Source organism: Aegilops tauschii, chromosome 5, assembly GCF_002575655.3.
Source record: "Aegilops tauschii subsp. strangulata cultivar AL8/78 chromosome 5, Aet v6.0, whole genome shotgun sequence".
Classification (NCBI taxonomy): Eukaryota; Viridiplantae; Streptophyta; class Magnoliopsida; order Poales; family Poaceae; genus Aegilops; species Aegilops tauschii.
In genome coordinates, this window is record NC_053039.3 from 463728376 (window position 1) to 463800464 (window position 72089).

General features: G+C 46.0%; 2 protein-coding genes across 2 annotated transcripts; one reads left to right on the top strand and one right to left on the bottom strand.

Moving 5' to 3' along the window:
* Positions 1–3021: 3021 nt before the first annotated feature.
* Positions 3022–31745, bottom strand: LOC120964932 (uncharacterized). The gene is made up of 7 exons (XM_073499327.1): positions 31710–31745; positions 29073–29141; positions 28868–28995; positions 28682–28774; positions 3811–3901; positions 3302–3436; positions 3022–3090 (listed from the first exon to the last, which is right to left on the bottom strand). Exons 1-7 carry the CDS (start codon positions 31743–31745, stop codon positions 3022–3024), a joined length of 621 nt encoding a protein of 206 aa, XP_073355428.1.
* Positions 31746–44919: 13174 nt separating this feature from the next.
* On the top strand, positions 44920–47986 carry LOC123494086 (uncharacterized). Its single transcript, XM_045228719.2, has 2 exons — positions 44920–45363; positions 47499–47986. Exons 1-2 carry the CDS (start codon positions 45007–45009, stop codon positions 47835–47837), a joined length of 696 nt encoding a protein of 231 aa, XP_045084654.2. The 5' UTR covers positions 44920–45006; the 3' UTR covers positions 47838–47986.
* Positions 47987–72089: the final 24103 nt, after the last annotated feature.

Consider the following 72089-nt stretch of genomic DNA (forward strand, 5'->3'; position numbering starts at 1 on the left):
ACATCATGTATTAACCACAAATCATGAAATCAATACCAGAAAGCCAAATAATGTCATCACCTCTGTACTAACAACCAACATTTTAGCATAAGGAGTATCACAGGAGTGTTTACTTGCACATCAGGAGTATCACACAATTACAACTAAAGAGTCATTTTCTTCACTGTTGTCCCTGAGCCCTTCACAAGGAGAGTTCCAAGCCTTGCAACTTCTTCCTCCAGCTTTGCACATGACCCTCAGTTACGAACCTCGTCCCTTAGCTATGATTATTTCAAGATGAAATCAACATCCTATTTCTCTCACATGGAACATGTTCAGAATTTAGTCAGTTTCACTAATCTTTCAGCTACAAAGGCAGAAAGAAATATGGCATAATCAATAACTGAAAAAACTGAACAATAATGCTTGTAGCATTAAAAAACCGAGAAAGTGAATTGAGGATAACAGAACAATTATTTGTAACAAAGGCAAGCTTGGCTGATGCAAAATGATCACTCTGAAACTATATATTTAGAACCAAATTAAAAAGGAACAAAGTAATCTAATACTCCCTTCATTCCAAAATAACTGTCTCAACATCATGTATCTTTAGGACCAATTTTTAGACCATGGTACCACATAAATCAAGAATTAGACATATCAGATTGCAACGTATTCATGGTTTGTTACCAATCATGTCACACCAAGGATTTGCACATATTTTTTTCGAAAAAGGGCGCTTTATTACTTAAAAGGTTTAAGTATTACACCCGGCCTCTGCATAACTAAGATGCACATAGCCAACAAAGTCCTCAGGACCAGCAAAAATAAAATAAGAAGGTGAAATACAAAGAAAACTGTATATTTGCATAGCGCCTAAACCGTTGGTGGCCCAATCCTAAGATCATGCTGCCACCCATGTTGGATAAAAGTATCCCTCCCCGTAGCCTCCAATCGTGTACACACCTCCGTAAACAGGTCTCGATTCTCCACTCGTTGTAGAGAGGACCATAAACAAAGCGTCCCAGTACATCTGTAGATAACCTGCATAAACGTAGTACTTTTATCGTTAAAAATATTATCATTCTACATAGCCAAAGCGATCAAATCACGGCAAGCGCTCCCATCTAAGTAGAATTCTGAACCTGTGATCAATCCCATGTAATCAGTTGCCAAATATATTAGCAACACTACAAGGAGGCTATGAAGCACCGATACATCAAAAACTGGTGTATCCCCATACCGGACGGCGCTGATACGCCGATACGCAGGATACGGCGTCGATACGAGTATCTCAGAGGTATCGTGATTTCCGATTTAAAAAGAAAAGAAAATAAATTCGATACGCCGGCGGCACGCCGTCGACACGCCCGAGATACGGGGACGACGAAAGCACAGCCCGAGCCCAGTAGAAGCCCACTCCTAACCCTAGACAGGTACCTACCGGTCCTCATCTCCTCCATCGAAAGACCAGCGACTCGATCTAGTCCGGCGACGTGGTCCTGTGCAGGCGCCGTCACCGCCGCCTCGAGTCGCTGTCGCTGCTGCCTGGAGTCCATCGCCGCCGCCACTGCCTGGAGCCGTCGCTGCCGCCGTCGCCGCCGCCACCCGTTCTGAATCTCCATCGGCAGCAAGCAAGGTAACTTTATGCTGCCGCCTGCCGCTCCCGCTGCGTGCTAGTTAACATGTGCTGCCTTCCGTGCTCCTCTAATTATTGCTGAGTGCCTGAGTTGCTGCCGAGCTGCTGTTGTTGCTGCCATTAATCGCGACTCGCGAGTCACAACTGAAGATATTTTTGCCGCTGACCTGTTGTTGTTGCTGGCTTGTGGCTACTGCTAGGGAGGTAAATTCGACATGGCATCAGCAGGGAGTGGCATGGCAGCCAGCCAATCTTCCGTTTTTTTTTTTTTTTTTTTTTTTTTTTTTTTGCGGGGGCAGCCAATCTTCAGTTGGCAGTGTGCAAGCAACAATATGTATGCCGATGTCGTAGGTGAAAAGGCTGGGCATGCTTGTTGAGTGTTATTTGATTATGTCTATCCAAATTGACAATTTATAATACTATCATATGATGTATTTTGCATACACCACGAAGATTGAGGACATTATGATCATTCACGACTTGAAAAGAAGCATGGAGGCAACCAATGGAGCAGTATTTTTTGATCTCATCTCATGCATTCAATTATTTTTTGTCTTTTTTACATGCCATTTTATTAATTATTTATATATACTTGCCGTATCGCCGTATTGCTGTTTCTAGAAATTGCCGTATCCCGTATCCCCGTACCCGTATCGCCGTATCCATTTCGCCGTATCGGTGCTTCATAGCAAGGAGGGTACAAGAGAGAAGCTATTTGAATGACTGAGCATATAGAACGAGCCAATTTATATTGAAAGAACAAATGTTTTATTTTTCTCATCATGCGGAAAAAATACACAACACTTCCATGCCAATTCCTCTTAATAAGGTTATTTTTAGTAAGAATGACTCCGCGACGAAGATACCATGCAAAGATTTTATTCTTAAAAGGTATCTTCATCTTCCAGATCTTCTTATTATTATCAACTGGCACGTCAGACTGGATCAAAGCTCTATACATAGACTCCACTGAGAATTGCCCATTCCCATGTAGGTTCCACCGAAATAAATCGGACCCCTGTGACAACTGTAGCCACATATAATCTGAAATAACTGCAGCTAGCTTGAAGTCTGAAATCTACCGGATGACACACAAAAGCAATACCACCAAACCTTATTCTTATTGGACGAGCACAAGATTTATGAGAAGATAACCCACAAAAAAAATCCTATTTGGTTTCTGGATGCATGTACTTTCTGGATTGTGCACATCAAAACATAGAAGAACATTCCTAGGAGAGCCATTGTAGCACACCGAAGTAAACCAAAAATCAAAAAAGAGAAGTGAGTTTGTATCATGTAATTTAGCAATGTATCAGCCCATATCACCATTTATTTTTCAGACCAAAGAAAATGACAGAAGTTTTCCTATTCTTTCCTATACCTTTCTACCAGAATGCTCTCTATTTACGAGCGCCACATAGACTATTTCCACTTGGCGGTCGGTTGGACACAGCAATCCTCGCCGCGAGCTGCAGAAGAACCACACACGCACATACGTTAGGCCAGGAGACACGAACACGGGCGCCATGAAGGGGGAACGGAATGGACCGAAAGAGGGAACGTACGGAGGCATAGTCAGGTTGGGAGGCGGTGAGCGCGACGGCAGTCTCGGCGGCGAGCTCGTCGAGCTGGCTGGTGGTGACGCCCATGTATACCCTGACGCGGACCTTCTATGCAGACCTTCTGCGCGACGAGCACGGGGTCACAGTGCTCCTGGTTGAGCCCATAGCTGAGTTTCTTGAGCCGCATCGTGATCTTGTCGAAGTGCACCGTCTCTGTCTGCCCGTCCCGCTTCACGACGCACATCACCGAAAACTAACGAAAACATACTCATGTAAATCATCCAAATAGGCAATGGTTTTGCCTATTTGTACATCGGAATCAATAATTGAATTATCAACAGATTAGTATATGCAACATGCTTAAATATCATGCCAGGAGAAGAATTAAATGCCACATTTATGAATAGCTGAACATTATGAATGCCATGCTGCATTTTGTAATGGTAATGATCCAAGAGAGTTAAATAGATGGTCATTATTAGGAATGCTCCATAGGATCTAAAGACACGTGTGCATGTTTCCTAAGTGTGCTTCTAAAATTGGATACCCGTTTAGCTCTATTAGCTTGACTTGTAGAGATGGGGACACCGCAAAGTTGAACCTGTCCTAATAGTCACAGACAACAACCTTGTAGAAGATCATGCCCACCCTTGGTCCTTGGAGGGACGTGTGTCGTGGTGGTAACCACATTAGTGAACTTGAAAGGATATACATGTTCCTACATTACAAAAATGAAACAATAAGCATCTTCACAATAGGACTACATAACTTATACATGGTTTAATCATCAAATCAATCTATAGTGGCATGCCTGAAGAAACAAAAAAATCGGTGCAAACAACAGGCCGGCAACATAGGAAGACTCCCTATAGTAGCCAACCCTCACAATACCTCAAAAGGAAATAGACCGCGACTTTCAAAGCCAAGTTGCAACTGGACAACAAGCGAATAAGCATCTCAACAAATCAAACAAGCAACACCAGCCCTACAACCAGTTAGTCCGAGCCTGAAACCAACGCTTACCTCGAGATTTTTGCATAGAACAAAGGATCACAATCCAAGCACCAAAATGCAGATATGAGCTAACCAATAAATAAGCACCTCAATTATGCTTCACAGTATGAAGCACGTCACCTAGACCATGGATGACTATTTGTATACCTTAAACTGCAGATCATGCAATGCAAAATATAAGCACTAAAAAGGAAGTAGTCGAAACAACCGAAACATTGTTCTCTCCTGATCTTGGTTGCACCTCGGATAGATCAGACCATGCAAGTAGGATAAACAATCAATAAGGTCTTTTATGATCTGACTACAGTCTTTTTTGACGCCACACATATGATATGTTTCATCCCAAAGAGGAATGATTTGGCTTTCAGTTTGTAAAAATATAGAATAGTTAATAAATCGAGGCCCTAGCAATCCATAATTTTCTCTAGAAGTCCTTTCACCAGTTCAGGGTAATAACTCTATAGAGTAAAGCACATCAAAGGACACACAGTTAAGATGCAAAAAGAAAACCCCGGTTCAGTTCTACTCAAAGACAAAGATGATGATACAGATTCTAAGCTAGCTGGCACATCTACACAAAGAACCAGCATGACAAATACAAGGACACCGGAGATAAATCTTCGGCTAAGATTGAAGAAAGAAAATAGGATAACCTCACCTTTGATCTGCATAGCACATCCAGAAATAAGAAATTGCTTCCTTAATCATGTCAGTGCTCAGGACAAAACAATCTTCTAGTTCGTTGGTGAGCAACCCTTTTGAAGCTCCTACAAAGAGAAAATTTAGAATTTTAACCCAGAGCACATACTCGCAATGATTAAGCAAACTGGAACACTCTCAAATGCTTAGCAGGCTCTACTTTCAAGAACCATATACAAAATCAATGAATAGAAGGCTGCGTGAACTAAACAGACTTCGGTTAAAGCTATCACACTACAATTAGAAAAGCATATCCGTAGCTGTCAAAAATATATAATAGATTTCCTTGGAGAAGGATAATCTAATCAACCCTAAACAATAGCCAATAAAGGGATTAACCTGAGACTGCAGCAACCACCTAACCTGCCATATATACCCTGAAGGGATTAACCATGTTTCAGATTCAAGTACAGAGGCCTTCAGAATCTGAAACAGAGCTGGTACAACTCAAAGTACAGGAGAGGGAGGGGGGAGAGGTAGGGGGTCGGGCCTGAGAAAAGTTACCGGAGAAGGAGGGGGGCTCCATGGTGCCTCTGCAAGGTGTGGAGAAGGAGCTCCATCTCCATGACGGCGTCTCGTCCCATGGATGTGAGCGTCCCCCCTATCGTCATCGCCGTCCGTGCCTTGGCAACCTGCAAAAAAGGGAAGACAAGATGGCGTGCGGTGAGGAGGAGAGGGTGGCCGAAGGAGGGGAGAGAACAACCTATGCCGGATCCGGTCACCTTTGGCCTCGATCGCTTTTGCCGGTTGTGGCGGATCCCGAGGCGACGAGGAGGGGGAGGCGAGTGGGACGGGAGGCGGCGGCGAGGGTTTCTCCACGGCAGTGGCTGTGATTTATACCCCTGCACATGAAAAGACTAGAATGCCCTCGGCGGGGTGCAGAATTAACAGGCGGTGGCACACCACTGTTCATAGCGATTTAGGGGGCGACGTTGAGGGCTTTCTTTCTCCTAGTAGTTCTTTAGGGTTTATATGTTCAATTGCTAAAGTATTTTACTCTGGTATAGAAAGGATTTGGGCCTCATGCCCCAGGCATGGGCCTAGATCCGCCACTGCTCCAGGTGGTCGCTGCCATGGTGCAGTGCACCACTTGTACCAGAATCTCCGGTGACCAGGACTTGAACGCGAAACTATGGATCCGCGCCTAGACCAAACAATTAAAATCTGAGAATGCTAGATGGTACTTCATTTTAGGACAAAATATCAGCATTGCTAGACATAGACGCTAGATACTAGTATAGCATAATAAAAGTACAACATTCTCCATCTCAGAGAATGAATAGGAAAATACAAACAATGTTGAATTATACACAATCCATGCATTCTATGTATCTTTAGAAACATGCAAGTGGAATTCATATTATGTCTTTTTTCTGACAAAATGCACGGCCAGTCTAGTCTTTATTTCAATTTAAGGAATTACAAAGGCAAGCTTGCTAGCAGAAGGGATCATAAACGATAAAATCAATGCGGCACCACTATTGATCTAGTGATACAAGCCCCGTGAAGACAGTCCATTTTGTGTACATGTGAACATGACACACAGAAACAACAAACATCCATTCAGGATAGCTCTGCTCAAGGATAGAGTTTATTGTTTGTATCGTTACTTTCCAATGTTTCAGTAAAGGTTAAATACCTTCAGGTGATCCGCATCAGCAGACTCAGAAGTACAATTGTCATGGAAACCATTGGATGCAACTGAAGGAAACATGCCCTAGAGGCAATAATAAAGTTGTTATTTATATTTCCTTATATCATGATAAATGTTTATTATTCATGCTAGAATTGTATTAACCGGAAACTTAGTACATGTGTGAATACATAGACAAACAGAGTGTCCCTAGTATGCCTCTACTTGACTAGCTCATTAATCAAAGATGGTTAAGTTTCCTAGCCATAGACACGTGTTGTCATTTGATGAACGGGATCACATCATTAGAGAATGATGTGATGGACAAGACCCATCCGTTAGCTTAGCATAATGATCGTTTAGTTTTATTGCTATTGCTTTCTTCATGACTTATACATGTTCCTCTGACTATGAAATTAGGCAACTCCCGAATACCGGAGGAACACTTAGCGTGCTATCAAATATGACAACGTAACTGGGTGATTATAAAGATGCTCTACAGGTGTCTCCGATGGTGTTTGTTGAGTTGGCATAGATCGAGAATTGGATTTGTCACTCCGTGTATCGGAGAGGTATCTCTGGGCCCTTTCGGTAATGATCATCACTATAAGCCTTGCAAGCAATGTGACTAATGAGTTAGTTGTGGGATGATGCATCACGGAATGAGTAAAGAGACTTGCCGGTAACGAGATTGAACTAGGTATGATGATACCGACGATCGAATCTCGAGCAAGTAACATACCGATGACAAAGGGAACAACGTATGTTGTTATGCGGTTTGATCGATAAAGATCTTCGTAGAATATGTAGGAGCCAATATGAGCATCAAGGTTCCGCTATTGGTTATTGACCGGAGATGTATCTCGGTCATGTCTACATAGTTCTCGAACCCGTAGGGTCCGCGCGTTTAACGTTCGATGACGATTTGTATTATGAGTTATGTGATTTGATGACCGAAGTTTGTTCGGAGTGCCGGATGAGATCATGGACATGACGAGGAGTCTCGAAATGGTCGAGAGGTAAAGATCGATATATTGGAAGGCTATATTTGGGCATCGGAAAGGTTCCGAGTGATTCGGATATTTTTCGGAGTACTGGAGAGTTACGGGAATTCCCCGGGGGAAGTAGTGGGCCTTAATGGGCCATACGGGAAAGGAGAGAAGGGCCTCAAGGGGTGGCTGCGCGCCCCCCATGGCAAGTCCGAATTAGACTAGGGAGGGGGCGGCGCCCCCCACTTTTTCCTTCTCCCTCTCCTACTCCTTCCCTCTCTCCCCTCTTGGAAAAGGAAGGGGACTCCAACTAGGATTGGGAATCCTATTTGGACTCCCCCTATAGGCGCGCCCCTCCTAGGCCGGCCTCTTCCTCCTCCCTCCTTTATATACGTGGCCAAGGGGGCACGCAAAGCACAACAAACAATCTCTTAGCCGTATGCGGTGCCCCCTCCATAGGTACACACCTCAGTCATATCGTTGTAGTGCTTAGGTGAAGCCCTGCGCCGGTAGCTTCATCATCACCATCACCACGCCGTCGTGCTCACGGAACTCCCCCGGCCTCAACTGGATCAAGAGTACGAGAGACGTCATCAAGCTGAACGTGTGCTGAACACGGAGGTGCCGTATGTTCAGTGCTAAGATCGGTCGGATCGTGAAGACGTACGACTACATCAATCGCGTTGATATAACGCTTCCGCTTTCGGTCTACGAGGGTACATGGACACACTCTCCCCGCTCGTTGCTATGCATCACCTAGATAGATCTTTCATGATCGTAGGAATTTTTTTGAATTTACTGCGTTCCCCAACAGTGGTATGCGAGCCAGGTTTATGCGTAGATGTTATATGCACGAGTAGAACACAAAGAGTTGTGGGCGATAATAGTCATACTGCTTACCAGCAACTTCTTACTTTGATTTGGCGGTATTGTTGGATGAAGCGGCCCGGACCGATATTACATGACCGCGTTCATGAGACTGGTTCTACCGACGTGCTTCGCACACAGGTGGCTAGCGGGTGTCAGTTTCTCCAACTTTAGTTGAATTGAGTTTGACTACGCCCGGTCCTTGTTGAAGGTTAAAATAGCACACTTGACGAAAAATCGTTATGGTTTGATGCGTAGGTAAGAATGGTTCTTGCTAAGCCCGTAGCAGCCACGTAAAACTTGCAACAATAAAGTAGAGGCCGTCTAACTTGTTTTTGCAGGGCAAATTATGATGTGATATGGTCAAGACGTGATGAGATATAAACTGTTGTATGAGATGATCATGTTTTGTTAAAGTTATCGGCAACTGGGAGTAGCCTTATTGTTGTTTCTTTATTGCATAAGATGCAAGCGCCATATAATTGCTTTACTTTATCCCTATAGGATAACAATAGTTGCAAAAGCAATAGTTGGCGAGACGACCATGTGACGACATGTTGATAAAGATCAAGATGCTGGAGATCATGGTGTCGTGCCAGTGACGATGGAGATCATAATGGTACTTTGGAGATGGAGATCAAAGGCACAAGATAATGATGGACATATCATGTCACATATTTTGATTGCATTTGGCGTTTATCTTTTATGCATCTTATTTTGCTCAGTACGACGGTAGCTTTATAAGATGATTCCCTACAAAAATTTCAAGGTATAAGTGTTCTCCCTGAGTATGCACCGTTGTGACAGTTCTTCGTGCTGAGACACCACATGATGATCGGGTGTGATAAGCTCTACGTTCACATACAATGGGTGCAAGCCAGTTTTGCACATGCAGAATACTCGGGTTAAACTTGACGAGCCTAGCATATGCAGATATGGCCTCAGAATACTGAGACCGAAAGGTCGAGCGTGAATCATATAGTAGATATGAGCCACATAGAGATGTTCACCATTGAAAATTACTCCATCTCATGTGATGATTGGACATGGTTTAGTTGATATGGATCACGTGATCATTTAGATGACTAGAGGGATGTCTATCTAAGTGGGAGTTCTTAAGTAATATGATTAATTGAACTTAATTTATCATGAACTTAGTCCTGATTGTATTTGCATAACTATGTTGTAGATCAATAGCTCGCGATGTAGCTCCCCGTTTATTTTTGATATATTCCTAGAGAAAAATAAGTTGAAAGATGATACTAGCAATGATATGGACTTGGTCCGTGATCTGAGGATTATCCTCATTGCTGCATAGAAGAATTATGAAGTTGATGCACCGCTAGGTGACAGACCTATTGCAGGAGCAGATGCAGACGTATTGAACGTTTGACAAAGCTCGGTATGATGACTACTTGATAGTTTAGTGCACCATGCTTTATGGCTTAGAACTGGAACTTCAAAAACGTTTTGAACACCACAGAGCATATGAGATGTTCCAAGAGATGAAATTGATATTTCAGTCTCATGCCCATGTCGAGAGGTATGAGACCTCTGACAAGTACTTTGCCTACAAGATGGATGATAATAGCTCAACGAGTGAGCATGTGCTCAGAATGTCTGAGTACAATAATCACTTGAATCAAGTGGGAGTTAATCTTCCCGATAAGATAGTGATTGACAGAGTTCTCTAGTCACTATCACCAAGTTACTAGAACTTCGTGATGAACTATAATATGCAAGGGACAACGGAAACGATTCTCAAGCTCTACGCGATGCTGAAATCGGCGGCGGTAGAAATCAAGAAAAAACATCAAGTGTTGATGGTTAACAAGACCACTAGTTTCAAGATAAAGGGCAAGGTAAAGAAAGGGAAACTTCAAAAGGAATGACAAGAAAGTTGCCACTCCCATGAAGAAGCCCAAAGCTAGACCCAAGCCTGAAACTAAGTGCTTCTACTGCAAAGGAAATGGTCACTGGTATTGGAACTGCCCTAGATACTTGGTGGATAAGAAGGATGGAAAAGTGAACAAAGGTATATTGGATATACATATTATTGATGTGTACTTTACTAGTGTTTATAGCAACCCCTCGGTATTTGATACTGGTTCAATTGCTAAGAGTAGTAACTCGAAACGGGAGTTACAAAATAAACAGAGACTAGTTAAGGGCAAGGTGATGATATGTGTTGGAAGTGATTCCAAGGTTGATAAGATCACCATTGCACACTCCCTTTACCTTCGGGATTAGTGTTGAACCTAAAATAAATGTTATTTGGTGTTTGCGTTGAGCATGAATATGATTGGATCATGTTTATTGCAATACGGTTATTCATTTAAGTCAAAGAATAATTGTTGTTCTGTTTACATGAATAAAACCTTCTATGGTCATACACTTAATATAAATGGTTTATTGAATCTCGATCATAGTGATACACATAATATTCATGCCAAAAGATGCAAAGTTGATAATGATAGTGCAAAATACTTGTGGCACTACCGTTTAGGTCATATTGGTGTAAAGCGCATGAAGAAAATCCATGCTGATGGGCTTTTGGAATCACTTGATTATGAATCACTTGATGCTTGCGAACCATGCGTCATGGGCAAGATGACTAAGACTCCGTTCTCCGGAACAATGGAGCAACCAACTAGCTTGTTGGAAATAATACATACTGATGTATACGGTCCAATGAGTGTTGAGGCTCGCGGTGGGTATCGTTATTTTCTGACCTTCACAGATGATTTGAGCAGATATGGGTATATATACTTGATGAAACATAAGTCTGAAACATTTGAAAAGTTCAAAGAATTTCAGAGTGAAGTGGAAAATCATCGTAACAAGAAAATAAAGTTTTTACGAACTGATCGCGGAGACGAATATTTAACAATGTGGAATAGTTTCGCAACTCACGCCACCTGGAACACCACATCATAATGGTGTGTCCGAACGTCATAACCGTACTTTATTAGATATGGTGCGATCTATGAGGTTTCTTACCGATTTACCACTATCATTTTGGGGTTATGCATTAGAGACAACTGCATTCACGTTAAATAGGGCACCATCTAAATCCGTTGAGATGACACCGTATGAACTATGGTTTGGCAATAAACCTAAGCTGTCGTTTCTTGAAGTTTGGGGTTGCGATGCTTATGTGAAAAAGTTTTAACCTGATAAGCTCGAACCCAAATCGGAGAAGTGCGTCTTCATAGGATACCCAAAATAAAATGTTGGGTACACCTTCTATCACAGATCCGAAGGCAATACATTCGTTGCTAAGAATGGATCCTTTCTAGAGAAGGAGTTTCTCTCGAAAGAAGTGAGTGGGAGGAAACTAGAACTTGATGAGGTAATTGTACATGCTCCCGAATTGGAAAGAAGTTCATCACAGAAATCAGTTCTTGTGATGCCTACACCAATTAGTGAGGAAGTTAATAATGATGATCATGAAACTTCAGATCAAGTTACTACCGGACCTCGTAGGTCAGCCAGAGTAAGGTCCGCACCAGAGTGGTACGGTAATCCTGTTCTGGAGGTCATGTTACTTGACCATGACGAACCTACGAACTATGCGGAAGCGATGATGAGCCCAGATTCCGTGAAATGGCTTGAGGCCATGAAATCTAAGATGGGATCCATGTATGAGAACAAAGTGTGGACTTTGATTGACTTGCTCAATGATTGGTGATCCATTGAGAATAAATGGATCTTCAAGAGGAAGACGGACGCTAATGGTAGTGTTACTATCTACAAAGCTCGACTTGTCGCGAAAGGTTTTCGACAAGTTCAAGGTGTTGACTACGATGAGATTTTTTCACTCATAGCAATGCTTAAGTCTGTCCGAATCATGTTAGCAATGGCAAATGGATAACAAAACTGCACTCCTTAATGGATTTATTAAAGAAGAGTTGTATATGATGCAACCAGAAGGTTTTGTCAATCCTAAAGGTGCTAATAAAATGTGCAAGCTCCAGCAATCCATCTATGGACTGGTGCATGCATCTCGGAGTTGGAATATACGCTTTGATGAGTTGATCAAAACATATAGTTTTATACAGACTTGTGGTGAAGCCTGTATTTAGAAGAAAGTGTGTGGGAGCACTACAGCCTTTCTGATAAGTATATGTGAATGACATATTGTTGATCGTAAATGATGTAGAATTTTCTGGAAAGCATAAAGGAGTGTTTTGAAAGGAGTTTTTCAAAGAAAGACCTCGGTGAAGCTGCTTACATATTGAGCATCAAGATCTATAGAGATAGATCAATACGCTTGATAAGTTTTTTCAATGAGTGTGTACCTTGACAAGTTTTTGAAGTAGTTCAAAACGGAACAGACAAAGAAGGAGTTCTTGCCTGTGTTGCAAGGTGTGAAGTTGAGTAAGACTCAAAGCCCGACCACGACAGAAGATAGAGAGAGAATGAAAGTCATTCCCTATGCCTCAGCCATAGGTTCTATAAAGTATGTCATGCTGTGTACCAGACCTATTGTATACCCTTCCCTGAGTTTGGCAAGGGAGTACAATAGTGATCTAGGAGTAGATAACTGGACATTGGTCAAAATTATCCTTAGAAGACTAAGGAAATATTTCTCGGTTATGGAGGTGATAAAGAGTTCGTCGTAAAGAGTTACGTCGATGCAAGCTTTGACACCGATCTGGATGACACTGAGTCTCGATCTGGATACATATTGAAAGTGGGAGCATTTAGCTAGAGTAGGTCCGTGCAGAGCATTGTAGACATAGAAATTTGAAAAATACATACGGACCTGAATGTGGCAGACCCATTGACTAAACCTCTCTCACAAGCGAAACATGATCACACCTTAGTACACTTTGGGTGTTAATCACATGGTGATGTGAACTAGATTATTGACTCTAGTAAACCCTTTGGGTATTGGTCACATGGTGATGTGAACTATTGGTGTTAAATCACATGGCGACGTGAACTAGATTATTAACTCTAGTGCAAGTGGGAGACTGAAGGAAATATGCCCTAGAGGCAATAATAAAGTTGTTATTTATATTTCCTTATATAATGATAAATGTTTATTATTCATGCTAGAATTGTATTAACCGGAAACTTAGTACATGTGTGAATACATAGACAAACAGAGTGTCCCTAGTATGCCTCTACTTGACTAGCTCGTTAATCAAAGATGGTTAAGTTTCCTAGCCATAGACATGTGTTGTCATTTGATGAACAGGATCACATCATTAGAGAATGATGTGATGGACAAGACCCATCCGTTAGCTTAGCATAATGATCGTTTAGTTTTATTGCTATTGCTTTCTTCATCACTTATACATGTTCCTCTAACTATGAGATTATGCAACTCCCGAAAACTGGAGGAACACCTAGTGTGCTATCAAACATCACAACGTAACTGGGTGATTATAAAGATGCTCTACAGGTTTCTCCGATGGTGTTTGTTGAGTTGGCATAGATCGAGATTAGGATTTGTCACTCCGTGTAACGGAGAGGTATCTCTGGGCCCTCTCGGTAATGATTATCACTATAATCCTTGCAAGCAATGTGACTAATGAGTTAGTTGTTGGATGTTGCATTACGAAACGAGTAAAGAGTCTTGCCGGTAAAGATATTGAACTAGGTATGATGATATCGACGACCGAATCTCGGGCAAGTAACATACCGATGACAAAGGGAACAACATATGTTGTTATGCGGTTTGACTGATAAAGATCTTCGTAGAATATGTAGGAGCCAAAATGAGCATACATGTTCCGCTATTGGTTATTGATCGGAGATTTGTCTCGGTCATGTCTACATAGTTCTCAAACCCGTAGGGTCCGCACGCTTAACGTTCGATGGCGATTTGTATTATGAGTTATGTGATTTGATGACCGAAGTTTGTTCCGAATCCCGGATGAGATCACGGACATGACGAGGAGTCTTGAAATGGTCGAGAGGTAAAGATTGATATATTGGAAGGCTATATTCGGATATCGGAAAGGTTCCGAGTGATTCGGATATTTTTCGGAGTACCGGAGAGTTACGGGAATTCGGCGGGGGAAGTAGTGGGCCTTAATGGGCCATACGGGAAAGGAGAGAAGGGCCTCAAGGGGTGGCTGCGCGTCACCCATGGCATGTCCGAATTGGACTAGGGAGGGGGCGACGCCCCCCACTCTTTCCTTCTCCCTCCCCTAATGCTTCCCTCTCTCCCCTCTTGAAAAAGGAAGGGGACTCCAACTAGGATTGGGAATCCTAGTTGGACTCCCCCTATAGGCGCACCCCTCCTAGGCCGGCCTCCTCCTCCTCCCTCCGTTATATACGTGGCCAAGGGGGCACCCCAAAGCACAACAGACAATATCTTAGCCGTGTGCGGTGCCCCTCCACAGTTACACACCTCAGTCATATCGTCATAGTGCTTAGGTGAAGCCCTGCGCCGGTAGCTTCATCATCACCGTCACCATGCCGTCGTGCTGACAGAACTGTCCCTCGGCCTCAACTGGATCAAGAGTACGAGGCACGTCATCAAGCTGAACGTGTGCTGAACACGGAGGTATTGTACGTTCGGTGCTAGGATCGGTCGGATCGTGAAGACGTACGACTACATCAACCGCGTTGATATAACACTTCCGCTTTCGGTCTACGAGGGTACGTGGACACACTCCCCCCGCTCGTTGCTATGCATCACCTAGATAGATCTTGCGTGATCGTAGGAATTTTTTTGAAATTACTGCGTTCCCCAACAGCATCAGCATCATATTCACCTAGAACACTCTTGAATAACCTTCAAGGAAAGATACACACTTAATTAATTAACTAAAAAGCTCTAGTAACAAACAGGTGCATATATGACCGTAGCATGAACAAGGAGGATAGATTCCCCTTGGGGTAGGGAGAATTCTAAAGCATAAAAGAATTATGGCCGATGCTATGCATCGATCTGGTGATAATATGAGATGCCCGACCACCTAGGCATTGGAATGCGGGACAACTGTCCGTTCTCTCCCCCATGTGCCATTGAGGTGCGCCAGCCTTTGCAACATGAATAATGTTCTGCTCAGGGCTTTGCAACATGAGACCTATTGTACTCCCTGCCAAACCCTATTTTCCTATGTTTTGCGACTCTTGGATCATCGCAAGATGGACCACCATGCTGTGGTCACCACATTGCAACATGGAGCATGTTGTGGTGGCCTCTAGCACAATGGCCATTAGATCATCGCAAAATGGACCATGTCACGGTCACTTCCAGCACGACACGAGCCTTTGGTAACCCTTTTGCAACACGAACCATGTTGCGGTCATGCATCAGAACATGGGCCATGTTGCGATCACCTCAGCTTGCATGAGGTTGTGTGCGGTCCATAGGGTGTGCCAAATCTGCAGTGGTGAGCAGGGTATGTGTTGTATGCATCGAATGATGAAAGGAGATGGAACTGAGCTGCGGTGATGGTGCTCAGCTGCTCGCCATGGAACCGAGCTGCGGTCATGGTACTTGGCTGCTCTCCTTGGAGCTATCCCCCTCCTCGCCAGGGAGCTGCACCATGGATCCGACTTGCAGTGGAGGTGCTCGGTTGCTCACAATGGAGGTTCTCCTCTACCTGCATGACGAACAAGATGGAAGGGGGAGAGTGAAACATGTGGAGGAGAGCGCTACCCGTGAAAGATAAGGCTGGAGGGGAGTGGTGGTCGACGGAAGAAAAAGACTAGTCTGCTGAGGAAAAGCAGTTCCCAAAGGTTCTGATACAAAACCATAGTAATCTACACAAAAATAGCAACTGCCAAGCAACTAGTTTTTTTTGTCAAATCTGCAATTTAAATAATAATAGTAAGATAAATGGATTGTAGATTTTCAAACCATTTTATGACAAATTCATACATAAATTTTATAAATTTATACATTTCTCCTTTCTTTTCCTTTCCTAGTCCATGTTCTAGACCTCTATCTGTCCCTTTGGTCGGCAATGACCGCCATGCCATCCACCATCGGCAACCACCACGATGTCGTTCCGAGTCCTTGCTGTGCACCTGCACCCCTTTAGCCTGGTTCCCCTGTGGCATGCACTATCATACTGGCTCCGCCATCGTGCTTCAGCGGTGTCGCATCGTCTGACATCCAGCTACGACGCGGGTTCATGCTGGTTCTGTGAGGTGGCTCTGCTCATTCCCTTATTCATCTTTCCGTATTTGCATGACATCAATCAATGGGCAGCAGGACTATACCGGCGGAGGGCCCAAATAATGGGTCCCACATGTTGGGGATATAACTATTGGGTATAACCCGCCCAGGAGGGGCCGGGTCATACCACTGGCGGTTCATAATAACAAGGCCCACGAAGATGTTGAAGATGGCGGTTTGCGAAGCAGGCTTGCTGAAGGTCCAAGACCCAAAGGCGGCTTGAGGCCCACAGGTGTAAACCGCCATATATGTGTGACTTGTATTGTAAGGCAGGCGTAGTAGTCACCGAGCCCGACACGTTGTGTATGAGCCGGCCGGGACTCCGTGAGCCGCCGGGCGTCAACATGTGTATATAAAGGGACGACCCGGCGGCGGTTTAGGGCAAGAAACAAGAGATCGAAAACTAGGTCAAGCGTATTCGCTCCCTGGTAATCGAAACCTAAGCAATACCACCTCAAACTGGATTAGGCCTTTACCTTCACCGGAAGGGGCCGAACCAGTATAAACTCCCTGTGTCCTTTGTCCGGTTTAACCCCTTTAAGCTAACCTAGTTGCGATGGCTCCATGACTAAGTCCTTCCACTAGGACATCTGCCATGACAATTCCACATCACCACGTGTGATCGATGACCAGGCCATGCCCTCTTTCTCCTTTTTCATTTTTCCCAACGAGGCAACGACTTAAGTCATGAAACAGTTGGATAGTTAGCGATCTGATGATGTATATACATGTATAATTTCTTTACACAAATCAAGGTAGGGCGGCTGCTCAACCTCGCCCTGCCGGCTGCTCCGCCATGGCATGAAGATACATAACTGAAGTTGTCATAATATTACTGAACTTAAGCTAAAACTGTTTCTTTTTTTGGTTCACAACATAAATGGTTCGGTTCTAGCCCCTCCTGCTAACACTAGCAATTCAGAATGGCATTTTGGTGGAGGTTACAATGATCAACAGAAATACAAATGAATCAGATATTAATCATGGGCACGGACACCATTGAAATAAAACCAAGTAGTCACATATCGTGAAGTTTAAAGATGAAAAAAGTGTGCAGGTTTAGATTTAGAAATACAAATTATAATGCAATACATATATATATATATATATATATATATAATTGCCGATTTTTTGTCAATAATAACTTGAAATTTAAAATTCGGCTTTTCAATGATTTATTTCCTCATCAAACTACGAGTAAATAAGTGCCAAATAGAGTAGGTAATTAGACTGCAATTGTATGTATGCATCCAATTTAAATTTGGTGAACCTTTTGCTTGTTCTTCTTTGGAGTCTCTATTTTTTTGGTGCTGGGACGAAACTGAGGCTTGGGGTGAAGCCACATGCATGTCATGTTGGCACTCCATATTGGATGAAGCCGCGTCACGAGCTTGGCCTCGTTGTCGATAAGTCTGTACTTGAACAAACCACCTTTGAAACTGAAGTAGGTGCACCGGCCATCCATGCCAAGCTGTGTGACATCCATGGCAAAGCTTGCAGGCGACCCAAGGAACAGGACGCTGTCACCTAGTCTTTGGCCATCTCTCGCCACCCACCGCACCTTGCCGCCTTCATCCTGTTCTTCTAGCGCGTGCACCGTCAGTGACATCACATGTGCCGTGTTATCATCAGCGTTACGACGCCTCCAGTCTTGTTTAACCAGGATGGATACCAACAGTAGCTCAAATCGGGATTCCAGGACGTAGAAGCAATCGTCCCGGTATTTTCGTTCTGCATTTTGAATCCACCATGACTGAAGCATGTGGTTGTTGCTGCCGTTGTCATCCAAATTCAGGACATACCGGTGGTGCCAATCCACGCACACTAGGATCCACCGAGCTTGTCAAACGTTTATAACGTCTGAATTTGCTCCTGCAATAGTTCTGTCATCTAGCGGTGCATCAAGGACATAATACTTCTGTGCAGCAATGAGGATAATCCTCAGATCACGGACCTAGTCCGCATCATTGCTACTATCATCTTTCAACTTAGTTCTCTAGGAACATATCAAAATAAACGGGGAGCTACATCGCGAGCTATTGATCTAGAACATAATTTGCAAATACTAACAAGACTAAGTTCATGATAAATTAAAGTTCAATTAATCATATTACTTAAGAACTCCCACTTAGATAGACATCCCTCTAGTCATCTAAATGATCACGTGATCCATATCAACTAAACCATGTCCGATCATCACGTGAGATGGAGTAGTTTTCAATTGTGAACATCACTATGTTGATCATATCTACTATATGATTCACGCTCGACCTTTCGGTCTCTAGTGTTCCGAGGCCATATCTGCATATGCTAGGCTCGTCAAGTTTAACCAGAGTATTCTGCGTGTGCAAAACTGGCTTGCACCCTTTGTATGTGAACGTAGAGCTTATCACACCCGATCATCACGTGGTGTCTCGGCACGACGAACTATCACAACGGTGCATACTCAGGGAGAACACTTGTACTTTGAAATCTAGTGAGAGATCAGCTTATAATCACTAGTAGAAAACAGAGCTTTATTACCGGTTCGTAAGGGCCTTTAGTGCCGGTTCTGCAACCAGCACTAAAGGGTGGAGACTAAAGGCCCCCCTTTAGTACTGGTTCGGCACGAACTGCCACTAAAGGCCCACCACGTGGCGTGAGCTCGCGCCATGGTATGGGGGACCTTTAGTACCAGTTGGTAACACCAACCGGTACTAAAGTTTTTTTTAATTTTTTTTGAAAAAATTGGAATCTTTTTTTATTTCTTTTCGATTTTCTGAATTATTTGATGATTTAGTCTCTAATCACCCCTCTTAACTGCTCAAGTATGGATCACTGATTCCAAATCGTCTAACTTCTCGGCCGCTCACCCATCCTCTCACTACCCCAGCATGAGAACGCTTAACTTCAGAGTTCTATTGCCCCTACTTTCTAAGTCTGCACTAGTTGTTTTCCTGACAAATGTAAGCTGTCAATCCTATTAACCCTCAGGAGTTTAGCTTGAGCATTAGGTCACACGTTTCACCGTTTGAGTTTGAAACTATTATTCTAAAAAACAGTAATTATTTAGTAACACTAATATTTCTTGAATAAGTAGTTTGACCATAGTTTGACCAGATTTGACCAAAATTAAAAAAACTGAAATAATTATTTAGTAACACTAATATTTCTTGAATAAGTAGTTTGACCACAGTTTGACCAAAATTCAAAAAAACTGAAATTTGAGCATATCTTGTTTTCCTTTTAGAATTTTATGATTCTAAAAATTTACAAATCGGATGCGGATTTTCGTGCAGAACATTTTGATATATTATACGTTTTTTTCCGACATCGTATGCAAAAGTTATAGCCGTTTTACATTTTCCCTACACTTTTTGCAAAACATGTCGAAATTGAAGTTTTTAAATTTCCTAACTAGTAGATGTAGTAATATAACTACCTCTCGAAGGATTTTATTTTTTGAAGTTTTTATCATTTTCTTTTGTTTTTTTGAAAACTGAAATGACGATACACCCGGGGGGGTAGAGTTTGAAATTTGCCCGATGGTGCCGGTTTGTGTCTCCAACCGGGACTATAGGTTAAGACTCTTTAGTGCCGGTTGGTGACACAAACCAGTACTATAGGTTAGACCTTTAGTACCGGTTTGTGTCACAAACCGGCACTAAAGGGGCTCGTGGGGCCCCGGCCTGACGCCAGCCTGCCACCACCTCTTTAGTACCGGTTCGTGCCACGAACCGGTACTAAAGGTTCAACACGAACCAGCACTAATGCATAGCCGTTCGAACCGGCACTAATGGTCACATTAGTGCCGGGTCAAATACAAACCGGGACTAATGAGTTGAACATTTGGCCCTTTCTCTACTAGTGAATGCTACAACCGTACTAAGCAAAATAAGATGCATAAAAGATAAACATCACATGTGTCGGTGTGGAATGACACCTATGGGATCACAAGAATCCCTACTACGGTTGCCGGGGCGCGGGGTTGCGAGAAGAGCAGGATTAGTAACCAGCACAAGGATCGTTTACCCAGGTTCGGGCCGCGAGGATGCGTAAAACCCTAGTCCTGCTATGGTGGGTGTATTTTAGAGAGTTCTTGAGCTCTCGAACTAGCTGTGGTGAGTGCGTGGTTCCAAAGAGCCGAATCCTTCTCCAGTATGCCATGGGCCTCCTTTTATAGCCGAAAGGGTTTGCCACAGTGGCACACAGGAGGTGGAAAGGCGCACAGTGCTATGAGCTTATCTTGCCACAGTGGCACACAGGAGGTGGAAAGGCGCACAGTGCTATGAGCTTATCGCTCGTATTACAGGACAAGACACATTTAATGCGTAGCTTAGGTGTCCCCTTGATTTATTGGGGACGGGGGCGAGGCCCATCCCGTCCGTAGCCGCTCCTCCTTGCTGCCACACGCTCCCTGGCCAGTGACGCATGCGGCGCCACGTAGGCAGGCAGGCAGCTAAGGTGGCGCTGTGGTGGAGCCTCCACGAAGATCTGCATGCCGCCACACAGGCGCTTGATGAGTTGGCCTGGGAGCCGCATGTTGCCACGCAGGTGCCTGCCCAGCTGGTTGGGCTGGCAGCTGCATGTGAGCGGTGGTGGAAACTTGGTTGGCGCGGGCCTGGCGGTGGCCCCGCTGGCGTCCTTGGTGAGGGCCTTGGCGGGTGGCCCGGCAAGGGTCTTTCCGTGTGACCCGGCAAGGGTCTTGCCGTGGCGCGCTGTCGTCCCCGGTAAGGACCTTGCCGGGGGTCCGGTGGCCTTCCTCGGCAAGGATCTTGCCGGGGATCGTCGTCTTCTAATCCTCATCTGATCTTGACACTACTAGGAAAAGGCTAATTAGTGGCACACCTGTTTTGGCCATTAATGACGCACTACAGGTGCGCCACTATCATCACGCCATTAGTAACTACCAGGGGTGCGCCATTAGTATACCAGACAGTAGTGGTGCACCAGGGAGTGCGCCATTAGTATGTCAAACGGTGCGCCATTACTATGCCTCCCAGGGGGCCATATTTACCTTGTGCTCTGGGTTACTAATGGCGCACTACTAGATAGTGCGCCACTAGTGTGTTTATTGCAGTGCGCCACTAAAGTGCTGTGTGGTGCGCCACTAGTATGAATATTAGGAATTTTTTTCTTTTCTGATATTTGCACAGGTTACAAAATATATTACTGCACAGAATATATACAGCACACCATATAAACAGCAGATTTATCGAATAGAATAGAAGATTAGTCTCCGAACACAATTCATCATATTAGTCTCCGAATTCAAAAGACCGAACAAAGTTAGAACATTACAAGTCTCGAGACCGCGAGTAGCAAGTTTGTCTTCACATTACAAGTCGATATCGATCATCTAAACTACCATCACCTAGAAGAGAGCTGCGGTCATCAGATTAGCATCATCGCGATGAAACTGGTCTTCATCCGGTTCCTCCTCTCTCCCGCTAGATAGCGCGCGTATCTAGCTTCCGCCTCCGTCCTAGTGGTGTTCCCTTTGTAACTGTTACCGCTGAAACGGTGAACCTGTCACCGACAGTCCTCCCAGTCGTCGTAGACTCCGGGAACCTTACCCTTGTACACGACATACGGCGGCATCTCTATGCACTATCCAAAAAAAACATTAGTAGCAATTCATAGACAATACATAAGCAATATATAAGTATGCAACAAAAGGATCGGAAGAGAAAAGCAAGACATGAATAGCACGATTCATGGTCCTACTAATAAATAGCATCGATTACATATAAGTTGAGCGACTGTCCAAACCAAAGAGACATACAAGTTCATTAAAGTTTAATTACAACATGAGCTAATCGATATTTCAGAACTACATAGCATCACTACTTTCGACTCGACTCAGGGACCGGAGCGTGGATGAAGCCACCGTCTGTCGTGATGGTCATGAAATCGCGGGCGTTGTCAGCCTGCATTTGTAGCGTTGTTTCTATCTCACTGTTGGACGGTTGATATCTGAGGCAGAACTGCCCCGAGGTACGAAGGACATCTTGATGGATGATTACCGCAAACTCCGACTGGATGCGAAAGAATTCATGTCTGATGTCCGCGTCCTGGATTGCCGACAAGCGTGCGGCCCAATCTTCGAGATTATTTGGTAGCAGAAGGTGATTATGGTCCCGTACGATCGCCCGCATGTGATGGAGGGCGTAGTAGGCATCCTTCTGACCGCCAGGCGGCTGTTTGACGCAGGGGAACGTCGTATTGTGGGTGAACACGTGCTTGCCGTACCTACGAACTGGCCTGCTGAAGGTGCCTCCAGATCTGGCGTAGCCGGGGAGAACATCATCAAGAACTTTCTTGATATTTGTGTAGTCTTTCTTCGACTGACGGTCCGAGTCGAAATATGTGGCCATGGAATATTTCGGGCTTAAGAGGATGAGTGTGCAATGTGTGTCACTGCACAAAACATGGAATGTTAGAAAAAAAAAGAACGATCGAAATCTAAGAAATCATATGTTACGGGGCGGTGAGGGGATGACTTACTCGGGAAAGTAAGGCACGAGGAAGTTATCCTTATCTGGGTTTGCCAGAATGACGCCTTCGAGGTATGAACTCGCGACTTGCCGGTCCCCAGCGCTGCCCAAGATCTTGGGACACATGTAGAAGGGGTCGACTATCACGATGTCCAGGGTCTTGTCTCTAATGATCCGCAACTCCATACTCAGGGAAAATAGCCGAACGAAGGTGTAGTGCAGCGGATGAAGGTTAAACATAGCGAAGATGTCATCAAACCGCAGGACGATCGTAGCCCCGATGGCGCTATCCACAAAGCCCTTGCCCTCTGGCACCTTTGCCACGAAAACCGGGTATGCCACATCATTCTCGGAGAGACGCCGCTTCTCCAAAGAAAGAACACTGTCATGCAGACTCCGCATAGCACTGGTTGCAGCATTGAGCAGATTAGTCGGTAGCATCGGCCTACCCACCACATGCACCCTCCTCGAGATATCCTTAGGTGAAGGTGGCCCGTCCTGAGCACGCATCGTACTCGGTGCCGGTTGGCTCGCACCCTTGTTAGTCTTTCTTTTCCGTCCCTTCTTCTTCGGCTGTAATGGGATCGAGTTCTGCTCAGAGACCGCCTTCTTGAGTGTGTTGGGGCTGATAATATTTCGCACCTCGGCTATCTGAGGCTCGGTGAAGGCGGTAGCTGGAGGCGTCTCCTGAGAACTGAACGCCAGACGACGCCTGTTGCAATTGGGTTTCTCCGCGGTACCAGCTAGATCGTCTTTTGCAGGGTTGGGTTCTTGAGAAGGAGGCCCCAAGAATTCGTCACCGTAACCATGTTTGTTGAAGTACTTATCGACGTTGGTAAATGTACCGTCGTCGTCGTCCGGATCCTGTGCCATATGCATGTCCGGATCCTGTGCCATATGCATGTCCGGCATGTCCGGTAGCGTGGCGGGGGTCTTGCCATGGCTTGGCGCCGGCACGACTGGCGGTGTTGTCCCCCGCCCCCAAACGAATCTGGCTCTTCGGCCAAAGCATGGGCCAGCTTATGCAGGCGCTGAGGGTCATCACATCATCTTTGTTGGCCCCATGGGGTCGATACAGAAGTAATATGTCGTCGAAGCCCGGCAGCACCCGAACCAGTTGAACCCTATAAACGGTGGGTGGCATCTGATTACCGTGGAACATGCGGCTACCCGGTTGAACGATTCTGCCCTTGGCGACATCGACCAACTCGTCGTTCACGAAGTGCAGGAGAGTGCACGGAACGTCGGCGGCGCCCTGCGAAAACATGTAGGGCGTCAGGGATGCCCAGTCAAAGGCAAGGAGATGAAGTCATCGGCCGAGAGGCTTAATTATTTACCGTGATGGCGTCGAGCTCGGCTAATGTCGAGGCACCGCCAACGGCGGGCGTGTAATTGACGGAGGGGCCGCTTGCTGCCGAGGTGCCGGCCGGCGTATTCTTCCCACACCCGGGTGCATTAAGCTGCAATGCCGGCACCGCCGCGGGAGACACCAATGCCGCCTCCGCCGGAGACACCAATGGCGCCGCCGCGGGAGACACCAATTACGCCTCCGCTGGAGACACCAATGGCGCCGTCGGCGCGTTGTGCGAGTTGCTGCCCGTGAAGCTGGGAATCGGGGGCGGCCCCAGTTGGCCGCCCGCCATCCACGCCTGCAGCCAAGAAACCAAGGTAGGTATAATGGCGGTGATCTTCGCTCCCAGTTGGTCTCGCACTTGCTCTTTGACCATCTCCAGAATCCGCGCCACTTGTGCCTTGAGTTGTTGAACCTCGCGCTGCTGGCTTTCCGAGTTGGTCTTTCTCTCCTTTCGCCCAGCGGTATAGTACTCCGACCATTTCGTGGACAAGCCTTTGCCGGCCACACAACCAGCTGACGACGGCTTACTGATCTTATCCTTGTTTTTCATTATGTTCAACGCCCTATTTAAAGGGGTGTCGAAAGGGGAGCTCTGAGACGACCCCGCGCTACTGCTTTCAGTGTCCCGCGGAAGGAACTTGAACCATTTAGAAATTTGGCTTCATTAATTAGAATGCAACCATATGGAGCTAATTACGCGGGGGTGTATTCCTTACCAGAACACGCTCAAGCGCCTTGGTCTTCGGATCCGTGGTAAGCTCCTTGGTTACCGGGTCAATCTTGTACCGGGCCCTGACATAGTTCCTGGTCTGCTTGTCACGGTATTTCTCGAAGAGGGGCGGTAGGCCTTGCTCGGCACGCTCCGCGTCCTCCTTGTCCCATATAGGTTCCGCCACTCTGTAACCGCCGGGACCGAGTTTGTGGACCCCTAAGTTCAAGTCTCGCATATCTTTCCCCCAGTGACTTGATTCCGCAGATGCGTTGCTCTCGCACTTGATCTTGAACTCCCGGTAGTCATGTTCGCTGATCGAAGGATTTTTCTCCTTGATCTTCTCATAACTATCACCTTTTTCAGTCATGCTCTTCACCGCAGCTCTCCAAGTAGCCAGGGCCTTGCTCATCTTCGTGAGGGCGGCACTGTTCACTTTATTCCCTGAGAGGCGTGTGTTTGCGAAGTCACCGGGGAACTTGTATCATTCGTGCAGCTTCGTGAAGAGGAGGTTGCGCAAATTCCCTCGGTCATGATGCCTTAGGTTCTCGGTGTTGATCGAGACGGTGCTCCGGAGAATGCACCCGAGCTGTCCCGCGTACCCCTTGACTATTTCTTTGGGCGCCGTTGGATGCCCCTCGGAGGACACTTTAGTAAATTCCTCCTTGACGGTGCCGAGCACGTTCGGGCGCCGGTCCTTCCGTTGCCTCTTCGGTTGGCTGCCATCTGTGCGTGCGCCGCCATCATCAATGGTGGCATCCTCGGCGGCACCATCAGTGGTGTCATCCCCGACGCCACTAGGGGTTGTGTAGTCAGGATCGGTGTCTTCCGCGGCGTCCTCATAGCGGTGAGGTTCTTCCTCCATCTACTGGGACAGCTCCCAGAATGCCTTGCCCGAACCGCCGGCCTCATCGTTGTGGGCCATGTTTCGCTCTAAATAGGAAAAAAGTTTGGTCAAAAAGTTGGTTATTGTCAAGGAACAAGATCATGGTCTCATCATTTAGGGTTTGTCGACACCGAGGCATCCTAAAAGCTAAGTTTTCATCATTTAGGGTTTATCGATGCCGAGGCACCCTAGGTTGACTGATATATATATGGGTATCTTCTAATAATATACCCTATCAAGAAAAGGGAAGGAGAATTCTAAGTTGGGCCTAATCACTTGGCTCTATTGCCACCTATGGTTTAATGCAGCAAGAATAAAGGGGCATTTGATCCTACTTAATTAAGTACTAAGATACCCCGGCCCATGCATTAGTCGCAAGTACCCCATATGTCCTATTTTTAGCAAAGTCATGCTAAAATTCATGAAAATTTCAGCATGACCTTTGCTGAAAATAGGACATATGGAGTACCCGAATTTGCCAGAATGGAAGTTAATCGACATTTCGGCAAACTCAAGGGCCTCTCAGGGTACAGCAGCATCATCAAAAGTTGACAAAATTCCCAAGTAGTACAACAGCAGCATCACAAGTAGTACCAATGAACATATAGTCCAGCACATTCTGAATTTCGATAAATGACAGCAAGTAAACTCATGCTGACAGCAACAAACTTATAACAACATAAATGAAATTGCAGTTGTACGAAACAGAAAGACCATAGTGCTAGTCACTAGGCTAGATAGCCCTGCTGACTGAACAGACTTGCAGAAATTCCTGATACAGCATCCCATGATCAAGATATAAATTCCTTGTATTACAGTTGCCTTTACCAACATAGAACCTCTACTGGTAAATAGAAGGAAAATGTTGTTCCTAGCAGGTACACTTCACAGTTCACACATATTATTGACAATGACAGTCCTAGAAGCAAATTGTTTTTTCAAGATTCCCCTGTGCCAAATCACTACATCATCAAAGGTATGGGTACTGATTGTTATAACATATCCTGCAGTATTCATTGGTTTCAAGATCTCTTATTTTTCTTCGTTTTAAACTAATGTAAACCCGGAGATTTCACACACAAGGAGAAGGCAAAGGGGAGAAAAATACAGGACTATTGTAGGTGCAATGATAGCTATCTGAAAACAGCGTACTTGTTGATTAACTATCAAGCTATCTGAAAACAGAGTACTTGTTTATTAACTGGCAGGGTAGATAAGAGACTCCTTTGAAATCTTGAAAAGCAGAAAGCATTCTACATGTGTATGGGAAATAATAAAACCAGATAACTGACAGTTGCAAGTGGAGGTTCAATCAGCACAACTACATGAAAAATAGTCATCCATGATAAATTGGCAAGGATGCTTATAACTGAAACAGTGTCATACTACTCTGCATGTCCTTAGACAGTTATGGTAGATGAGATCATGTACCACAATAGCCAAGTGATAGTGATAACACAAGTGAAAAAGGTTCAGTGACTTCAGTCATTCAGAAACAATGGAGCACCCAATTCTAAAACAAGCGCAATATCTGATAACTAGGATATGAAAGCACAAGTTACTAGCATTTGCCTAAAAACCAGAGCATTCTATGCCCTCTGATTACAATGCACTTCCTGGTTATTTTACATTGGTCAGACATCAGGAAGTAGTGCAGTTCATATGCATCCAGTGGCTCTACAGATATCCAATAGACAACTAACACATGATGTACTAATTCTGTTATTTTTTCTGCAAATTAAATAGCCATATATCCATCTTCTGAGCTATGAGCCATGGACCATCCACCCCATGAACTAGGAGTGTCATGCAGCATAAAAACTGCCAGTGGCCAGAAGAAAAAACAAGCATATCAGAACTAGGAGCATCCAAAGCAGCATGATCACAGTGGCCGATTGCTCAGTTTGGAAATGATCACAAGATAGCACTGAATACTTCCACTTCCTCATCTGTCTGCAGTTAACTTCCAACTTGATAACCCATTTGGATCGAGAAAACAAGCACACAGAGCATCCCTAAGTGGCACTAGTAGTACTACGGATGCACTAGTACACATTTTCCTAGCATACAGTAGAGTAAGGAGAAGAAAAATAAATCTAGGCTTTCTATATGTGCCACTCAGAGAGGATTTCAGATTGCACAACTTTCTGTCCCTTACTATCTGGCCAGATTCTACTTGCCCAAATGTTAAGCTTGTTAATTCTTTTTCCTTCTCTTTTCACCAATGCACACATACAGAATGATGAGACAAGTGTTCAATGGGTGGATAGTCTTCGATTTGAAATTTAGAACAATTCCCAGCTGTCTGTGCGGTTAAATTATCCCTACAGCCAAAGTTATCTATCTATAGATGCATGAGACAAGTGTTCAATGGGCTGGCAATGCTGAGTCTGCAGTGAATTTGCATACAAGCTTGGTCAGAACATCTCTAGATTGCTGTTATAATGAACCTCTGCTACCCAGTCACCTCCATTTTACTCTTGTTATTATTTATCTCATCAGTTATATACCTATGCATCAATGCATGGACCATAGTAGATGCTACTGAAACCCAGTACACATGTATGTAGAAATGAAATTGCTCAAACAATGGCTAAATCAAAGAAGAAATGCTACTCATCAACTATGAACACAAAACATTTCAGCAAGCTTTCGAGCAGACTATTATCCTATTGCATTTGCATACAAAAGGTTTTCAGTACCACACCATAACACTACTTACAGGAAACAGAGCACATTGACCTGGGATTGGATGCTGGCGACAGTCTCCTTGAGCGGGGCGTTGACGGGGTACTTGCCCTTGTCCCACACGAACCTGCATCCATCCATCCATCCTCAGCAGATAAGCAAGCGCTGGTGGGTAGATGAGGAATGTAAGCATCAGCACTGGCCACAGGCAGAGACGGACCTGGTGAGATAGCTGTCCACGGGGACGCCGTCGACGGTGAGGGTGCCGGGCTCGACCCCTCCGGCGCGCTCCAGGTCCTCGATCTGCCGGCGGATCTTCTGCGAGACGCCCTCGATGAAGATGTTGGACTGCAGCCAGAGGCCAGATCAGGCCGGGGGCAAGAACAGTTAGGGCGGGGGGCAAGATCGGGATGGAAAGCAGGTACCTTGACGAGGTCGTCGCTGAGGGCAAGCAGGGAGTCGAGCGTGCCGGGGTGGAGATCCGGGACGGTGAACTGCGCGCGGAGGCTAGGGCAGTCTAGTCAGTCAGGGGCAGGAGGCCGAAGGCGATGGACAGGAGGAGGAGAATGGGCGGCGGCGCAGTAGGGGCGGCGGCGCAGTGGGTGGGGTGTCGGCGCAGTGGGTCGGGCGCTGAGAGAGATGCGAGATTGGGAGAAGGTCGACGAACGTCTGGCGAGATGGACAGCACACACAAGGGGGGAAGGTTAGCAATGGCACACCATCTAGGGGTGCGCCATAAAGACAGTGATAGCAATGGCGCACCCACCTCTAGTGCGCCATTAGTAACTTTTTTTTTGTTGCATCTAATAATTTTTTAGAAAATGAATATGAATATGAAACAGTAATATATTTTTATAAAAACAGTGATAGCAATGGCGCACCCACCTCTGGTGCGCCATTAGTAACTTTCTTATTATTTTTTGTTGCATCTAATAATTTTTTTAAAAATGAATATGAATATGAAACAGTAATATTTTTTTATAAAACAGTGATAGCAATGGCGCACCCACCTCTGGTGCGCCATTAGTAACTTTTATTATTGTTATTATTTTCTGTTGCATCTAATAATTTTTTAGAAAATGAATATGAATATGAAACAATAATAATTTTTTATAACAACAGTGATAGCAATGGCGCACCAACCTCTGGTGCGCCATTAGTAACTTTTTTTGTTGCATCTAATAATTTTTTAGAAAATGAATATGAATATGAAACAGTAATATATTTTTATAAAAACAGTGATAGCAATGGCGCACCCACCTCTGGTGCGCCATTAGTAACTTTCTTATTATTTTTTATTGCATCTAATAACTTTTTAGAAAATGAATATGAATATGAAACAGTAATATTTTTTTATAAAACAGTGATAGCAATGGCGCACCCACCTCTGGTGCGCCATTAGTAACTTTTATTATTGTTATTATTTTCTGTTGCATCTAATAATTTTTTAGAAAATGAATATGAATATGAAACAATAAATTTTTTTTATAACAACAGTGATAGCAATGGCGCACCAACCTCTGGTGCGCCATTAGTAACTTTTTTTAATTATTATTTGTTGCATCTAATAATTTTTTAGAAAATGAATATGTATGAAACAGTAATTTTTTTATAAAAACAGTAATAATTTTTTTTAAAATATCATCAAATTTGTTATTTGAAAATATTTACGAATATGAAAAAATATCATCAAATTTGTTATTTGAAAATATTTATGAATATGAAAAAATATCATCAAATTTGTTATTTGAAAATATCATCAAATTTGTTTTTTTTTTGGATTTTTAATTGCATTCGTTTGTGAATTGGTAAAACATCTATGAATATGAAAAAATATCATCAAATTTGAAAAAATATTCATGAATTCAAAACGTGCCCATGAAATTTAAAAATATTCATGAGTTCAAAAAATATTAACAAATTCAATACTTTTTGTGAGTTAGAAATTCAATACCAGAATAAACATAAATTAATATTCATGAGGACTAGAACAGAAGAAATATCATATCAATATGTCGAATTACAATCGAGAAATGAAGACTACGATTTAAATACAATCGATCTTAGCTAGCTATCTTTTCACAATCTTCTTGCCCTTCTTTTTCGCAAATGGAGTTCTTCTCTTGAACGGACGTCCTTTAGGTAGGGTGGTCCTGCTTCTTCTTGTGGTGTATGGCACTTCATCGTCGTCGTCATGTTCCATCTTCGGGTCGCCGTACTTGTCGAAGTCGTGTGGTGTATGCTGTGCAGGAACGTCGGCCCGAGTTGGATGATATCCTCCACGATATGGACCAGCAGATGCACCATAACATCGAAGAATGCGGGCGGGAAGAGCTCGCATACTATCACCACGATCTCTTCCTGTAGCCTTCTGAGTTGCCTCACGCCAACCGACTTCCGAGAGATGACGTCGAAAAAGTTGCATAGGCCAAATAGCGTTTTACGGACGTGCGCGTCCATGATCCCACGGATTGCAACTGGAAGTATCTGCGTCATCAGCACGTGACAGTCGTGAGACTTCATCCCGCTGAACTTCTGCTTCGCTGAGTCTAGGTATCTGCTTATCTTTCCCGCGTAACCGTAAGGAAGTTTTACTCCTACGAGGCAGGTGAAAAACTGCTCGATCTCCTCCTGACTTAAAGTGAAGCACGCGGGAGGGTAGTCATTTCCGGTCTTCTTGGCCTTTTTGCCTTTGCGGCGACTTTCCGTGTCCTGCTTCGCCTCATCATCATTAGCGTGAAGCTCCTCCCTGATGCCCGTTGATTTCAAGTCTGCCCTTGCTTTCGGCCCATCTTTGGTCCTCTCTGGCATGTTGAGCAGGGTACCAAGCAGACTCTCTCACACGTTCTTCGTGATATGCATGACATCAAGGCTGTGAGGCACACGGTGGATCTTCCAGTACGGCAAGTCCCAGAAAACAGATATTGTTTTCCATACCTTCAGCAGCGGCTCTGGCGCCTTTCGCTTCTTTCCCGGCTCTAGGCACTCTTTCCAATTTTTCAACAGCTCGTCTATTTCCTCGCCGCTCCTCGTACGCGGGCGTCTTCGGGGTTCGTATTCACCATCGAACTGATCCTTGCATTTTCTCCATGAGTCATCGTCGCGAAGCCACATTCGATGTCCCATGAACACGGTTTTTGAAGACCCGGGATCTCTATCTAGCTGGCGATACGTTGTGTCATCCATGCACCTGACGCATCCAGAAAATCCGTGGACCACCTGCCCCGCGAGATATCCATAACCGAGATAGTCGTGCACCGTCGTGAGCAGTGCGGCTCTCATAGGGAAATATTCTTTTTCTGCGGCGTCCCACGTATTGGCTGGCGTTTTCCACAGCATGTCTAGCTCCTCTTTCAGCAGCCCCAGATACATATTGGTGTCGTTCCCTGGTTGTTTCGGCCCTTCAATTAGCATACTCATGTGAATGTACTTCCTCTTCATGCACAACCACAGGCCAGGTGCTATGTGTGCTTCTCTGGCTGCCAAATGGATTGACTCCATCGGTGCTCGCGCCCAGCACGATGTTTCTTGGATCGTCCCCAAATTCTGGGTGTTCGAAGTTCAACGCTTGCCACTGGCTCGCATCCTTAGGGTGACTCAGCATCTTGTCTTTTTTAATTATCTCCAGATCATTTTCGTCATCTTCTCGCTTCTTCTCCTCCCTATCCGCGTGCCAACGCAGGAGCTTTGCTAGCTTAGGGTCCGCGAAATACCGCTGCAGACGAGGAGTGATCGAAAAGTACCACACCACTTTTCGAGGAGCTTTCTTCCTCTTATTGTATCGAGTGACGCCGCACACCGGACATATGGTAGACTCCGCGTGCTCATGCTGATAAATGATGCAATTGTTCATGCACACATGGTATTTCACGTGCGGTAAATCCAGAGGACACACGATTTTCTTTGCCTCCTCGAAACTGGTCGGGCACTTGTTCCCCTTGGCAAGACGTTCGTGCCAGAATGACATGTTCTCGTCGAAGCATGCGTCAGTCATTTTGTGTTTTACCTTCATCTCCAGAGCCATGAGCGTTACTTTCAGGCGGGTATCCTCGGGCCTGCATCCTTCATACAATGGAGTAACCGTGTCTATCTCCAGTTGATCCAGCTTGGCTTTCTCTCGGGCGGCAGCTCTTGCGTTATCCGTCTGCTTGAGAAGCAGCTCTTGAATATGAGGGTCCTGCTCCCAGCCCATCGATGGTCCATCGTCGTCTGCTCCGACATCTTCATCTTCATGATCATGCCCTTCGTCTTGATCTTCCTCATCATCATGTCCAGCATCTTCTACATGATGACTGTGTACAGCATCACCGTCGTGATCATGTCCTGGAGATTCTTCATCTTCTCGCCCACCCTCGCCGCGGTGGTTGCCTTGCTGCCCTTCCTCATTTCTTGCCCGGCCCCCATGGATGACTTCATAGTCATCTTCATCACCTTGCCACCGATAGCCATCCATGAAACCACACAAGAGCAGGTGGTCCCGCACCTGTCCGGAATCCGGGTCCGCAATAAGGCTCTTTAGCTTGCATCTTTGACACGGACATCTTATCTCCGTCTCGTTCTTTTGAAGCATCTCGGCCTTCGCGGAGCTCAAAAACCTATTCACGATGCCTTCGGTCATCGTGTGGACCATGGTCGCCTGCAGGGTAGAGCAAAATGATATTTTAGAACCAAGAAAAAATTGGCAACTATCGCATTTCAAATACCGGTACCTGCAAACACAAACGTATATGCAACACCACATACATATGCAACACCACAAACATACGTAGATCTAGCTAGGCCATAAAAAGTGCATGTGCATGTTGTTGGAGGGAGAAAAAACGTAGATCTACAACATAAAGAAAGCTTTCCCCTTACTTACCTATCAAAAAAAGGGAATTTAACCACTTAATTTGGGTGAATCTATGGTGCAAATGAGGTGAGGAGGAGGAGGCTGCCGAGACAAGCTTGGAGGAGGAGGTGGAGAGAATGAAGTGGGGAAAGTGAGTGTGGTAGGTGGCTGTCCAAAATATCTAGCTGGTCTCAGGTCACCAATGGCGCACCACATAAAAATGCGCCATTAGTAACCCTGGTTACTAATGGCGCACCTGTTACTGGTGCGCCATTACTAGTTTTGCAATATATATATATATATATATATATATATATATATATAATTGTTAGTAGTGGCGCACCGTGTCTGGGATGCGCCATTACTAGTTTGAACTAGTAATGGCGCATTGTACCCCGGTGAGCCATTACTAGTTTTGAAAAAAAAGTAAAAAAAAATGTTAGAAGTGGCGCACGGAGCGTGTGGTGCACCATTACTAGTTAAAACTAGTAATGGCGCACTGTGCCCTGGTGCGCCATTAATAGTTTTGGAAAAAAATTGCTAGTAATGGCGCACCGTGTGTCTGGTGCGCCATTAGTAATGAGGACACTAATGGCGCACCTGTATCTGGTGCGCCACTACTATATAGCAGTGGCGCACCATATACATGGTGCGCCATTAATGTCCATATTAGCTATAGCCCTTTTCCTAGTAGTGTGAGTGTTCCTTGTCTTCACAAAGATCTGCATGCCACCATGGAGGTGCCTCCCGAGCCCTGGCCCAACGTGATGTTGGAGACCGTGGGCTCAAGGGTGGCTCGCTCTGTTGGTGTGGGGCTAGCTGCCCCGGCAAGGGTCTTGCCAGGGTTGCTGGGGCTGCCCCGGCAAGGGTCTTGCCGGGGGAACCTGCTTCGTCCCTCTGCTCTTTGTGGTCTTGGTCTTGGCGTCGCTCTGATTATCTTGGGCTTCGGTCTTACCTTGGCTCACCTCCCCTGTTCTACTTGGTGTGACCGCGGGTGCGGCTCCGACTGCCCGTGCACAGGTAAAGGGGTACAAAAGTGTGCCCCTCTTTTTGTACACCGACATGAGCCCTCGGGCCTGGGCCACACATAAGCGCGACATGTTGTTGGGCCAGGCCCAAAACGGTGCGCGGGCAGGCGGGGCAGTTTTTACCGTGGTAAAACTTTTCGCGCGCTGCGCTTCCCACGACCCGCGCGCACGGCGCGGCGTGGAGGGGTGTGTGTGACGTGGGCAGCATGCGTGGGGCGGTTTCCACACGCATGCGTCACATCGCAGTAAAGAGGCGGCTCGCGCCTTCCTCGTAAAAAGAGGGAGGCGTGGAGGCGCGGCTCATTTACTGAACGGGGCCGGGTCGCGGTCTTCAAGGCGTCCACTCCCCACGATCACGGGGTGGGGAGAGGTCACTTCACCCGTCCCCTCGGTTCTGCATGTCCGCCACGCGTCCTTCATGCGCCTGGGGTGGCAAGCGGTGGAGGCGGGAAACCGGGCCGTCGCTGGTTGGGGCAGCGGGTCGGTCCTGATTCCCTGCGCCTCTGGTGGCTGGATTGGCCGAGCGGGGTGGCCGAGCCCCGACCCCGCCCCTTTATAAAGAGGGGGAAGGGGGATGGCGTCCCGCACTCTTCTGTCATCTATCTCCTCTCGCTTCTGCTCCTTCCTTTCATTCTCCATGGAGAAGGGGAATCCTGGTCCCTCGACGGTGGCTGCGAGGGTCGCCGCCCGACAGCGCGTCCCTCCTCCTCCTGAGCCCGCGGTGGTGGAACCGGCTGCGAGGGGAAGGGGGAGGGGGTGAGGCCATGGCCGAGGCCGGGGCAGAGGTCGTGGTTCTTGGGGAAGAGGAGGACGGGGCGGCGCGCCGGCTTTGCCTCCGCCAATGATGCCTTTTCCAATGGAAGGCCACGTCGGAGACCAGCCCCGCAAGTTCTTCATCAGGCTTCGCCGGCCTCCGCGTCGCCGTCTTCGTCTTCCCTCCCCGTTTGCTCAAGAGATGGAGCGTGACCCGCCCCAATCCCTCAGACTGCACATGAGGGGTTGTGGGAATGGGGGCACGCGGGTCGACGTCGACTTCCCGACTCCTCGGGTCATGTACCTCCGTCGTGGGTGGAGGACGTTCGCTCGCATCCACAGCCTGACGGCGGGGCTCGTCCACTAATTCAAATTAATGGAGGACGGTCTGCTCTCCGTCAAGGTCTTCGGAGACTTCGGGACTCGCCTGAAGTGCTGCGTGGAGAGCTCCTCCGATGGAGATTCCGATGATGGAAGCTCTTCCTCGAGCGAAAGTGATGAGGGGGACAGCGGGGCAGATGACGGGGATGAGTCCGGCTAGGCGTCGGACGCCCCACGCCTGGGCGGGTGCGGCAGCAACAGCATCTGCACCTGGCCACTCCTCCGGCAGAGTTTCGCCGGGGGTGGTGCCAGCTCCTTGAACTTCTCGGGGCCGTCTCCTTGGGTGGCTGGCATCGGGAGGCTGCGAAAGAGGAAGAGGGCGGGTGTCAAGGCCGTCAACTCGGAGTACGCGGGCATCGACGCCTTCGTCGCGTACTGCCGGTCCTGCCGCCTCGTCTTCCAGCTCCTTTCCCGGCACCGTCATCACCGGCCCACCTGTGGGCAGCCACCGAGGTTTTCTCTTGGAGCTTTCTGCTGCTCGTAGCTTGCCTAGGCGCCCCTTTTGCCCTCTCGCCTCCTTGACCTGCCTCCTGAGGAGAGGGACAAGAAAGGGATCACGGGCATCTTATCTCTTTTTTAATCTGTAAGCCTTCGGGCCTTGTTAAATTTAAAGCTTGTAATCCCCCTTGTTCATGTTTTTCATTCCGTACGGACTGTACCTGTGTGGGATGCTTTTAATGAAAAAGGGATGTTTGCCGGGTTTTTCGTTCGTGGGTAGACCCCGCGACAAGGAGCGAATCCTTGTTACAATTTAAGATAAACGTTTTCACCCGGCAACAGGCCTTGCCGTCCCCTCATACTTCGCTCGACCATTCTCGCGCTCTTGGCGGAGGCAGGGATGAAGCGGGCTTAGGCTCCTTGTTCTACTTCCTTGCCACCGCGACTACAACCAAATCCGGGCCCAGGAGATAATCCTGGGGTATAGAAAAGGGGAGCACGGTGGCCTAGAAATAAAACGAGGTTTCACATATCCTAGTTCCATTCCGAAATGCATGATAGAGGATGAAAGAATTATCTGGATCTGCGCCCCCCGGCAGCCTTGTCTTGCCGCGGTTGGACCCTTGCGCTTGCAGCCCCCGGCAACTCTGGTTTGCCGGGGCCGGGACGCCTGTCCGTTTCCTTTCTTCCAAGTAGGTCAGCAGAAGTGCTCATGTGCCCTGCGAACCAAAGGAGGACAGAAAAGAAATAGATAGACGCGCACTCGACCTCTAGGCTAGGGGTTAGTCGCCGATAAGCACTATCAACCCTAACCAAGAAAGAGACTCGACCTAGCATGCATGCTATCATTTAGGGCGCCAACGCTTCATTTATTTATGCTCAGGGTCTGCGCCTGGCTTTGTACAAAGGGTTACATGCCTTGCCGGCAAAGCTTGTACAAAAGGTGGCTTGCCGGGAGGCCTGGCAAGCCGTGCCTTATGGGTAAAACTTGCGAAGATGCTCGATGTTCAAGGAGTTTCTCACTGGGACAGCATCTTCGGTCTCCAGGCGGACTGCGCCGGGCCTGGTGACTCGTATTACCCGATAAGGGCCTTCCCACTTTGGCGTCAACTTGTTGGAATTCTTGGCCGACTGAACGCGCCGAAGAACAAGGTCGCCTTCCTTAAAGCTTCGGGCATGAACCTTGCGGCTATGGTAGCGGCACAAGGCTTGCTGGTAGCGCGCTGCTCTCACAGCCGCCCGAAGAGGATCTTCCTCAAGGAGCGTCGCGTCATCTTGGCGCAACTGCTCTTGCTCAAGCTCACCATAAGCGAGCACTCGAGGTGACCCGTATATGAGTTCCGTGGGGAGAACTGCTTCTGCCCCGTATACCAGGGCAAAAGGTGTCTGGCTGGTGGCTCGATTTGGCGTCGTCCTGATCGACCAAAGAACCGCCGGCAATTCATCAATCCAGCGCCTTCCGCTCTTGCGCAGCTTGTCAAAAGTCTTTGTCCTTAGGGCTCGCAACACTTCAACATTTGCCCTCTCTGCTTGGCCGTTGCTCCGTGCATGTGCCACGGAAGCAAAACAGACCTTGCTGTCGAGGTCTTGAATGTATTGCATGAAGGTGTGGCTTGTGAACTGCGTGCCGTTGTCGGTGATGACTCTGTTTGGTACACCAAAACGGCAGACCAGTCCCTTGAAAAACTTGACAGCTGACTGAGCAGTCACCTTTCTCACTACTTCCACCTCCGGCCACTTTGTGAACTTGTGGATCGCAACGTACAAGTACTCAAAGCCACCGACAGCGCGGGGGAAAGGGCCCAGTATATCGAGCCCCCAGACCGAGAATGGCCAGGAGAGAGGGATTGTTTGAAGGGCTTGAGCTGGTTGATGAAGCTTCTTTGAATGGAACTGACACGCTTCACACTTGGTTACTAGTGTCGTCGCATCCTGGAGGGCGGTGGGCCAGAAGAAACCTTGCCGGAACACCTTTCCGGCAAGGGGCCTCGACCCTATGTGGGAGCCACATATGCCTCCATGTATCTCCGCCAACAGCTCCAGTCCTTCCTCCCGGGGGATGCACTTCAATTTCACGCCGTGTGGCCTTGTCCTGTACAGGACGTCATCGATGAACTGGTACAGGGCGGACCGACGGGCTACTTTCTCCGCTTCTTCCTGTTCCTCAGGAAGCTCCCCTATTTGGAGGAATTGGACGGTATGCTGCGCCCATGCCGGAGCCTGGGGCTCGACGGCAAGGACCAAAGGCATCTCTCCCGCCATGGGAGCGGCCGTCTCTACGGCTAGGGCTTGACGCCCTGCCGGAGCCAGTCGCTCTTGGGCAGGCTCAGCGTCCGCGGCAGCACCCTTGCCGGTGGCCCCAGGGGGCTCGGTAGGAAAGTACTTGCCAGGACCTGACTTCCTCCGCTTGTTCTGCCCTGTTGATGGTTCGACGGATGGTTGAGTTAAACGGAGCAAAAAGGTACCTGGTTCCACAGGTAGCTTGAATGCGGCACGCTTCGACAGGTAATTGGCGATGTCCTTCTCCATTCGGGGGACGTGCTCCGCTTGGATACCGTCAAAGCGTTCCTCCAGCTTCCTCACCTCATCTACGTAAGCCTCCATCAATGGGCTCTGATAATCCTTGTTGACCTGTCTGACAACGAGCTGCGAGTCACCCCTGACGATGAGCTTCTTAACCCCGAGGTCTGCCGCGATCCTGAGACCGACAAGCAATCCTTCATACTCAGCAGTGTTGTTGGTGGACATCTCCCTGGGAAAGTGCATCTGGACCACGTACTTGAGGTGCTCTCCGGTGGGTGCGACGAGCAGCACACCGGTACCGGCGCCTTGCAGCAAGAAAGCCCCATCAAAGTACATGATCCAGTCGCGGTCTGCTTCCTTGCCGGGGAGAGTGGTCTCCTGGATTTCTTCGTCAGGCGTCGAGGTCCATTCTGCAATGAACTCCACCAAGACTCTGCTCTGGATTGTCGAGGTACTCTCAAACTTTAAACCAAAGCTTGACAATTCCAAGGCCCATTCCACAATCCTTCCGGTCGCATCTGGGTTATGCAGTATCCGTTGCAATGGGAGGCGGGTGACGACAGTGATCTCGTCGGCTTGGAAGTAATGACGCAGCTTCCTCGAGGCCATAAGGAGGCCGAAGAGCAATTTTTGCACACCGGAATACCTCGACCTAGCTCCCTGCAAGAGGCAGCTGACAAAGTAAACCGGGTGCTGCGTCATCTTCTTCTTCCGCGCCACCTCACTCGACTGCACGGGCACTGCCTCGATTGCATCAGACTCTGCCGGGGGCCGCGCCTTGCCGGCACCAGGCCCTGCTGGGGGAATCTTTGGCTTGCCATCCACTGGCTCCGCCGCCGTCACTGCCCCCTTGTCGACCTCCCTCCGTGCCACCAGTGCGGCGCTGACCACTTGATTCATCGCCGCCAGATATAGCAGCAACGGCTCTTGTGGTTTAGGCGCAACCAGTATCGGCATGGAGGAAAGGTATTTCTTCAGATCCTGCAATGCTGCCTCGGCTTCTGGGGTCCACTCCATTCGGCCTGCCTTCTTCAAGATTTTGAAGAAAGGAAGGGCGCACTCGGCGGACTTGGAGATGAATCGGCTCATGGCGGCGACGCAGCCGGTGAGCCCACGCACATCCTTGATCCGCCTGGGGGCCTCAATCTGCTCAATAGCCTTGATTTTGTCTGGATTTGCCTCGATCCTGCGCTGCGACACAAAGAACCCGAGAAGCTTGCCGGACGGAACACCAAAGACACACTTCTCAGGGTTCAGCTTGAGGTTGATCTTGCGTAGGTTGGAAAATGTCTCTTCCAGATCTTGCACAAGAGTTGGCCCGTCCTTGGTTTTGACCACTATGTCATCCATGTATGCCTCCATATTTCTATGGAGTTGAGGTTAAAAACCAATTTGGACTGCTCTTGCAAACGTCGAGCCGGTACTCTTCAACCCGAAAGGCATCCGTAAAAAGCAATACGTACCATATGGGGTGATGAATGCTGTCTTTTCTTCATCCTCTCTTTTCATGAAGATTCGGTGGTAGCCCGAGTAGCCGTCGAGGAATGATAACAGATTACACCCGGCCGTGGAGTCAACAATCTGGTTGATGCGCAGCAATGGGAAGGGGTCCTTAGGACAAGCCTTATTAATATCTGTGTAGTCAATACACAGCCTCCACTTCCCATTCGCCTTGCGCACCACTACCGGATTGGCCAACCACGTCGGGTGGAGCAGTCCTCTCACCAAACCCGCCGCTTCCAACTTCCTGATCTCCTCTGTGATGAACTCCTGCCTCTCCAGAGCCTGCTTTCTGACCTTCTGCTTGACGGGCTGCGCATGAGGGCAGACAGCTAGGTGGTGCTCAATCACCTCCCTGGGAACACCGGGGATGTCGGATGCTCGCCATGCAAGCACGTCGACATTCGCCCGCAGGAAGGTGACGAGCGTGCCTTCCTATTTGCTGTCGAGGGTGGAGCCTATGGTGAAGGCCCCTCTCGTGCCATCCTCCCTGGCGGACACCTTCTTGGTCTGCGGTGGCTCGGCTCTGGATTTCCTGCCTTTGCCGGTAGAGCTCTCTGGTACGTCCTCGACGGTAGCACAACACTCTGAGGAGGTGCACTTGCCGGAGTGGGTGCGAGAGGTCTTGCCGGGCTTCTTCTCCCCCCCGGGCCTTCAGCGGAAGGAGCAGGCGCCTTGACGGCAGCTGCTGCAACTGCTTCCCGGTAGAGTTGGTCGGCGCAGATCAGCGCGTCCTTCTTGTTGGAGGGGACGGAGATGATGGTCAACGGCCCGGGCATCTTTAGCATGTTGTAGGCATAGTGTGATGCTGCCACGAACTTGGCTAGTGCCGGGCGGCCGAGGATCCCATTGTAGGGCAAGGGGATCTCGGCCACGTCGAAGATGATCCTCTCCGTTCTGTAGTTCAACTCCCCTCCAAACGTCACGGGCAATGTGACCTTCCCCTTCGGCTGGCTCCTCCCCGGATTGGCCCCTTGAAACGTGCCCGTTTCCTCGAGGTCTCCATCAGGGATTTAAAATCTTTTGATCACGACAGGCGAGATCAGGTTCAGGCCGGCCCCGCCGTCAACCAACATCTTGTTCACCCTGAGGTTCCGTATCGTTGGTGAGACCAACAATGGCAAACACCCGACCGCGGTCATGCGGTCAGGGTGGTCCTCGGCGTCGAAGATGAGGGGCGTGCTGGACCACTTCAGCGGCTTCTGAGCGTCGAACAACGGCTTCGCTGCTGTAATCTCACGCGTCCACTGGTTGAGCTGGCGGTGAGAAGTATGCAGCGAGGCGCCGCCATCGACGCACATGGACTCCGTAGCCTTTTGGAACCCTTGCTCGCCGGACTCGTCGTCCTCGTCGTGATCATCGTCTTCTTGTTTCTTGTCACGGCCCCGGGCGGGCCTCTCTTGCTGGTTGTCCTTGCCGGGATGGCTTCCTTGGCCGCCACGCTTCTTGCCGGATCCCCCAGCACCGCCCTGGTCCTTCTCCTTGTCCCGCCTCTCGTACTCAGCCTTTTGCTTCTCAGCAAGCAGCTCGACTTGTTGGCTGTTCTGGAGGTCGTGGCCCTTGGTGCGGTGGATCTTGCAGTATTGCTTGCCGGAGCTTCCTGGCTTGTCGGCAGCCGCCAAGGCCTGGCAGCCGGCGCACCCGGCAATCTCCTTGCCGGGGGCGTCTGCCTTGACCTTCTTGCCAACGCCGGTGTCGTCAGATCCTTCAACGGCAAGCACGGCCTTGCCTTTGCGTTTCCTGTTGGGACGCTGGCCCTTCTTCGTCGGGATGGTGGCGTCTTCATCGGCAGAGTCGGTTTTCGCACCGGCATCTTCGCCAGGGTACTTCCTTCCCTCTTCAGCCCGGGCGCACCTATCGGACAGAACGTAGAGCTCGGCCACATCCTTAACCTTGGTCATCGCCAGCTCTTCGCGCATCTTGCGGTTGCGCATGTTCTGGTGGAACGCGCTGATCACAACGGCGGGGTGAACGTCGGGGATGTTGTACTGCACCCGGCTGAATCTCTGGATGTACTTGCGCAGGGTTTCCCCTTCCTTCTAGGGAATGATATGCAAGTCACTGGCCTGGCCATGAGCTTGGTGGCCTCCTGTGAAGGCGCCAACGAACTCATGGCACAGATCCGACCAAGAAGAAATGGAATCCACCGGCAAGTGTATCAACCAGGACATAACATTGGGCTTCAGTGCCAGCGGAAAATAGTTGGCAAGCACCTTGTCGTCGCGAGCTCCAGCAGCCTGCATCGCGATGGTGTAGATGCTGAGGAACTCGGACGGATGGGTCTTGCCAGTGTACTTCTCGCCGACGTCGGGCTTTAACGTGCGGTGGGACGGCCACTAGAACTGCCGCAGCTCACGGGTGAAGGCCGGGCAGCCCACCTCGTAAGGTAGGCCGTCGGAGCCCCCGGTGCTGGGTGGTCCATAGCGGGTCCTGCCCGCTTGTCCGACTGGCGGCGTGTTTCGCGCCGGCGCTCGACGGTGGTCCGAGCGTCTTCGTGAGCTCGTTCCCGAAGAACCTGGCACTGGTCGCGGAGGGTCCGCGGGTCGGACGACGCTATGGAAATATTATCACAAGCGTCGTCATGATGGGCCGACGCCCGCGGCGGCTGGCGAGGAGGAGGAGAGTGCATGTTGGCCACAGCTCCCCCGGTCCTCCCAGTGCCAGCATGTGGTCCCTGCCGGCCGCGGATCGTCTTTGTTGGCGATGGCGACGAGGCGATGTCGACACGGTGCTTCCTCCATTCTACACAGAACATGTTGAACTCTAAGTTGAATTGTATGCTACCATAGTACAATACAAAGATCATACATATAATAAATCATAGTGACAACCTAAAATGCAAGGCCTATTAAATCTGTTTACTATCATCTACCTAACAAAGCAATGCCAATGACAATGGCAATGCCAGTATCATCTACCTAATAAATCCCAATGAGATCCAATCCAATGTCAGTACTACATACTATAGTGAAGAACGGATGAATTATTTTGATTTATTTTTTCACACATAGGGCCTCATTTTGATTTGAACAGGGCCTCTCTTTTCCCTGGTACGTCTCAGATCCTACACTACGACATCCATCAATCTATCAAAGAACCATCATATCCATCAACAAATCATCTACCGCATGTATCAAGTAAAATTTCCGGATCAGATCCGCGCCCGGAGGGAGACGCATGCGGTTTGGGAAGGGAAGAAGATTCGCGAGGGGGATGAGGGGAGATCTCACCAACTTGCCGGAGTTGGCGGCGGCCGCACAGATCCGGCGGCGAAGAGAGGCGGCGTCGGGAGCTGGCGGCGGCGGCGCTTGTCGAGAAGGGGACGAAGAAGTTGAAAATGATGTGGAGTACTAGGTGCACTTAGCCAAATGTGGTACATGTGGTGGCGCGTTTGTGTGGATGACAAGGGGACCCCACGTGTCGGTACCCATAGAAAAAAATTTGGCATTTCCAACTGCCTCACGGGGATTCGAACTAGGGCCATGCGGGTGTGTGGTAAAGGGTCTAACCAGTTCGGCTGATGCAGTGTGTTCGGTTGAACCAATTTGCCTCTCCTTAAGACATTTATCCAGACACAGACACACGAAAAAAACCATGCACCGAGGCTGTGCTCCATGTGTGGCATAAGTGGTCCTGTGAAGCTGCAACTAGGACCAATGTTGATATATGTTGTTATTAGCTAGGGTACCAACACTATATAATGGCTTATGTGATCCTTGCTAGTAAAAAACCATTATCCATGTTGGCCCAAGTGGCACATTTTAGTGCAACGTGTCAATAATGGTGCATTTGGCCCTTATGGCATCCGTGAGTCCAAAGAGACCATGATTAGTGAAAACACATGAAGATTGCTACATGACGGGCCGTTGGCGTGTCTTGGTATGCACTGTGCGTGCGATGTGACTACGAAAAGTTGTTGCATGTCGAGACGTAGTTTATCGGTGCATGTGGATCCTATAGACTTATTTGTTCCTTGTTTGTGGGCATGGTGCGTGTTGGCCCAAGTGACATGTGTCAGTGCATTGTGACATCTATTGGTGCATCTGGCCCTGATACCAATTATTTGTGCAAAGATATCAAGATTGATACATGTCGATCCATTGTTGCATCTTGGAGTGGAATGTGACTAGAAGAATTGGTGAATGATTTGGACCCCTTATGGCATGTATCAATCTAATGAGACCAATGTTGTTGCATGTTGGTCAAGATGGTATCGACACGTGCAGTGTGAATATTACTGGTATATGCCCGTCATTATAGCTCTGTGTGTCGAAGGAGAACAAGTTTGGTGCATGCTCTTGTGTGCCAAGATGTTATGTGGGAACTAAAAAAGCTGTCAATAGTTCATTTTTGTGGGCCCAGAAACAATGAGAATTATTTCTGGAGTACCTATTTGTAAATTTTGCACAGTTCTAGCTGGGTGCTGATGTGGAATGTGTTTTTTCCCGCGGTGCACTTACAAACTAGACTCACTTGTCACAAATCATGCTAACCCACCCAAAATGGCGGATTAGACCTAGCTGCAACAAATTACCCCAATATGTGTTCTTTTGTGCAACAAACCTGTAAAGTAGGTGTTCTATGCAAAAGTAACACCAAAAGTAGGTAATTTGTGCAATTTCCTCGCTAAACCACAGGTCAAAAAATAAAAATATACAAATTCATGACAAATATTAAATGAAAGCGGTTGGGGCGTGCACGAGCGCACGACGCCACACGTCTAGCCTCGGTAACTCCAAACGTCCACCCCCACACGCCAAATAAAGGCCGCCTCCCCCACCCCCGTCTCCCCCACCCCCACCCCTGCTGCTTTTCTTCCCCAAATCAGCAAAAACCCTCTCCTCTCACCTCGAACCAACCTCCTACGAGCCAGCAACCACCTCCCTTGCCCTTCGTCGTCGGAAGATGAACGCCGGCCGTGAAGACGCGGCGGTGGAGAAGGACGCGGCGGTAGAAGCAGTGGAGAAGCCTGCTGTGGTCATTGCCGCCGCGGTTGGCGCGGCCGAGGGCGCCGTCGCGGCGACGGGAGGCGGTGCACCATCTGCTGCGACTGCTCCGGCCGCCGTCGCAGCGGTCAAGCCTGCGGTCGGGGAGCAGGTGGAGGAGGAGGTGGCGGTGGATCTGGAGGAGCAGAGGCTCAAGCGGAAGCGCGAGCAGTACGAGCTCATCGACAAGAGCTACGAGGAGGCCCACCTCGACGCTCAAGAAGTGCAGGACGAGGCCGTTGAGTTCGACGAGGAGGTCGACGACGAGCTCTCGGAGGTACTACTCTGTTCTGTTCTATTCTCCTACTCTGTTTTTGGGGTTTTCTCCCTTGGGGTTTTCTCCTGAATTGCATGCAGCACGGATTAGATTTCGTCCAGATAGGTTATGTTTCTTGATCTCTCCCTTAGGGTTAGGATTAGTACTAGTTGTTTCGTACATTTGGAAGGAAACCCCTTCAATCTGAAACCTGGCATGGAACAGTAGTCATGTAGGCCTAAAATCCCCATGTGCGTGCAACAGTAGTCATAATCAGTTCTGCTATAGAAAACGGTGTATTTTTAGGTATCACCTCTTTGATTCGTACGATTTCCAAAACGCAGGAATAGGGAAAGCGTGGGATTAGAGTGGCATGTCATCTTGAATCCTACAGGATTGTATGAGTGTTTGATTGTGCATACTAAAAACGTAGGATTCTTTCAGACAGGTCTGAGTGGATGGAAAATTTCCTACAAATTTGTTTATTTAATGACAGTCAATAAGAGGATCAATGATTAATATCTAGAACATGAAAAGTTGACATGCAACAGTAAATATTTATCAACATTGCTTGAGCTTCTATAAATGGTAACTTTTTAAACATGTACTCTGGAAACAACTTTGAATATTTGCTGTTGGATGAAGCCAATCCAACGGTGGACAGATGGGAAATCCCAGCATTTTTGGCCATTCAATATCTTATTTACTACAAAAGAAAAATTCCAAGCATGCGTACTATATAGAATATTCCATTTGTAAGCTCAAGCATTATGCTACCTATGCACAAACAACCACATAGCACTATGTTTCTCCTGGTAGTACAACCCCTGTTTAAATGAGTACAACCCCTGTTACAACTATGCTCTGTTCCTCAATTGTGCAACCCATTATCTGGTTTTGCTATTCATGAAAATATGCTCCATTCTTCAATAGTGGCAACCCATTATCTGGTTTTGGTATGCGTGAAACTGGGCCACATCTTCGAGTCATGCATCTGGTCAGTACTGATGCATGCAGTAACAATTTACGGCCACTGTCTGCCATTAACAACAAACATGGATTAGTTCTTCTCTTACACAAATCAATCCATGAAACTATGCCACATCAGTAATCATGCATGCCAAGTCCATGCAACAGTACATTTCTAGCAACAAGATTTTCTATTGCATTCTTACTATATAGAATTTTCCATTACTAAGCGTAATCATAATGCTCCATATGCACAAAGCTGATACCACATTTTCTCCTTTCTTATAGAATCTTTCTTACCTTAACAGTGCAAAAAATTTCTATCTGCTTCATGATTTCCATATAATGAAGTGGACTATGCATCTTATTTTCAATCTGATTACCAAATCTGTTGAGACCTAGTAAACAGTACATTTATTTAGTTGTCAGAAAAACTGGTTTATTTTATGAAAATCATGAAGCCATACAGCTATATTGTGAAGACATTTTCTGATTGTAGTCAGTAATTCATTGCAGAGTTTCTTATGTACGCACCCTATGTAATTATTACCAACAAGGATGAGTAATTAAAGCCATAATTTCTTATGTTCGCAACCGATGTACCTCAATCCAAAATTTCTCTTTTTTATACATAATTCATGACCTCATTCATATGTTTTGTTGTCTTCAAAATATCAAGTGAGGGCAATCTTTTGTTTGTTGATGCGGTAGTTTTACTTTGTAGTATGTACTCATCTAGTTTGAATATCATTAAATTAGATATTTTCTATTATCTCTTTATGATAAAACCAGATCATACAACATATTGTTGCAAGAAATGGCAAGAAATGATCATGTTTTTGGAATTATCTATTTTCAGTATGAACTAAAATATGTGCTTGAATGCAGTAAAGTGATTTGTTCATACCGTAAAACCTGAACACTTTAGTTAATTGTCAACTTAGATTGTACAAATAGGAGTACTTTAGAGGGGAGAACAGCTACGCATGCAAAGCAAAGAAAAAAGAACAAGAAAGATAACTAATAATACATAAACATATATTGCAATACATGAGGTACATGTTGTGTGAATCATTTGATTGATCATATTTTTGTATTCCTACTTTAGGAATGTACTTGATACTCTTACGAAATGCTACATTTCTATATTCCTAATCTGACATAGCTGTCGATCAACTAACACACAGGAAGATGACGAAGACGTGGATGATAGTAAGGAGAGCAGGGACAGCAAGAGCCGCTACGTCCCCAGGAGGCTGCGGAATGGGGAAATCCCATACCGCAGCGGATACAACAGGCTCTACGGCAACATAGCCTGCCCCTTCTGCTGCGCGATTATCAAGAGCGACTACAACAGCCTGATCATCCATGGCACCTATATCGGCCGTGGTAATGGGAGGAACCGCAAGCCCCACGTCCGGGCTAAACATGCCGCTTTTGGTGCCTTCCTCAGGAAGTACGCGAAGGGGCATCTGCCATTCTACCTCCCGAGGCCTCCTCGTCCGGCCAAGATGCTGAGGATCTGATGCGCTGCTTGGTTGTTACTGCTGGCCCACCCTAGTTAAGACTGTTTTTATGTTATGGTTGTCGTGTGATACTTCTGCCCTACCGTACTGCTTGAACTTATGCGCCGTCTATCTTTTGGGTTCTGACTGTTTAACATGCTATGTTTAAGTGTTTGGTAGTACATTGCTCATTTCTGGTAATGGCCAACTTCCAATGCTACGTGCTTAGGTACATGCTAACAATAATAAACATGGTTTTCTGAAGCAGCAGTGCCAATTTGTACATGATAGGCGCCTAATTAAGCGTCTACCCCGTTCTAATAAGCGTCGTTGCTTCATTAAACTATTGTTTATCTTGTTAGCACCTACCCTAAGTGCATTGCGGTCAACCTTGCCTAATACCTCCACTATGGTGATATATGGTACATATATGTTATGACTCTAACTGAAGATGCTAATGCTATATCTTGCACTGAATTTGGTATGTTTAGAAATAATGACATTCAAGTTATTTCTATGGACAGTTAAACCATTATAAATGAGCTTGTATTAATAGCTGCCAAAAGTAGAGCACACAAATGTTTGCCAGGAGTACATACTGCCATTTGAAGCAAAACAAATGAGCATGCATTAGTAATTGCCAGAAATGTAGCATGCACATGATTGCCAAAAGTACCTATTGCCACTTTTTGACATGCACTTAGGTTGTACTATAAGATATTGCCAAAAGTACATCATGCAAATGATTGGCAGAATGACCTATTGGCAGTTCAGCCAAAAGAACTGAGCATGCATCCCTAATTGCCAAAATTACATAATGTTCGTGATTGCCAAAAATATGTACTGCGACAGCAGAGATTGCTATATTGTGGTATGTTATCATACCCTACTTTTTACGGTCTTAGCTGGTGTTAGCAAGCCATCTTTCACCGCTCGTCGATGCACGTTTGATAAAGTTCAATCACCAAATCGTAAATGACAAATGTATCATAAGTAGTGCTAACTACAGTGCTACCCAGTACGTACCTAAACTACCATTTCGTTAACTTGAATGGGCTCGATATAGCTTGTGATGGCTTGCGTGATCGTCTTGACATCGAAGAAGCCACTTGTTTAGCAATGGTCTTGCTATCAAATTTCACTCTGAGCTCTTCCATACTTTTTGTTTTTTTAGCTTGCACTTCATCGACAAGCTTCCTCGGGCGTCCACGTCCTCTCCGCTTTTTTGGGGAGCTCGGGGTGTCGGGATCCTTTGGGGAGCTCGACGTGTCTGACATCTTGCACTCAACAGTACCGATAATTTCTTGGACATCGTCTTCTGAACCCATAGGTTGCGATGCAACGTGGGCTCCATACGTCTCCGCCTGTAAAGTAGACATGAGTGCATTCGGTAGCGTCAAGACACATATGAATAAAATAAAATATTCGTGCTTTTTCGCTAACCGTTATGGGGTACTTGTATGTTTCCATGCGAAGACTGTTGCAATCTGAACGCAGCAAGCTTGAAACTATTTTCCAGCTAAATATATCTATCTGTGACTACATTTGATAAGCGACACATATGTCAGCACAGCGTTCAGTCATAAGATATTCTACAAGAAAATATAGTGTTTGGCTCACCTGCTCCACTTTGTCGGTAAATACTTCACCGTTCCATGTCAACATGTACTTCAGTGTGAAAAACGCACATGAATGCCTGTAGTGTTTAGTTTAGGTTTTAGTAAACTTGGACGTGTCGGCAAGGAATAATTTAGGAGGTCGTACGTACCCGTCATTCTGTTGCGGTATGTCGTCATAGCGTACTACTTCCCAGTCGGTAAATTTGATGGGCTTAGCTGGTGTTACCAAGCCATCCTTCACCGCTTCGTCCATGCAGGTCTGAATCGCCTCCACCTAGCATAATACGAGTATTACGAAGGGTTACGGTGATTTGGGAGTTCATGTGCCATGCGACAGTAAAGAGGCAGCAAGATAAAGCTTACAAGAGCAGTTTCCTTGGACTCGTCAAACTGACTTTTCAAGGAGTTTAGGACTTGAATCTCTTCTTTGTCGAAATTGAACACCATTGCCATCCAGTGGTTATCATTCACATTCAACGGGATGTGGACCTGCCGTAACGTCAAAGAGGACTCATTCCATGGAATAATGTATATAAGGTAACAATTATGGTTCGGGGGACCCCTGAAATATTTCATCTACACTATCTATTACGATATATGAAAGTGAGGCAAACGGTTACCTTCCGGCGTCCTACAAATTTATTTGCAATACGCTGAACCCACGAGCTTCCATGGCCCTTTGGAATAACCCCTTTTGTTTGTAAAAGCTTTCTGGTTTCATTGGGGGATATGACTGAGGTAGTATCAGTCTCAACTCCGCTGATGTGAGCATACGCCATAATAACCTGCAAAATTTGTAATCATATAATGATGTGCCAACAGTTCAAATAGTTGATGTACAATGGAGTACAAGGGGCTTACATCACCATAGATGTATTTTTTATCATAAATTGGCTTTAGTTGTTCCGCTCTTAGGGGAATGTCTCCGATTTGAACGACTTCAACAGGGCCGTGTGTTCCCTGGATGAAAATGGCTGCCTCTTTGTCCTCAGCGGTGAGCACGTAATCATTTTCAAACAGAGGCTTCATCGGTGTGATTCGAGGATCGTCCTTGTTTGGCAGGATGTATATGGCACTTGGTGTAGGAGTCGAAGTACGTGGCGTGGATGCGTCGAACTTAGGAGTCGCCATGAAGGGATCACTGCACACATTGACTTGTTCCTACAACAACAAAAATGGTCAATTATAATTAGTTTGGTAATACTACTTATGTGGCGGGCCATAATTATTACCTCGATGCCTGCTTTCTGTGACTCGGATTGTCGGCTGACTTTACTTTTGTTTTTTAATTCCTGTAACAATTATAACAATAATGAATATGGAGGACCATATTCGTAACAATAAAAAATGCACAACATGACATACCTCCAGTTCCCTCCTTAAGTCCTTAATTTCATCCTCGAGCAGTGAGAGCCTAGGATTACTGCCAGATTTACTCTTAATGTCGATTAACTCTTCGCTCAGGGTGAGGAATTTCGCGTCAAATCTATGCTGAAATTCCATTAACTGTCTGCCTATCTTCTTTTCTTGCTCAGCACAGCGTGCATTCAGGGATGCAACTATCATTTCCACCTGTGCAAACCAAATAACACCCCGTTCACAAGAAATCAAAATGAATGAGCTTCGATGCGACCTTTTACTGATCTAGGAAAATGAAAATTGTCTTTGTTGGGCTTACTTGGTGGCTACTCATATTTTGACCTTGTGATTGTGCTCGAGATGAATCACCTTCATCCACACGTACAAATTTTTTGCTTCCTGGATCCTTTCTATTGTTGGCCTCTGGTTGTCGAGCACAATTTTCCATCACAACCTTTGAATCAGGTACAATGAATCAGTAGTAGCAAATAAATAACCGGATATATACATGGGTCAAATCTAGAAACACACCAGTCCTTTATGAAGACCTCCTGAGGTGTAAGCTTCTGCTCTTATTACGCACGTGCATTCGTCCCATCGTGCGACCAATGGTGGGGGTATAGGAGTATACATCAATTTGCCGGAACGCAGGTGCTCCCAGTACGAAATCTTCACAATAAATTACTTCGTCAATATAGAGAGATATAGAAAAGAAAAACAATTGTACAATGTTAACTAGTGATGTTGCACTAACCTGAAGCAGAGGTAGATTTCCTTGTAGAGATAGTTGATCAAGAGAGTTAAATTTGTGTATGGACATGAACAAGTGTTTCATTGTGAAACATCCCCAGTTCAATCTCGGAAGGCTTTTAATATCCGCAACAAGTTTAAGGTATTTCGCATCGACATAAGATTTTGTTGTTGGTGCTAAAACTGTGCCAATAGCGAATAGAACGAACCGCGCCAAGAAATCATTGTCCGGTGTTTTGGAACTTAAGATCTCTCTCAAGGTTAGCCAGATCAATGCTCCCATTTTTTTGAAATGTGTTAAACAAATTGGGATCCGGTGCGCTTTCCAGCTTTTTATCGATATCCTCCCCTTCTATCGCAAGGCCAAATATATGGTGCACGTCTTCTGCGGTGATAGGAATGGGTGTTTTACCTATGGTAATGGACGATGTCTCACTATCGAAGCTCTTTGCTAGTCTTATCAACATAATGCGCCGAAGTTTAAATTCACGAATCATGTTTAGACACCCAAGACTGGTATCGCTTATGATTTTCTCTATGTGTTTTGATGACAACAATTTCATGACTTTGGCGAGCCTTGACGGTGAGCACACTAACTTCATATGGCCGTGTTTCCTCAAGATTTCCTGCAAAAGTGGCAATAGATTTTATCGAGTATGAAAGAAGGGTCTGCAAGTACAGTTTTCAAACGAAATGTCAACTACGTACCTCATCGGTCATTTCAGAGACATGTTTTTCTCCATTAGCAGGACTTTTAACAGTAGTTTCCATTTTACTGGCACCTATGGAACAGAAGCACAATCGGTTCAATTTATTTGACCTTCACGTTGAGAAATGTGTAACAAAAATAAAATCTTATACGCAGGCACGCATGAGTTTATTAAATAATATGAACTACATGTAACTTTAAGCACACTACAGATTTTGGTCATGCATAACATTGGGACAGTTCAACTAGGGTTTTGGGATTGCATAAACATGCGACGTGTTATTTCATGAAAGAGATACCCTTGTTGTGGTATTACCTCTTCGGACGTTCGTGTAGTGTGCCAAGATTGATTACAAGATAGTTATTAACGAGAGCTATGATCAGGTAATCTTGACGACTGGAATAACTTGTGGGAAACCTATTAGGGCTTTACTAGTAGACGTGTGTGTCTGAGAAAGATTAAAAAGAGCTATGATCACGTAACCTTCTATCATCGGCGGTTGCGGCCCAATGCTCCACGGGGATAGTGCGTCCCACACAAGATGTCGATGTGTGGCGCTCGATGGCAGCAAGAGGAGCAGCGGCGCGTTGACGCGCGTAGTAGGCGGCGACAACACCACTCCCGTCCGACCCCTCAGGCGACGTTGGCGGTGGGCGGTGGGCGGCGGGCGGCAGCTACAATCTGATCTTGCAGCGGTCGTGGGAGGTGGTAGGGGACCTGGATGCTGCGGGTGGTTACGAGGGAGGAGCTGTAATCGTGGGATTTCGGGAGATCTGGGCGGCGTGAGTTATGGGAGGTTGAAACATTAGCATGTAATTGGCCAAAACAAATGTAATGTTCCGAAGAAAAAACAAATGTGCCGTCGAGAAAGGAATGCATTTTTAAAGTGGTAAAATATGTTGTTTGTTCTGAAAATGCCCGGAAGTTGGCCGTACGTGACTAAACTTGCAACTTCACTGAAAATGGTAGAAATTTTAAAGTACCCCGATAATTACCATGGCTTGCAACCCTGCAAAGTTGGGTTGATTTCAGGTAGGTCAACAAACCAGCATGTGATTTCGGAGGTGCCAGTCAAGGCCGCAAGGGCGTGTTTGGGGGCACCCCCATGTTTAGTAGATCATCTACACTAGTACAAAACAGGGCTTTCGTCACAGGGCAATATTCACATTAGTCCCGATTCAGTCACGAACCGGGACTAATGGCATTAGTCCCGGTTCACCTGGGCCCTTTAGTCCCGGTTGGTGCCACGAACCGGGACTAAAGGGTGCGATGCCCATTAGTACCGGTTGGTGGCACCAACCGGGACTAAAGGTTAGTCCTTTAGTCCCGGTTGGTGCCACCAACCGGTACTAATGGGCTTTGAGGCATTAGTACCGCTTCATGGCACGAACCGGTACTAAAGGGCCCATCAAACTCTACCCCCCCCCCCCCCCGCCCCCGTGGACCGCCTTTTCAGTTTTAAAAAAACAAAAGAAAATGATGGAAATGTCAAAAAATAAAATAAAATAAGTTTCCCATGTGATATGTGGTCTAGTTGTTGGGAAAATTAACAAATATGAATTTCGAATTTATTTGCAAAATCTCTCTGGAATTTCTTAAAATGGGCATAACTTTTGCATACGAACTCGGATCAAAAAGTTTTTTATATGAAAAATCATCTACTCGAAAAGTTACATCCGAATTCAAAATCCTCAAAAACCTAACAGAAAAAAAGATACGGGGCTTTTAAGATCTGGAGAGGCAAAAAAATTCAAAAAATTTCAAATTGTGGTCAAACTGTGGTCAAACAATGGTCAAACTAATTACTCTAGAATATTAGTGTTACTAAATAATTATTTTAGTTTTTTTGAATTTTGGTCAAATCTGGTCAAACTGTGGTCAAATTGTGGTCAAACAATGGTCAAACTAATTATTCCAGAAATATTAGTGTTACTAAATAATTATTGTTTTTTAAAACAATAGTTTCAAACTCAAACAGTGAAATGTGTCACTTCATGGTCAAGCTAAATTCCTGAGGGTTAATAGAATTGACATCTTACTATTGTCAGGAAAACAACAAGTGCAGACTTGGAAACAAGGGAGAATAGAACCCGGAAGTTAAGCGTGCTCAGGCTGGAGTAGTGAGAGGATGGGTGACCGTCCGGGAAGTTAGATGATTTGGAATGATGAGGGGTGAGATTAGAGGATAAATTGAGCAGTCATGAGGGGTGGTGATCAGAGATTAGAGGTTAAAATAATTCAGAAATTTGAAAATCAAATTTTTTAAAAAAAAATCGCAAAAAAAATTAAAAAAAAATATCATAAAATTTCCTTTAGTCCTGGTTGGTAACACCAACCGGGACTAAAGGTGGAGCTCCAGGCTGCGTCCACGTGGATGGCCTTTAGTCCCGGTTCGTGTAAGAACCGGGACTAAAGGTGGGAGGCATTAGTAACGACCCTTTAGTCCCCGTTCAAAAACCGGGACTAAAGGCCCTTACCAACCGGGACAAAAGCCCCCTTTTCTACTAGTGCTACAATACAAAATGATGTGTACTAATTCCCATGGAATCCCATGACCAAAACAAGCTGCCATGCGAAATGCTTCTAAGTTTAGACTAAGATTTACACATGAAAAAACTTTCAAACTTAGATGAAAATGGTTCAAACTTGGCATATGTATCCCTAACATGGCCATGGATTGTAACGATACAAACTTGGCGGTCATTTAATATAGGTCAATAAACCAACATGTGCTTTCGGTGGGTACAAGGATAGCCCGGAAGGGCCCGTCTCGGGCCACCTCCTTCAATACACCATGTACATAGGATTCCAAGTTATTTTGATGCCATCCCATGAACCAAATCAAGCATGCATGCACAGTGCGTTCAAGGTTACACATGATTTTCATGATTTTTTCACCTCCCAGACGGTCTACCCGTAGACAACCATCGAAAGTGGTAGCACATGATGCCTTCAAGCTTTATTGCCTAAGGTTAGACCTAATTGACACCATACCAAGTGGGAACATTGGTTCAAACTGGATTCCATCCATGGAGTCGATGCAGTACACGCACTGCCTCCGTCGAGAACCTTCGTGCTACACTGTCGAATGTACAAACCAAGTAGATCATGCTTCATGTGGAATGAACCCAAGTTATGACATGCAATGGAAAATGTTTCATTACAGGCTTCCAGGACAACATCAAAATGAGTTTTAGCAAAATTTGCAAGTTTTGGCAATTGCGGCCACTTTTCGAGCATTTATGACCGAAAAATGGAAGAAAATGGAAAATCTAGTAGAAACTTACAACCATTGTGCATGCATGCTTCATTTTGTCATGGGAGGCCATGAAATATATTTGACAAAATATAAAGATGGTGTGAACATGGAGGTTCCCCGACACAAGCCCTTCCGGCCGAGCCTGGCGCCCTTTGAGAGCAGATGCTATAGTACAATCCTGACCTGTATGAAATCGACCCACCTTTTTTGGGTGACTTTTGAAGGCCATGTTTGAACCATTTTTTGGTGAAGTTTGCAATATGATTCACGTGTGGCCAGTTTTCGAGTATTTTTGGCTGAAAAAATTACCGTACATGCAAAATTTTGTGTAAATTGAATAGCATTTTTGTATGCTTGCTTGATTTTGTCATGAGATGTACTTTAAAAGCTTGGGAGAATTTCACAAATTTCATGTTGTACTTGCTTCACAAAGTGGACAGTGCAATTCGAAGGTTCTAGACGGGAGCAGTTGATGTGCCCGAGCTTTCATACGACATGGAATCCGGTGTAGGCCAATGATCCAACTAGGCTTGGTGTGTCAACTAGGTCCACCATAAGACAAACAAAGTGTAATGCATCATGTGCCCCTTTCTTTCGATGTGTGGCTAGGGGGGTAGACCATGCAGGCGATGTTTCTTTTTCGCTTCGAAATTGCAGAAGGATTATAAATGTTGGACAAATTAAAAACCATTGTGAATGCATTATTGATTTTCTCATGGGAGATCATGAAATAAAGTTGGCATCATTTGTGGATATTGTAAACACGGAGTTGCTCCAATACGCGCCCTTCCTTTGGGCTAACATGGCATCCTCTGAGAAGACACATGCTGGTTTGTTGACCTTTTTCTTGAATCAACACAAATTTTTTGGGGTAACAACTCATGGTCATGTTAGTCCTCCATGCCAAGTTTGAAGTATTCTTAGTAAAGTTTGCAACTAATGTCACGTGGGGCCAGTTTTCGGGCATTTTCGATATAAATAAATCCCAATACATGGAGAAGTTGTCGAAACTGAGAACCATATTTGCATGTTTGCTTGATTTTCTCATGGGAGGGCATGAAAAAAAGTTGGAATCATTTGTATGTGGTGTTAACATGGAGGTGCTCCTGGACTCGCCCTTCCGCGCTAGCCTGGCACCCTCCAAAAATGCCCGATGGTGTGTTCACATATCTTAAGTCAACCGAACTTTTTTGCGGTGACAATTCATGGCCATTGTACGCCTCCATGCCTAGTTTGAACCATTTTCGACAATGATTGCAAGTGTTGTCACGTGCGGCCACATTCGGGCATTTTCGTCCGAAAATGAAAAACTTCGCTAAACTAAAAACCATTTTGCATGCTTGCTTGCATTGGTTATAGCATGTATAGTTGTGAAACTTATTTGGAAAATGGACAAGGCCAATTTTGGAATTATATATCGTTCAAACTTGTTTCGAACCAAAAACCTAGTTCACCCTTATGAAATGTATTTTTTAGCACAACATAATGTTCTTTTTTTATCTTGATGATATATGTTAAAAGATCCCATAACTCACGCACGCCACCTCTCCGGAAATCCCGTGATTGCACCGCCTTCCTCCCAACCACCCGTGGCATCGGGGCCTCCTACCACCGCCACGACCGCTCCAATATAAGATCGGAGACGCCGGGCGTACGCGCTTTTCGAAATCTCCGGACGCCGCCGCAGCCACCATCGTCAGCTTAGGGGTCGAAAGTGACTGCTCTTTTCGCCCCCTCCTCCTCACGTCCCTCTCTCGAGCGAAAATGGTTAAGGAGATCAATGCGGTACGTATTTGGACTATAGAATCTGTCAGATCTGAATTCAACTGCTAGCACTAATCTTTAAGACTGTACGTACTAGTAATGAGATTGATCTCGATTCGCAGTGTGGGATTTGTTTGGACACCAAGGGTTTGTGCCCCGGTGAGCATCGTATGAGGGAGTTTTGTACCGTCACCCTGCGCGCGGGATTTGCAAACAAGACAGTAAGATCTAGTCTTACATGACCGGTAGCAAATATCATGAGAAACTTAGTACTCCGTCCGATCCAAAATTAATGTGTTAGATTCATGTAGATACGCATGTATCTAGTCATGTTTTCTGCATAGATACATCCGTATGTACAAAAATTTGTCCACAAATTTTTGGACGGAGGCACTAATATTGAACGAATATTGTACTCGGACCCTTTGTACTCAGTCAGTTGTTCATAATGTTTACTGCAAAAAGAGTAATATTGCATGTTGATTTCTTAGATGATAAAATGGTTTTGTGTACGTGGATGTAAATTTAAATCTTCTATGGGGTTATATGATAATACTGCTAAGAAGTAGTGAACTATACTATGCTAGTCATCTATGATTGGACAAATTCTTTAGATTAATAGGCAGTTCATATATATTAACAATCATACATATGCTACTCAGGTAATCCCCTGCTACGACAGATACAGTTTCACGCAGAAATTTGGAGTGCCCTTGGGAAAATATGGGAACTTTGAAGCAAGTTTCAGTTCAAATGAGGGGTTTGAATTCCCATGTGAGATTACCAATGACAATGAGTTGACATACATTTCAGGGGAGTCTTGGAAGGAATTTGTTACAGTTTATACGCTACATGTGGGTCAGGAGATTACGTTCAGTACTGACAATTCAGAAGTACCAAGTAGCATTGTGACAACTGGGAATTTGCCTATCATACATCTAAGTAAGATACTTTTTTGCTCCTGCAAGTTTTATTACTCTAAATTTATCATATACCATATATAATAAATTAAATTGTATGTGCTATAATATTGTAGCGTACTACCAATTGTCCAATGAGAAAAGAGGGGACAAGCTTAAAATGGAGAATGATGGAGTATGTCATACGCCAAGTGATGAACCTTGACAAGTTAGTGGAGCGTCATGATGCTGGAAACTATGATCAAGGAAGATCATATGCATTCCTCCATACGTTGACATGGTCAGATTGCAACAAGAACTTCTCGGTAACCATCTTTCTGTTCTTCATTTACTTTGTGTCATTTCAGTATGTTTTTAGCTTTGTTCCAAATTAATTGTTCTTCCTTTACTACATAACAATAAGTTGCCATGTGTTGATGTAACAAATATTGTTTTCAAACAGAAACTGCCTAATCGTGTTGTCCCCGAAGAAATGGAGGAATATGGTGCCATAACCATTGTTTGTCATCCACACAGTACTGTGTCAAGTACATACACCATTTCTGATATTGACGGTCGTGTCTACGTCAACAAATGGAACGAGTTCATGAAGAAAGAAAAATATTGTTGTTAGGACAGAAGGTGCTGATGTTGCTGTACCTGGCAGATCATGGGATTTATCTGTTTGTTTCCCATGTTCTTGACGTGCCTCTAGAGTAGTTTTGGCAAAACGTAGTGTGATAAAATAAATTAAGGGATTTTTAAGTCATTGCTGTAATGGCGTACTTTATTTTTATATCATGGTACTCTTGTGTTCGTGCACAACATAGTGGGCACGAATTTAAATGGTCGTTTACGTTTTTCCATTCGATTGCCTTCATTGCAACTCGGTTTATTCATTATTTTTTAGCAATTTTAACATGCTCCGTCTTGCCCCTTATTTTCTCATAATAGTCAAGAAGGTAAGAAATAATCAAAACAACTATTTCATGCAATCATCGTGTAAGATTTATTTCTTACTCTTACCTATCATGTTAAAAGAGGGGTGGGGGCCGGGGGGTGTAAGAGGTATCATGTTAGAACACCTCTTCTTATTAAGCTGTTATTACATGTGACCATGATAATCGCCCTGATACGATCACAAATATATTATTTCTTCACAATCAACATCACACAGAACACACACAACACCATTACACTAGCCGTCAACAGCTTCAGCATGAAAACAATTTGTCTCCCTAGTCCTAACATCGTATAAGCTTGGTGGATCGTAATGGTTGCCACATTGCTCTGACTGTAATTTGTCCTGCCTCCAATGTTGCCACTCTTGGCACATGCATTCTTTTCACACTGTTTTTTTGAGCGTTGTAGCTGTTCCCTTCTATCATGTGCCGCAGCCATTGCATCAAGGGCATAAGCACCAACAAGGACACTTGTACCAACAAGATGATCACGTACTCTAGTTCCCAGCGCCAGAAATCACATGGATCCTATGAATCAAGTGAACTCAAAATCAAACCAGCACTAACGAAACAGTAGAAAAAATTACTCATGCAGTAAATGTCATGTAAAGGGATTGTACATCGTGGTGCTTGCACTTGTAGAACACCCAACCATCATGCTCTTCGGTACTGGAGAGATAGAATCTAACCGTTTTGCCACAGTCAGGGCAAGGGATCAGGGGCACATCAACTGATCGGCCCCTCAGCGTGCACCTAATTGAGCTCGACGACGACATGGTTGATTTGGTGTCAGGCGACTGCGGCAATGACAGACGGTGGTCGTAATCCTTTGGGTAAGAGAAGAACTAGGACTCCTCCGCTGGGCTAACAAACCCTAACACCAGGACCAGAGCATCGTGCTCCCTCTAAATAGGCTAACTAACAAATCTACCAACCGACTAACCCACCCTAAAATCACGGACGGACCATCCATGCGCATTACTTGTAAATATATCGTCAGATATCACGGGAGATATGTACCCTTCCATCGTACCGCATATCCCTCCCATCTTTTCTTTCCGCATATCGCTCCTTCCTTAACCGCCCAGAAAGTTTTGGTGTCCAGAGGTAGCCGTCGCCGGGATAATCGCCATCGCTCTGCGGAAGCCCACGCCGACGGCCGAGTAAAAAGAAAAAGGTGTCATCCTCCACGTCTCCTCCCATCTCTTGAAACGTTCATACTTTTTTCGTCGATTGGACCAAAAAGGAGGTTGTGATGAGATTAGAGATGCCATATTTGTGTGCAAGATCTTTGGTATTTGTTCCTGGCGGATTAGTTTTTCGTCGAAGGTACTATTTTGGTGCAAGATTGTGTGTGCCTGTCTTTACTTGGAGTAAAGGCCGTTATGAGATTAGATGTGATTGCAAGTTCACAGTAGTTCATAATACGATGTGGTTACGGAATTATTATGTTGGTGGAGCTAATTTTCTAGCCCTTTCTGCTATACTGGATTACTATGAATGATTTGCATAAGGTTGGAGTGAAGAATTTTATGCAAGAGCTTTGCGATTGGTTGTTAGGGGATCCTGATCATACGGTCTAGTTATGGATATATTTTTGTCGTTGGATTTTCTTTACAAGACCTTTAGGCTATGTTCCATTAGTAGGAATGATTTGGATGATGTTTGATTTAGCCACTTAGATGTGGCGTACAAAGACTTGTTCTCAATACTACAGTAAAGTAGGTGCTGTTGAAGGAGTTGCTGGATTATTTAGGACTGATTTGGATGAGGTTGTTCATACCAAATTAGGAATACGAATTTTAGGAGATTAGAGCGTTTCCTGGAAATTCATAACTCCGTTTGTCTCACACATACCATGCTATTCTATATTACGAGGTATTTAAATAGTCCTATGTTTTAGTGAGAATAGGTATATTTTGACAATCTGGATCTCATTAATCGCATTCTACTATCTGGTGTTGTAGGCACCATGGATTCACATGGACATGGCAATAAGCGTGCGGAGTACGACAGGTTGTTGCGTGAGGCCCGCCGGGAGATCGACGCGAAGGTCCAACACGAACGTGATGAGATGGATAGGGCACTCAAACAAGAACGTGCGTATGTCGATAGGATGCTTAAGGATGAGCGTGCTGATATGTCTCAGAAGATTAAGCAGATGCGTGAAGAGATGGAAAAAAAAGTTAAATCAGGACCGTGAGGCCATGGAAAAGAAATTCCAGCTGGCGTACAAGGAGATGCAGCTTAAATTGCAAAAGGACTGGAAGGTTGTTGACGGCCTTATATAGACAGAGCATGTCAACATGGACGCGAATGTGTTGCGGGCAAGTGCCAATATGGACATTAGGCTGCAACAGGAGCGCAAGGACATGGACTACAAGGCTATGGTGGAGCAGGTCATGATGGAAGGAAGGATGCTGGAAGACCGTGTGATGTTTCAATCCCATGTTCAATGCCACAGCAGTCAACCGCAAGAGCATGTCTTCAGTACTCCCCTTGTGAGTACCTTGCAACGATGCTATTCAGTCACGATCACGACCGATATTGTGTATTAATAGTTTTTTTTGTGAGTAACTTTGTGTAAGCTATTCATATGCAGTCGAAGAAGCGTTACGTGGCACAATCTCCAAACACTAAAGGCCTAGTGATGTCGGTGTTACCCGTTGAATGCCACAGTTCTGCACTCGAAGAACATGTCTTCAAGTCTCCACCTGTAAGTACGTCGCACCCATGGTAAACATTCACATCCAACATTTTGTATGACCATATTTAATTCGTGTGTAACTCTATGTCGGCGATTCATATGTAGGCTAAGCATCCAGTGATGGAACAATCCCGAATCCTCGCAGATGAAGTTTACATCCCATATAATAATAAGGTAACTTTGTCGCGATGTTGCTACGCACATAAAAAATTATTTATGGAACTTTGGTGATTGCAATGTATAAAATTTGACGTGAGATACTCGTATGTAGGTGCTGGTAATGGAATTTTACATTCATAGGGATTGTGAGCTTTCGCATGTCCCGACAGGATACTTTGACGAAAGACCCATTGAGATGAGATTGTTTGAACCCGGCGTATTGGACTATGATTTTCTCATGAAAGAAGTGGCTGGATATGGTTATAAAAAGGATTCAGATTTGTACCACTTCTTACCTGAGCATGTGTGCAACCTACCGGAAGGAATGTTCCTGATTTCAGGACCAGGTGATTTTGCAAAGATGATTTCCCGCCTAAACGGCAGCAAGACATGTCATTTGTATTTGGTGTATAATCGTCCATCGAAAGATGATTATGAGTGGTGGTCGGACATGGATTCAGAGGTTCCTATTCTTCATGTTACATCAATTTTACGGCTTCATCATCCTTAAGTTTGTCCTAATACGTTTGTATGATTTTACAGGAACTGCGCATCCAAGACTTGCAGCATGAGGAGGCTCTGGCTAGAGAGCTTGAGGCAAAGGAACAACTTAAATCCTTAGGTTACATTGATGTACCGTGTAAAAATATTGGAGAAGGTGGGTCGTCGTAAATCCTGGCGGAAACTCCAACGACCAATACGAAGAAGTCACTGGATTTTGGCACCGGAGACGAGCTTCCGTAGGAGGGCTAATGTTATTTTAAATGTTTTAAGCTGGAGACAAATTTTTTTGGTTTTTTTACGAATGTTTGCTGTTATGGAATAATTCATTCACGATGGAGGTCTTGTAACAACATTTTTCCTAGAATGTGATTTCCATTTCCGACGCGACATGCATGTCTTTATACCCAACCGTACACTCCGTCCGTTCCTAAATACTATATGTTTTTTAAGATATTTCAGGATGAACTACATACGGATATATATAGATGTATTTTAGAGTGTAGATTCACTCATTTTGCTCCGTATGTATTTCATACTGAAATCTCAAAAAAGACTTATATTTACGAATGGAGGGAGTAGTTGTTAATGAGCAGGTGCTGCAGGATCATGTACAACTGCGACTGAAAAAAAATTGCAGCAAAACGGTGCAAGAAATAAACCAAACGGACATTTTATGTGGCACAAAGTGACAAAATTGCTGGCGAATCATCCTCGGGATCCGCGGAGTCAGACCTGACGAGATCTGCTCCGGGATCGGTACGGTGTCAGGGCGCATCGAAGCGCAGGCGGATCCCCGCCAAAGCGCACGAGAAAGGGCCGTCGCACGCCCGCGCGTCGTCACCCGGAGAAAGGCCGACCGAATTAATCTATGCGGGCCCCGCACATGTACGCCTGTCGGGCCCAGTTCGATAATCCCTCGCGATCCGCCTGCTGTGCAGTTCCATACATGCACGTAGGTTTCCCACGTCCGCCACGCCTCCTCCCCCAAAGCCCGACCCATTCAAGCAATTCAGGGCGGGCCGGCCCACGTCGCGCCGATCTCGAGCCAGGATCACGTCTTAATATTTTGAGTCCCACCTCGCCCCCCGAGCAAGTGCTGCACCGGCTTAAATACCTTCATCTATTTGATTATCACAAGCGTTGGTCTTCCTTGCACTCTACGTGGAGGATATGTAGGATGAGTATGATTAATCATCTGTATTCATCCTATATATTCTTCACTTGGAGAGCAAGGATGACTGATGTATTTTTTAGGATTTATAGAAATGCAAACCAAATATCGCAAAAAAGAGAATTTGAAATAAGATGTAACATGTTATTTTTTGAGTGGTTAGGTAATTTTTATGTAAACAAAAGGAAAAGCATGGTCCAGCCTAGACATCTAGACCCACGCGTGGTCCAGCACGCGGGATAGGCTGGCCTGTGAAAGCCCATCTAATCTGGCCCATCGCGTGGGCGCACCAGGGTAAAGCAAACTGTGGTGGGAGTTTAGTCCCACCTCGCCGAGCGAGAGGGAGACGCACCAGCTTATATACCCGGCAGTGCCTCCCCACTCAAGCTCCTCTCATATGCAGGCAGTACTTTGCCTAATGTTTCATGCTCTTTGCCCAGTTGGCCCCACCAGCAGAAGAGTAATCTGCACCCCGGGCCTGTATCCTGGCCCATAAACTGTTGGGTTCCTAGTCGTATACAGGCCGTGGTGTATGAAAACTCCTGCCTCTGGTATGGTAGGTGTGCATCTTTTTTGCATTCATGTCAAAATTAGTCAACAAAATTTAACACATGCTCACTGACTTACCTAGCTTTGTTTGTGCAAGAGATCATGTGTGCCAAAATTTGGGTGATTTGGAGGTGGTCGAAAAAATCACCGCATTCCGGAGGGACCATTTGATCTAACTTAAGCCATTTTTTTAACAAAGGTGATTTTTTTCCACCACCTCCAAATCACCCAAATTTTTTATGACACGGTGACCCACATGTGCCAAACATGACTATGAAAGAAAATTTGGAAAAAATATATTTTACAATGCCCCCTTGAGGAATAGACCGATGTTATGATCAGTCAGTCTAGAGGGCAGTATAAATTCAAAAAAAATATAAAACCTTGGAAACCTAGCTTTGTTTGTGCAAGAGATCATGTGTGCCAAAATTTGGGTGATTTGGAGTTGGTCGAAAAAAGCACCGCATCTCGGAGGGACCATTTGGTCTTAACTTAAGCCATTTTTTGAACAAAGGTGGTTTTTTCCACCACCTCCAAATCACCCAATTTCTCTATGACACGGTGACCCACATGTGCCAAACATTTTCATGAAAGAAAATTTGGAAAAAATATATTTTACAATGCCCCCTTGAGGTATAGACCGATGTTTTGATCAGTCAGTCTAGAGGGCAGTATAAATTCAAAAAAATTCAAAAAAATATAAAACCTTGAAAACCTAGCTTTGTTTGTGCAAGAGATCATGTGTGCCAAAATTGAGGTGATTTGGAGGTGGTCGAAAAAATCACCGCATTCCGGAGGGACCATTTGGTCTAACTTAGGCCATTTTTTGAACAAAGGTGATTTTTTCCACCATCTCCAAATCACCCAATTTCTCTATGACACGGTGACCCACATGTGCCAAACATGTCCATGAAATAAAATTTGGAAAAAATATATTTTACAATGCCCCCTGGAGGTATAGACCGATGTTTTGATCAGTCAGTCTTGAGGGCAGTATAAATTCAAAACAATTCAAAAAACATAAAACCTTGGAAACCTTGCTTTGTTTGGGCAAGAGATCATGTGTGCCAAAATTGAGGTCATTTGGAGGTGGTCGAAAAAATTACCACATTCCGGAGGGACCGTTTGGTCTAACTTAAGCCATTTTTTTAACAAAGGTGATTTTTTCCACCACCTCCAAATCACCCAATTTCTCTATGACACAGTGACCCACATGTGCCAAACATGTCCATGAAAGAAAATTTGGAAAAATATATATTTTACAATGCCCCCTTGAGGTATAGACCGATGTTTTGATCAGTCAGTCTAGAGGGCAGTATAAATTCAAAAAAATTCAAAAAAATATAAAACCTTGGAAACCTAGCTTTGTTTGTGCAAGAGATCATGTGTGGCAAAATTGAGGTGATTTGGAGGTGGTCGAAAAAATCACTGCATTCCGGAGGGACCGTTTACTTAAGCCATTTTTTGAACAAAGGTGATTTTTTCCACCACCTCCAAATCACCCAATTTCTCTATGACACGGTGACTCACATGTGCCAAACATGTCCATGAAAGAAAATTTGGAAAAATATATTTTACAATTCCCCCTTGAGGTATAGACCGATGTTTTGATCAGTCAGTCTAGAGGGCAGTATAAATTAAAAAAAATCAAAAAAATAAAACCTTGGAAACCTAGCTTTGTTTGTGCAAGAGATCATCTGTGCCAAAATTGAGGTGATTTGGAGGTGGTCGAAAAAATCACCGCATTCCGGAGGAACCATTTGGTCTAACTTAGGCCATTTTTTGAACAAAGGTGATTTTTCCACCATCTCCAAATCACCCAATTTCTCTATGACACGGTGACCCACATGTGCCAAACATGTCCATGAAAGAAAATTTGGAAAAAATATATTTTACAGTGCCCCCTTGAGGTATAGACCGATGTTTTGATCAGTCAGTCTAGAGGGCAGTATAAAATCTAAAAAATTCAAAAAAAATAAAACCTTGGAAACCTAGCTTTGTTTGTGCAAGAGATCATGTGTGCCAAAATTGAGGTGATTTGGAGGTGGTCGAAAAAATCACCGCATTCCGGGGGGACCGTTTGGTCTAACTTAAGCCATTTTTTGAACAAAGGTGGTTTTTTCCACCACCTCCAAATCACCCAAATTTTCTTTTACACAGTGACCCACATGTGCCAAACATGTGCATGAAAGAAAATTTAGAAAAAAAAATTTACAATGCCCCCTTGAGCTATAGACCGATGTTATGATCAGTCAGTCTAGAGGGCAGTATAAATTCCAAAAAAATAAAAAAAAAACCTTGGAAACCTAGTTTTGTTTGTGGAAAAGATCATGTGTGCCAAAATTGAGGTGATTTGGAGGTGGTCGAAAAAATCACCGCATTCCGGAGGGACCATTGAGGTGCAGGAGAGTTCGTGGCCGCAGAATATCCCGTAGCCCTTTCTGGAGACAGGACAGCGACGGAATCCGAGGCAGATTAGCCTGCAGCAGCCGGTTTTGGGCGGTCCTGATCTTCTGTGGCAGCTGGCCGAGGCGCTGGTGAGAGTAGAGCCGCAGAAGATCCAGGGCGGCTCGCAGACTCATCATGAGCCCATGATCCTGCAGGCCCACTGGAATCAGGGGATGTCTCCACGTCCGCCTGGCGAACGGCGGTGCGCCGCTTGTAGCACACGGGCTGGGCCGCAAAGCACGTGCGTCCCTGACAATTATCTGGTTACCGCGTGGCCGCCGGTTATTGGTGCGGGCCGGAGGGCGCGCCTCGTCCGGTCCGAGGTGGCCGCGTGTCGAGCGGTGGGTCGGAGGCGCGCGTGCTGCCGACCGCAGCTGGCGCGTCTGGTCGAGCTGCCGCGGATCCGCAGCTGTCACCTGGCGCTGATCCCGGAGACGATTGCCTGGGCCTCTGCGACGGAAATCCCGAGGAGGATATGTTCCCCACGCCGCGGCACACGCGATATAACTCGCCCGGAACGATTTCTTCACCAGTTTCTTCGCCGTTTTCACTGTTTTGTTCGCCTGGCTCCCCTGTAGCATGGTGAGTTGTACATGCAGATACAAACACACTGTGATAAGAAGTCGCAAGCAGTTTTCCTTGCACTCTACGTGGAGGATATGTAGGATGAGTATGATTCATCATCTGTATTCATACTGTATATTCTTCAATTGAAGAGCATGGATGACTAATGTATTTTTCGGATTTATCAGGCTTTTATTTTGTTTTCAGGAGCAAAAATCAAGACCAACAAGCAAACAATGTCCTGAAAGGATTGGGAGAGTCAGAGCAGGAATACGTGTATGAACCGGAAAACAATTGCGTACATGATTAAAGGGTGCTTCCTCCATGATTCCGATCCATCGAGTTGGCCATCTCTTTTGACACCGGCGGCTTGGTGTTGGCCTTTTGATTACCGCCTGCAACCCCGGCATGACCAACTCGAGGGCACCAGCTAGCCGGTGGGCCGACATGCCGCCAGAGCTCCTCGGCGACATCGCTGGCCGCCTCCAGGACGCCGCAGATTTCGTCCGCTTCCACGCCGTCTGCAGGCCGTGGCGCGAGGAGCAGCCACACACTTCGGCGACGCGCCGCATGTTCCGGCCCTGACTACTCCGGTCGTGCAAGGGCATCATCACGCACTCGGTCGTCAACATTGGTTGCCGCACGACGTCAAGCCACCGACGCAACTGCGATGATGTCGTCCCCGTGAAGCTGCGCGGCGCTTCATCAGCCGACGACAGGAACATGGTGGCCAGCGCGGATGGCATGGCCTCCTGGCTCTTCACCTTGAGTCCCCAGCCTAGACTCACAGATATTCTAACCGGAGCTGTCACTCGACTGCCTCCATTCCCGGATGATGCTGAGATCAGGCTGTCCATGGAGAACCCACACGGCATAGTCTACACGGATGGCACCATCTTTCTGTATAGCTATAATCCCGAGGTGAAAGGTGAATCGCCCATATTCACGGCGGCCATATGTCGTCCCGGCGATGCAACATGGATGATCATGTTGACGGAAAACTATAGCCTTCCACATGTGGCACAAAGCAATTTGGCCGTAGCATATCACGACAGAAAGGTCATACTTTGCGCCGGCCTGAGCTTCTGTTTTGTCCTGTCAGGAGAAGATGACAGAGAGGACATGATCATGGCACCCTGGAATAGCGTAAAGGAAAGATTCAACTACGCCCGGCATGACAGCCGCGTCTTAGAATCCAGTGGTGATACTATGTCGGCATCCATCCTAGTCGAGCACAATTGGCAACACAAGTTACAGAACCGTGGCTATGCAATCGAGGACCTGCCACCGGGCGCACTCCTGGTGAGGGTGCACGCACTGGAATGGGCGAAGGAGGGCGACGAAATGCAGGCTAATTTTTTTTAAATAATACATTTTTTTAAAAATTACAGAAATATTACGCTGAAAAAAGAATTTTCAAAAATAATACACCGTCGGCCCGCTGCAGGCTGACTGAGCCCAGTCAGCCCACAGCGGGCCGACTGGTGGCCCATCAGCTTGCTGCTGGCCGATTGGGCTGTCGGCCACCAGATCAAGCCCAGTCGGCCTGCAGTTGGCCGACAGGGTCCAGTCGGCCTGCAGTTGGCCGATAGGCCTGCAGTGGGCCGACTAGGCTTGCTGTGGGCCGACTAGTGCATGTGCCAATATTTTTTATCCGAATGATCGCTGGTTTTTTTTGTAAAACTTTGACGTATTCCGCACAACCCTTTCCCGCCACCCATTTCCCGCCACCCGTTTTCCGCCACCCGTTTCCCGCCACCCATTTCCCGCCAACCCTTTCCCGCCACCCGTTTCCTGCCACCCGTTTCCCGCCACCCATTTCCCACCAACCCTTTCCCGCCACCCGTTTCCCGCCACCCATTTCCCGCCATACCGGAGCTCGCTTTCCCGCCATTTTCTCCTGTTTACCTATAAAACCCCCTTCAGACGGAGGTGGATAAGCTTTCAGTGTAGTGTAGTTGAGATGTCCCATTATCCTTTCGATCGTAGTTTTTACCCTGGGATGAGCAGGACTCTTCTGAGGCTAGCTACTGATTTCAGGATGGATAATAGGATAGTTCCATGGGACGAACTCACCGGTAGTGACACCATAATGAATGAGTTGGCTCACCAATTACGTAGGTCTGGGTGGCCTGAAAGGACCTATGAGGAGGTACGTAAAGAACTTCTTAGGTTGCATGACAGGTGGAAGAAGGTAGTGGTGCCGAAGAGTGAAACTTTCAGAAGGATTGCAGCAAATAATCCATGTTTATGGACTGAGGAGAGCGAGGACGAAGATGATATCTTCATGCCGCCGCTTCCGGGTTCTGCATCGTCGAGGGGCAAGAGTTCTTCATCATCGAAGGGCAAGGTTTCTGCATCGTCGAAGGGCAAGAGTTCTTCATCGTCGAAGGGCAAGAGTTCTGCATCGATCGAGGATGACGATGATGACTTCATGTAGTTTTTATGCTGTATGTTGTGAGTTCAGTTACGTGCCATTTAATTTAGATGTAGTTCTATCTAGTTGTTTGTAATGTCTTGTTGTATGAATATTATGTTCTATCTAAATATGATCTTGTAGTTCCGATAACATAGTACTAAAATAGAGTAGGCATATGTCTCGTACATAAGTACATAGTCATTTGTCTCATACATAGAATAGACATAAGTCTCACACAGAAATAGATGGTAATGTCTCTACTGATAGATAGGAGCGTCAGTGACGACGTCTGGCCTGGCGGGGAGGCGGATCTCGAATGACAAATTCATCACATATAACTCGGTTTCCTGTAGCAATGCAACTCAACAACCCTTTTCCATTCCCATTCGCTCAGCATTTCTTGAATCTTGCCATCATCAGTTATGTCAATCAATTTTCTTTTCCCAGGGCCATCTGACTGCTTCCTGCTGACGTAGAACACAAAATCGTCTTCCTTCAACCCTTGCTTCAACATGAATTTAGTCTTCAACCAATCAAAAGTGAGGTCCACTTCACTAACTTGCACAACAGTTGGAGAAAAGCCTTGGACATGAACAATAGGGCTAAGCACCCACTGAGTACCCTTAGCCATCTGCAACACACAAATCGCATTGAGTACCTAACCTACCCCTTAATATCCCCACTAACAAATATTAGACATGTCTATATATTACGAAGCTATATATTACAAAATATTAATGGAGCAACTAATACAATTCACCCACCTACAAGTATATTACGAATATTTGCCGTAGCAACTACAAATATTGACAGATTAATATATTTGACTGGACTGCCTATATTACGGACTTTTTTTCTGGACTACTACATATACTGACACTCCTAAATACTTGACATCCACATATATGACGGATTATTACCGGAGCAACTACACATTTTTACACAACTAATTAGTTGACATCTAAATATATTAACAAATACTACCGGAGCACCTAAGAAAAATAAAATGTGGGCTGAAATATACCCTTGAAGCGTGCGTGCGAACGAAGAACGAAGAACGGCGGCCACCAAACTGCCGGTGCTCCGGCTCCAACGAAGAACGACGAACAACAGCTTCACCTCCACCACACTGCCCCAACTTCACCACCACCACACTGCAATGCTTATCCAGCTCCGTCTGAAGGGGGTTTTATAGGTAGAGAGGAGAAAATGGCGGGAAAGAACGATTGTGGTAAGGCGGGAAAGGGTTGGCGGGAAATGGGAGGAGGGAAACGGGTGGCGGGAAACGGGTGGCGGGACACGGGGCGGGAAATGGGAGGAGGGAAACAGGTGGCGGGAAATGGGTGGCGGGAAAAAGTTGGCACGAACATATGGCGGGAAAGGGTTCTTCATCATCGAAGGGCAAGGTTTCTGCATCGATCGAGGATGACGATGATGACTTCATGTAGTTTTTATGCTGTATGTTGTGAGTTCAGTTACGTACCATTTAATTTAGATGTAGTTCTATCTAATTGTTTGTAATGTCTCGTTGTATGAATATTATGTTCTATCTAAATTTGATCCTGTAGTTCCGATAACAGAGTACTAAAATAGAGTAGGCATATGTCGCGTACATAAGTACATAGTCATTTTTCTCATACATAGAATAGACATAAGTCTCACACAGAAATAGATGGTAATGTCTCTACTGATAGATAGAAGCGTCAGTGACGACGTCTGGCCTGGCGGGGAGGCGGATCTGAAATCGGGGACCATCCCAACCTGTCGGGTGCCCTAACGTGACGAGGAGGAATCTCAGACTCTCCCTGGTAATGCTGTGTATCCTGTGTCGGGCCTGGTGGAGGAGTCGAAAACATGTTCATCCACTGGGTGTGCTGCGACATCTGAGCCTGTATGTTGTCCTCGGGATCTTGATCACTCCCCCACGTATCATGTGATGCCGACATAGACGCCTGATATCCATAGGCTCCTACGCGATGGAATGTTTCATCATGAAGAATGAGGTCGCTTCAATTAATATTGAAAACAATAAATATGAAGACACATACCTGCTGGGTGTGACGTCTGCTCTGGCTCAAACACGAAACTAGATGAGGGACCGTGCTGATGTGGCTGTGGAGATAACACGAAGCTCGACGAGGGACCGTGTTGTTGGGGCTGTGGAGAAAACACGAAGCTCGACGTGGGACCATAGTGCTGCGGGTGCCACGTAGAACTGCCAGGTTGGTCAGGACGGGGTGCCCTGGTTGTCGGCTGATGTGCTAGACGTGGACGTGGTTGATGTCGGTGCATGGAGTGACGCGGCTGCTCCTGCTGGTGCTGAACAACATCGGTTCTCCGGGTGCACGTGATAGCCTCGTACACAGTCCGTATCTTATTCTGAATTCTTTCCAAGAAGGGTTGTACCACTGGACGATGCTGAAGAAGAGG

Coding starts and splice junctions, on each gene's coding strand:
- LOC123494086 (XM_045228719.2), top strand. CDS start 45,007: ATGAACGCCGGCCGTGAAGACGCGGCGGTGGAGAAGGACGCGGCGGTA. Junction 45,364..47,498: donor TCGACGACGAGCTCTCGGAG/GTACTACTCTGT, acceptor ACTAACACACAG/GAAGATGACGAAGACGTGGA.
- LOC120964932 (XM_073499327.1), bottom strand. CDS start 31,745: ATGACTCATGGAGAAAATGCAAGGATCAGTTCGATG. Junction 29,142..31,709: donor ATGCAAGGATCAGTTCGATG/GTGAATACGAAC, acceptor CTCCGCGCGCAG/TTCACCGTCCCGGATCTCCA. Junction 3,091..3,301: donor CCGTGCTCGTCGCGCAGAAG/GTCTGCATAGAA, acceptor GTTCTTCTGCAG/CTCGCGGCGAGGATTGCTGT.